The sequence below is a fragment of the Lampetra fluviatilis genome, chromosome 6, assembly GCF_964198595.1.
Source record: "Lampetra fluviatilis chromosome 6, kcLamFluv1.1, whole genome shotgun sequence".
NCBI classification, from domain to species: domain Eukaryota; kingdom Metazoa; phylum Chordata; class Hyperoartia; order Petromyzontiformes; family Petromyzontidae; genus Lampetra; species Lampetra fluviatilis.
In genome coordinates this window covers 14,161,850-14,222,797 of record NC_136280.1, presented here as the reverse complement: position 1 = coordinate 14,222,797, position 60,948 = coordinate 14,161,850, and the positions used below count along the sequence as shown (strand labels likewise).

At 46.5% G+C, this 60,948-nt stretch overlaps 2 protein-coding genes across 9 annotated transcripts; one reads left to right on the top strand and one right to left on the bottom strand.

Moving 5' to 3' along the window:
* Positions 1-1,170: 1,170 nt before the first annotated feature.
* LOC144932924 (uncharacterized) lies at positions 1,171-8,299 on the top strand. The gene is made up of 4 exons (XM_078857323.1): positions 1,171-1,980; positions 2,532-2,779; positions 3,985-4,223; positions 6,963-8,299. Exons 1-4 carry the CDS (start codon positions 1,660-1,662, stop codon positions 7,832-7,834), a joined length of 1,680 nt encoding a protein of 559 aa, XP_078713449.1. The 5' UTR covers positions 1,171-1,659; the 3' UTR covers positions 7,835-8,299.
* Positions 8,300-16,489: 8,190 nt separating this feature from the next.
* Positions 16,490-58,275, bottom strand: LOC144933184 (far upstream element-binding protein 3-like). 8 transcript variants are annotated; one of them, XM_078857804.1, is made up of 21 exons: positions 58,111-58,275; positions 52,638-52,676; positions 43,415-43,454; positions 41,968-42,096; positions 41,429-41,475; positions 39,467-39,538; positions 38,303-38,372; positions 37,608-37,761; positions 37,115-37,261; positions 36,151-36,249; positions 35,569-35,671; positions 34,351-34,460; positions 32,434-32,578; positions 31,990-32,156; positions 31,268-31,350; positions 29,941-30,077; positions 27,611-27,706; positions 27,021-27,098; positions 26,250-26,318; positions 23,868-24,061; positions 16,490-22,346 (listed from the first exon to the last, which is right to left on the bottom strand). In XM_078857804.1, the coding sequence occupies exons 2-21, from the start codon at positions 52,654-52,656 to the stop codon at positions 22,338-22,340; spliced, it is 1,968 nt and encodes a 655-aa protein (XP_078713930.1). In that variant the 5' UTR covers positions 52,657-52,676; positions 58,111-58,275; the 3' UTR covers positions 16,490-22,337. The 8 variants fall into 8 exon arrangements, with proteins under 8 accessions (XP_078713930.1, XP_078713931.1, XP_078713929.1 ...); XM_078857805.1 differs by having other exon boundaries at positions 32,428-32,578; positions 38,303-38,366; positions 58,111-58,273; XM_078857803.1 differs by having other exon boundaries at positions 32,428-32,578; positions 58,111-58,271.
* Positions 58,276-60,948: the final 2,673 nt, after the last annotated feature.

Here is a 60,948-nt window from a genome sequence, read left to right as displayed (position 1 = left end):
GGGACGCCATTGAGGTCCTGATGAATGGGAAGGCGACCGTTTTCCTCGATTCGCAGGATTTTCCCCAAAGGGTCACAGCGTCGTAGCGGACGGACGAGTAGGGGAGAGACGGTGTGACTCGCGAACAGCACTTGGCCCCAACAGTCTGTTGAGGCTATAATGGGGGATAATTTGTCTTTGTCTGCGTTTGTATTTCTCAACCCGGCAGGATGTAAACACAGAACCGACGTCGGGAAGTGGATCAAGAACGGGGAGCAGTCGCACAAACCGCACACCCATCGCGTCGTTCCGAGTCCAACGACACCGAGAAGATTAATCGCAACGTGATGCGTCAAAGCAACTGAAACTCGTGACAGGCACAGCAGAGCTGGGAAGAAGAAGAAGGTGGGGGGGGGGGGAGTGGAAGAGGAGAGGCGTTTAGATTTTACAAAGCCTAACAGCCAGGGCACAAACGCGAGCATTCCCAGACGAGCGAGCGAGGGAAAAAAATAATAGTCTGAAAAGGAGAGGCCGAGACCCCAGTGGCACCTGCTGCTATTGACGAGGAGGGAGGGCACCACAAGCCCGGCGCTGCTGATATCACCAACCAATGCTGCAACTGAGACGACTAAAGCCCCCGCTGTCCAAGAGCCACGAGACCCACAGCTGGCATGCGTTCATAGCAATCATCAACGTTTGAGTGGGGGGAGGTGGTGTAAGAGTGGCAATGTCTGACCAGCAATTAAAACATTGGCGCTCAGAGTTTTTGACCGAGGTCGGGTCATGGATCCAGGAGCCGTTCATCTCGGCGTGACGGGGACAGGCTGCCACCATGCGAGACTCGACGTGCAGCCTCGACGAGGAGCTATTGGAGATCTGTGAAGAAGAGCTTCATCGCTCATCGGATTTGTCCAGGATAAATTATGAGTCTGATGATTCTGAGTCCCACCGAGGATGTTTGTTTAGCGATCCTCTTCGAGAACTGTTGAGAAGACGCTGCCGGAGTCTGTAGCGCGAGAAACTGCGGCTGAAGGTCAGAAACCGAGAGCGTTTCTAACAGAGCCATAGATTCTGCTGCTGTTGCTTCTACTGCTGCTGCTGCTTCTACTGCTGCTGCTGCTTCTACTGCTGCTGCTGCTTCTACTGCTGCTGCTGCTGCTCTGAACCCCCACGCCCTGGGAAGGTGGTGGACCGTCGGCGACTCGCGTCACCGGCATAAAGGCGAAGTCCTGCCAGCAACATCACCCATGAATTCGGACGCCCGATGCACAAGAGATTATGCAATAAAGTCGCCGGGTCGTATGAACGTTTTTGTAGGTGTACGATTTATTTAAACATATATGTGTGTGTGTGTGTTAAAGCGACATTTTCCGGACCGTGCTTTAGTCTGGAAGAAGATCACGTGCACTGCCGCGGGTGAATGGCACCGTGGCTTTCCGAGGCGTTCGTCCCAATCCCTGTGCCTCTGTAGCCATTGAGCCTGCAGGCTCACTGACCCGAGCCAGAACGCTCAACCACGCCATCTCCCGTGTGGCACCCGCGTGGAAGCCACATAAAACCACCCACAGGCCTCTATTACACCTGCCTATCTCTATGAGATTAGCCCACATCTATTAAACTTACCTACCCCTAATAAAAGACCTACACATCTCTATTAGACCAGGTATCCCAGTTGCCACCATGGGCTGTCTAAGCTGCAAGCCGTCCACCGGGGCGGTCACGTCCAACGGGGCCGTGACCTCCTCGTCCACCGTCGTGACCCCGCCGTGCACATCCGACTACGGCGCGGCCCTGAAGCCGGGCAGCTTGGACGCCGCGCCGCTGCTGGGAGGGACACGGGGGCCTTGTTCGGTGACGGGCATCGCCGCCACGCGGGCCGACCCGGGGGGGCAGCCGGGGCCGCCGCCACCGCAACCGCCGCGGGCCGGCGTCGTGGCCAACGGGGGGCCTCGCTCCGTGGGGGGCTTGGGGCGCTGGGAGGCGCTCCACGGGGAGCATAAGGTGAGCGCGGCGTTCGCTTTGTTGATGAACTCGACGATGGAAATATCTGTCGAGCTGAGCGTGTCTTTTACACGCGGTGGCGAGATGTCAACTACTCTGACGCCTGCTATTGCAGGAGGTTGTAGGTTCGGTTCCGACCTTTGACGCCTGTTGTATATTTGGAGTTTGTGGCCTCTCTCTCCGTGGTCGCGTGGATTTTTCTCCGGGTCCTCCGGTGTTTCCCTCCACATTTAGAAACATGCGCTTGTGGTATCACACATTTAGAAGTATTTGGCTGCTATAAATGTCCGCATGATGATACGCCACTTCGTTGAGCAATAATTTGTGACCAGGTCGCTTCTAAAAAAAGAGCTACATAGCTCAGTGGGGCCTTCCCTGGTAAAATTAAAAGTTTATTTTTAGTTAAATGAGACCCAAAGAATATGAATCGCCGATAATTTTGAGTTGACGGATTTACGCATGAATACGTAAATCATTTTCCGCGCGTAATTCCATTCGAGTCTGAGTCTTGACCCGCCTCCTCCCTACCTCCCCGCCACGACCGTTTGCAGGTCCCGAGTCGGGAGGACGTCTCAGCGGACGACTTCGTGCTGGAGGAGGTGCACGCCTCCATCGAGGAGTGCCCCACGCGGCTCGAGGAGGACTCGGCGCTGGTGCTGCGCTACGTGACGCCGCACTTCACGGCGCGTGCGCGCGTGCGCGTGCCGCCCGTCCCGCGCGCCGCCGAGCAGTGGCACGTGGGCTGGATCCAAGCGTGCACTCGGATGACCTTCCACAACATCTACGGAGACCTGGGCCTGTGAGTGGCGCGGTTGAGGCGGGTAGGGAGAGGGGGGGGGGACCCCCACCCGCTAGCATTTCTCCCTCAGTCTTCCTTCCCTCTTCGTGACCCGGCTCCCGCACCACCCCACTCCAACTTGTGGGGAAGGCCTCGGTGCAATTGCATCGCCTGCACACATTTTAAAAAATCGATGCCACCACGTGGCGGATGGGCGGAGAGGCGGTTAACCATGACACCAGGGGATGTCAACGGAGGGTGGCGCCGTGAAGATGAAAATTGACAGCATCTCCGTCAGTTCACTGCCGGATGAAGGCTTCCCTGTGCCGTGTCGGTCACGGGGGCTCATTGACCACACTTCACCACGCTGGTCAGTGTGGGTTGGTGAAAGCGGTGGGGACCATGGACCGGTTCAGATAGCGCCACCGCTCCACCCCGTTAAAGTGAAAATAATTTCAGAATTGAACATAGCTCATGGGAAGCATCGCTGTGCCTCATGTGTACAGTGCATTTTTTACTGTTAATTTTCAGATCTTTGGCAATTCACTGATGGATCAAGGCCTCCTTGCACCGTGTCGGCCATGGGGCTCTGTTTGATCATACTTCACCACGCTGGTGAGACAGCGACGGTGTGGGGAGGCTTTCATTCAGGAGTGGATGGACAGTGCATGATGATGATGATAATAAAAATGTATTCTGTATATTTGGAGTTTGGATGTTCTCCCCGTGGCCACGTTGATTTTTCTCCGGGTCCTCTGGTTTTTCCCTCCACATTTAGAATCAACGTGTTATTTAGAATATTTGGCGGCTATAAATGTCCACTTGATAAGCCACTTCGTCGAGCTATCATTTGTGGTCAGACCGCTTCTGAAAAAGAAGCGAATAGCTCAGTTGGACTTACCTGGTGAAATTATTTTTCAAAAGTTTCAGTTATTGTAAATTATCCTTATTTGCCATGTAAACCAGGTGTCCGACTGATGGGTTGATTGCGCTCAGATATCCCGCTCCATCACCGCTGCGCGTGCAAGCGGACACAGGGCCAGGCTGGGAGATGCCGTGGCACGCTGAAGAAAATGCGCTGAGCGGCCACAAAGTATTCCCAATTTGCGTCCGATGCTTGTTCGATGGCTCCTGTTGGGAGGCGGTGCCGTCGGGTCGTGCCGCTTTGACGTCTGCGACGCCGTCGCCTTTTCATCCTCCTCCTTCTCCCTCCGCCGCGTGGACAGGTCGAGCTGGGAGCTGCCTCCGCTGCGCGACGGGCGAGTGCGCACGGTGAGCGACGCGGACGGCTCGCTCTACCCGTGGTACGGCAGCTCGGGCGAGGTCCTCACCGTCACAGGACCCACGCTCACCCCCACCACCTTCTCGCTGGCCATGAGCGACAACTTCTACCCGAGCGTCACCTGGGCCGTGCCCGTCTCGCTCGCCGCCACCGACGCCACCACGGGGTCCGCACACAGAGAAGGTGGCGCGCGCATTCACTCATTCATTCATTCACTCGGTTTATAAGAATAGGTTTTCCCCCTTTTTCTGGCAACAAAACAGATGTTAAGATGTAAAAACACCGAAATGAAACCTTTTTTCAAGGAATCATGTCTGCATTAACCACAGATACTTGTGGTGAAAATACAAACAAAAACTTGCTCTGTATATACATTGTATATACTGACAGTATATACATTGTATATACTGTCAAAGCATGTTTTTTGTTTCTGTGGTTAATGCAGACATGATTCCTTGCAAAAGGTTTCAGTTCGGTGTTTTAACATCTTAACACCTGTTTTGTTGCCAGAAAAAGGAGAAAACCTAATTTTATATTTTGACACTGGCAAAGGAGGTCCCATGATTCACTCGGTTATTCATTAATTTACCCATTCATCCGGTCATCCTCGCAGCAGCAGGAGTGTCGGATTTTGGCTGGCCATCGAACAGAGACGGACACTGCATCGCGCGCTTTCAGGTGCCCTTCTGCGGCCGTCTGGAACGCTCTTACTTCCGATATTAGGATGCCACTGGAGTTATTCACTTTTAAATCAGAACTGCGTTTTGTGTTTAGTTTGTTGTCCTTCCCCATACCTACGATTAGCACGGTTGTCGACGTACGGTGCGAAAAGAGTTCAACATACAGACAGACATTCGTCTATTAATTCGTTGATGTCTCGTTTACAGCAGTCTGATTCTCTCACCTGAAGACGGTCGCTTGTTGTTGCGATCGAAACGTCGTGATCTATTATATTTTCTACCTATGTGACTTTACCAAAAGAACCAAAGAGTATGGATTCCTGCAGGCACGAAAGCTTCAAATCAAGATTCGTTAACTCGCTGATTCACTTATTTTCCCGGCCATTCGTTTGCTAGCTATTTAACAATTTACGCGTTAATCAAATTGTCAGGGGCAGTTATTCACAATAAGGACAATGACGATTCTCTTCATACCTTCCATCTGTGTACACTCTGCCGACATCCCACAGTATCAAGTGCGAATGTAGAATTTAATTGTGGACACGTTTAATATTTACGATAATATTTTTCGAATTAACTTTTTTTTCTTAAAGCGTGCATGCTGAGTCCTTGCTTAAGGCGTTTTCACTGGGACGCAGTTCTTACATTCGGGAATACTTTTCGCACTACATTCAACGCGCGTCCCATTGTGACGCGGAACGTACACCCCTCTAGTGAGCTTCCTGAGCGGTCGCCTAAGAACTACTTTCATGAGCTGCGCGGCTGAACGGTACTGTGATACAAGGCCGTAATTATAAAATATATTGGGGGGGGGGACACATCCTCCCTCAATAATCAAATATGCTCAAAATGTCCCCCCCAATATATTGCTATAAAATAGATTTCTGTTTATATGATTGTGGTTATGGTTGTACTTTATTAATCACTAATCTCTGCCATTACAAACAATGAAACAAGAAAAGGTCAAAAATAAAAAAAACAGAGCAATGTAATGCAATACACTATTAGACATTATTGTAAAAAAGAAATGAAAAGTCCATCCTGTGTGTTAGTGAAGTTTTTTTATATTTTAGGCAGGAAATTCGTTTTAAAATTTAGATTTTTTTTCTGGGGGGGGACCCCAGACCCCCTGGAAGATTTGGTCCCCCCAATGTTGACTCCATGGCTACGGCCTTGCTGTGATACAATACGGAATGATGCAATAACGTGGCGGCATACCCTCAGTTATTTATCCCACCATCTCACTGCGCGGTGTGTGTAGCAGTAGTAGTTGTACATCGCATCTCGCCAAACTTTATCGTTACATCATTTATGGGGCGATTGTTTTTGCTGAACGCATTTTTCGCTCAACGCGGCACTTCTCAGGAACACATCTACCACGTTAAACGAGGACTCGCTGTTCAGTAGAATTTGCAAGGTGTAAACTCTGGAAATCCCTCCTCCCATTGTTTATCTTCCCGTGTTCTTAACATCATCATCATCAATCGTCGAATTCCACATGTGCAAATCTCCATGCGACTTTGCACACTGTACGTTTGCGATCCGTTCGCGCCGAGACCCTGAATAAACAAAGTCGGATATCCGACTTCCCGCATGTAACCTTGCTTCAAGTCAAGACGCGCGCGACCATTGGTGCTCTAAGCTACTGGCTTTGGAACTCACTCTCTCTCTCTCCCGTCATCTTCTCTTTTCTAACGTCCCCAGATCCTCGATAAAATCAACGCGCGCGTTCAATCTAATCCGCTGTAATGTTATTGTTATATAACTAGCGCTGGTTGCTTTGTAATTTAGAGGCCCGTATGCTCGGCAGCAGCGATTTGCCAAAAAAAGACTGTCGCCTTAAAAGTCACCTATATTAAATTTTGCTTATTTTAAGGCCACACAGTGTTAGTGACGAATGTGTTGCGTAATTTTTGTGTTAATCGTGCTTTGTGCACCGCTGCCAATGCAGCAGCAGCGTCACCAAATAATTGATTTTTAAGAATGCTAAATTTAACTTTACGTGGTGGGGCTTTGCAGCAAGATCCATTGTTGGACTCTACTTAAATGCTGCCACAATTTACGCGGCCTTGCTGCACAAAGCTGCGCAGAGCAGCGTGGCGGCGCGTCGTCAAACAACCCCCGCAACTCGCACGCCGTGGGCAGGCCAGGCCCCCTCACGCAGCGGTGGATCGGCAACACGAATGATCCGCGCGTGAATCTGAACGGCGTCTGTGTGCTGCGTCTGCCCGTTCAATGCCAGCATCGTCCAGGGAGCAGCAGCAAGGGCCGCCGAGAGAGAGGCCCGTCACAGCACCGCCTCGGTGCGGCTCACGGCCTCCCACCGCCACAACCACCGCCACAACCACCGACACCACCACCGACACCACCACCGACAGTGCCGACCCGGGAGGGGTCACGAGCAGCCAGAAAACGCCACGGACGTCGCCCAGCCGCGACTGTAGCTCGGCGCGGCCCGACGGTGCGACGCGCCAAGCCCCGCTCGGCCGCAGCGGAGCCGATGACAAGACCACGACGACGGCGGCGGCGGCGGCATCGTCGTCGTCGTTCACGGCGCCCTCCTCCCCCTGTCTGGTCTCGCCGGGCGAGCCGGCGCTCACCGTCGTGCTGCGCGACCAGAGCTTCGTGTCGTGGCTGGCGGCACGCTGCGGCGGCGATTCGGCGCGCCCCGTGGTGCTCGCCACCGTGTCGTGGCGCATGCGGCTCCGCGTGGCCGTGGAGCCGGGGGCGCCGCTGGGCCAGCGCGCGCGCCTCCTGGGGCCGGCGCTGCAGGAGCCGCCCCGCGTGTGCCGCTACGGCGCGAAGGGCCGCGGGGAGGGCGGCGACAGTGGCGATGGCAGCGGCGGGCCGAGCGTGGGGAACGGGCTGAACGGGCTGAACGGACTGAACGGGCTGGAGGAGGCCCTGAGGGGTCTCGCGGGAGTCGGCGAAGGTCGCGAGCGGTGGACGCGCGACGCCGCCGGCGCGCCGTGCCGCTGCGGCCTGGCCCCGTGGCTCCACGCGGTGCCCGACGAGGTGCTAGGCCCACCCAACGCCAACGGGGCGCAGGTGCTCATGTGGAGGCCGAGCGTGGGCGAGCCGCTGCTCGTCATCCCGGCCAAACTCCAAATGTGAGCGCGGCGGTGACCGCGCGCGGCCTGCGTGCTGTCATCCGGCAGCGGAGTCGTGGACAGCTGCTGCCCGTCACAGAGGACTCTGAACGTCAGGATAATGGAATGCGTGAAATCCGCCGGGGAGGAAAATGTCGTCGTCCCTCGTGTGTCTGTCTTTTATTCATTGAAGAAGACGAGGATTATTTGGATTCCAGGCTGCAAGTTGATTGAAGGGCGGCTCCGACTGCGAGTTTGTCGTCCCGCACACGATGGGAACCCCGGACGATCCGTCGCTGGTTCCAAAACTACGAAGAGTCTCGACACCTGGACTTGAATCACGAGCCCGACACTAATTCAATGTGAGCTGCACGATTTTTGTTTTGCTGTTTGCAGCACGGTGGTCAAGCGAGAGTTGCGTACGCGAGGGTTGGGGCATTCATGCGTCTCCGATAAGAATGTGGCATTCGACTCCTCGTGTTCTGAAAGCCACTCGAATGAGTGACCAACGCTTCTCGCTCGAGGGCGAACAATTCGGGTGCCGGTGTTTTGGCACCACGCGCACACGTGCGGGACGTTTACATGCGTTTCGCTCAGGCAAGATGACTCTTCTTGCAAACAACGAAGTGCTCCACTCAGCATTTGCGGACTATTTGATAATTTATTTTGTGTGTGTACGCGTGCTTTAGTGCAAGCTGTAAGCCGACAGGGGCTGTACCAAATAGTCGTGATTTTTTTTCTCTTTCTTTTACATTGACCTGTAAAAATGCAAAAGGCCTAACTGTGAATCGTGCTGTGACAGACGCCGCCAAACAAACGGCGACGTACGTCTTCGCGAACGCTTAAGACGATCCGCGAACAACAGCGCAACAACAACAACATCAACGACAACAACAACGCTGTCGCTCTAAGCCAGGTTGCAGGGTTGGCCCGTGGCCACGCGAGGGCCTAGGGAGCCGTCCATAAATGACGTCACGCACCTGAGGGGGGGGGGGGTCAGACATTTGTGACGATGTGTGACGAGTGAGGGGGGTTTGAGAAATGTGACGTCACATCAAAATGCGCAACTTTAAATAAACATAGACAACACGTTCTACTTAATTAAATACTTTTTAATAAATGTTTTCTCCTACAATATCAAAGTGCAGCGCCACATTAAATACGCACTACAATGACGATAGTTGAAAGCGATTTGAAGCATGTTTATGGTTTTGGAGGGGGGGGGGCAGAGCTTTATGACGTCATATTTGAGGGGGGGGGGCGGGGTTCAAAAATCGTCCAAAATCGCGTGACGTCCTTTATTGACGGCCCCCTACGACCTCCTGCACCGAAGCCGCGCCCTAATCGGGTACTAGAGAGAGAGGAGCACTCGAGACCCGACAACGATGCTGTGTTTCTCATGCCGGGGGCGGCTCGCTCGTCAACGCTATTTTTTTTGTCACTGCGAAGGCCACTCGCTGTGGCGTGAGCATTGTACGTAGGTGTGTTGAGCTTCTTTCGCACCGTACGTAGCCAACCGCGCTCGTCGGAGGTGATAATTATCGATTATAATCAGAGGCTCACCAAAGGGGTATTTTGAAATTCGGCCCTCCGTAAGGAAGAGAGACGTCCCGTACCAACTTACTCTAAATGCATGGACGAACAAACCCACAAATCACTGAACTACAGTCGCTGTCTTCGGAGGGAGGCTTACGAGGAGACTGTGCCTTGCCTGTAATCAGGAAATGTTTAACGTGAACTGAGGTCGCGTTCGTTTATGCAAACGTTTTAATTACATAGAAATCAATGCAGCGCCTGGCTATGTCATCCATTGTTATAACCATGCATTGTTCTAACCATGCATTGTTATAATCATGCAGTGTTCTAACCATGCATTGTTATAACCATGCATTGTTATCACCTGGCATTGTTATCACCATGCATTGTTATAATCATGCAGTGTTCTAACCATGCATTGTTATAATCATACATTGTTATAACCATGCATTGTTATAACCATGCATTGTTATCACCAGACATTGTTATCACTATGCATTGTTATAATCATGCAGTGTTCTAACCATGCATTGTTATAATCATGCATTGTTATCACCAGGCATTGTTCTAACCACGCATTGTTCTAACCATGCATTGTTATCATCATGCATTGTTCTAACCATGCATTGTTATCACCAGAAATTGTTATAACCATGCATTGTTATAATCATACATTGTTATAACCATGCATTGTTATCACCAGACATTGTTATCACCATGCATTGTTATAACCATGCATTGTTATAACCATGCATTGTTATAATCATACATTGTTATAACCATGCATTGTTATCACCAGACATTGTTATCACCAGGCATTGTTCTAACCATGCATTGTTCTAACCATGCATTGTTATCATCATGCATTGTTATAACCATGCATTGTTATCACCAGACATTGTTATCACCAGTCATTTTTCTAACTATGCATTGTTCTAACCATGCATTGTTATCATCATGCATTGTTCTAACCATGCATTGTTCTAACCATGCATTGTTATAACCATGCATTGTTATAACCATGCATTGTTATAATCATACATTGTTATAATCAAAAACAACGTTGTTCAAAGCCGAATTACAAGTCACCAGGCTTGGCCACCCCCTCCTCCTCATCCCCCCCTCCCGCCTTTCAATAACTAAGAGTTAATTTACTCGAGTTAAGAGAAAATCAACGATTGAAATGCAACGCGAGTGTGGGGATGCCGCAGTGGTTGAGAAAGAATAAACGGGTCGCACGGTGTGAACGATAAACTTATGAAGTCCAGAAATTACGACGCTGTTTTGTTACTCATTGATTATGCATCGATCGAGGAGGCTGTGTGAATATCGCTCACAGTGCCTAAGCGCACAGAGTAACTTTTCAAAAAGCGAGGTTATTTAAACTCCTGAAACTACTCTGGCCTAGCAGTTGAGCTACAAACGTTTGCACTCCTTTACAAAGTATTATTATTCAATTGCCATTTACGAGGGCGGACCATCATCAGCTCTTGCGATGTTCACGCGAATGTATTTATCTACGACGTACAGTATTTGTGCTTGCGTGATTGAAATAAGTCGCGCGCGATTCTCGGTACAATTTCAGAATCAGAATATGTATTTATACTGGAGGAATCCGATGAGCTATAAAGCTTTTTTTTCACAGATGTCAAGGAGTTTCACAGATGTCGAGTCGCTACGCGCTATATTTAAAAAAAAGATTATTTTAATGAATGAATGTGTGCGAGCAATTGATGTACAAAGGTGATCCATGCATCGACATCCGACTAACGTGACAATGTTGAGACATGAAAAGATGCCTATGGGACCGTCCATAAATGCCGTCACGCACCTGGGGGGGGGGGGGGGGGTCAGACATTTGTGACGATGTGTGACGAGGGGGAGGGAGGGTTTGAGAAATGTGACGTCACATCAAAATGCGCAACTTTAAATACATATAGACAACACGTTCTACTTAATTAAATAGACTTCTTAATAAATGTTTTCTCCTACAACATCAGAGTGCAGCGCCACATTAAATACGCACTACAATGACAATAGTTTAAAGCTATTTGAAGCATGTTTCCTTTTTTTTAGGGGGGGGGGGGTAGAGCTTTGTGACGTCATATTTGAGGGGGGGGGGTCTGACTTTTTGTGATGCCGTGTGACTTGGGGGGGGGGGGGGGGGTCAAAAATCGTCAAAAATCGCGTGACGTTATTTATGGACGGCCCCTAAAAACATTTTACTGCACCTCATCCCCACCAATTGGAATACACCCTTTGTGACACACGCCACTCGCTCTCTCCTCCCGACGATACGGGAACCACCGCTTTCACAACGCAGCAATACCTCGGTTTAGGACGGGGATGCGTTCCTGATAGGTGCGACGGCGAATAACCAAAGACGCAAGGCTGAGAGGCGACGGATCACGAGAAACGACGGACGACGATGCGGTCAGCGACTTGCGTGTGGGTTGAGGCGAGGCGAACTAAGGCAGCGGTAATAATAAAGTCTTTATTCTTTCGTACGGCTGATGTGGGTGCAGAGCAACGAATACAATTTCACATTCAGGCGGTGAAGCCCAAGACAGTCACGTTCAGGAGCAGTGGAGTAGTGCATCGCTTGCGATGTTCACCTTCGTGTATGTGTCACGACATATTTGCGACGACGTAAATCGGGGGTGTTCCTGTATTCAACCAGCTGCTGAGAAGTGAACAAGATCGCACTGGACATCAATGGGACGGGGTATCTATAAATGGATCGCCCTGTCGTAGGCACAACGTTGAATTGTCCACTAATATTTTTCGATTTAAAGCTTTCGTAACTGCAGGGATTCATCTTCTTGGTTCTTTCGGTAAAGTCACGTAGAAGGGAAATAATAAAATAATAAAAATAAAACATAATACAATTTTTCTCACGACGTTTTGGCCACAACGCAAGCAGCCGTCCTCAGGTGAAGAACAGGTCTGTCGGAAAGACAGCGTCTGAATGCAACACCACCAAGCTTGGCAGCGTATATTTAAGCTGGGTTGGAGGTGGAAGAGCGCCTTGACGAAAGAATTTGTCCACTAATGCTCACAGCGCTTGGGGTTGCGGGCACTGGCCAACAACGGCTGACGCTCGTTAAGGAGGCGGGGTGGGGGGGGTCGCTGGGTCTGTGTCGAACAGAAGCGCACGCGCACGTGTTCAATAACCTCGTCTTCATGGTATGGGTGGCCGAAGTCAGTGCCGGGTTAAGCTAGTGCGGGGCCTGTAGCATATGTTATAAAGGGGCCCTAAATAAAATAAAAACACGTAAAAATTAAAACACATACATTTTTTACTTGCATAGTAAATTAATTGTATTTTTTCATTTGCTATACTGCCAGATAATACGACAAATCTCTAACCTTAAACACCCAGCCGTTCATAAAAGTTAAAGGCGGTATAGTACTATAGTAAGAGAGCAAGTGCAGAATCACTGAACTGGAATTGATAGCTTGAACGCGTTTAGCGCGGGGCCCTTGAAAGTGCTTCGAGGATAATCCAGCACTGGCCGAAGCAGAAAATGTGCTGACCACAAGACTACAACAGCCGTGTGAGAGGAGATTGCTCAATCTACAATGTTTGTAAAATTGTATTCAGGCCCCTTTGTCGCTCCACTGCTAGATGAAGGCCTCCCCCATGCCATGCGAGACATGGGGGTTGTTGGATCATATTTTGGTCGGTGCGTAGCCAACCGTGCTAATCGGATGTGCGGGGAAGGACAACTAAACACAAAAAGCAGTTCTAAAGAAATTAGTTTTCAATCTAGATGATGGTTTAAACGTTCATAGCTCCAGTGGCTTCCGAATATCGGAAGGAAGAGCGTTCCAGACGGCCGCAGAAGCGCATCTGAAATCGCGCGATGCGGTGGCCGCCTTTGTTAGATTGCCAGCCAAAATCCGCTGCGAGGATGACCGGAGCTTGCATGACGGTTTATGCTCCTTGACGAGATCACCAAAGTATTGTGATTCATTTGTGGCAATCACTTTGTGTGTAATGAGTGCGACCCCATAAGGGACCTTGTCAGGTCGCACTCATTACAGACGGTGGGTAAGCCAATGACCATACTCTTTGGTTCTTTCGGTAAAGTCGCGTCGGTATAAAAAAAAATTAAATCACGACGCTTCGGAAGCAACACAAGCGTCCGTCATCAGGTGGGAAAGCCACAGCGAGAAACAAATTGCTGTAGTGGGCAAAAGAGCTGCTTGTGACAAGAGATTATATAAGGTAAGAGGAAGGGGGAGGAGCACGTACATCAAGGACCAGTTCAGATATCGTTCGCACTGGCCGTCAGCCGTGACCGGGGATTGAACGCAGGTTGCCGTGTTAAGAGGCGAGCGCCCAAACAGCTCCGTCACAGCCTCCACAACGCGTTTGTTTAATAGCCTTGGAACGCTGCGCTGGTGAGCGAATCATCATAAAATAGCACGGGGTGCTACCCACGCAGGCAAAGTGGAGGAGGAATTGCAGGACCGACATGGGGTCTTCTCTTTCCAAAGCTGCCAGCAGTGTCATCCAGACAGTGAAGTAAAACAAACATGAGAATGAAAGTAAAATTGTGTTGACATGAGTGGCAAATGCCTTTGCCACAACCGTTATTCGACGAGTGCCACACGAGTGTTGTTGTTGTTCCCACCTGATGATGGTCGCTTGTGTTGCGCCCGAAACGTCGTGATTTATGTTATTTTATACCTACGTGACTTTACCGAAAGAACCAAAGAGTAACTGTAATAATAGCAATTTAAACGCTCCCTATTAAACCATCGTTCTAATGGCGCTCCGCACGTGAACGGCGGAAATATTTTAACATCAACCGAGGATAGAAGTGAGGAAGGCGTTAAAAAAAACTAAAGAGAAATACATTTTAAACAAACGGATTTTAGTCGATATTTAATCTGTACGCGTCTCTGAAGCCCTGACCTCGAAGATGCAAGGAGTTCCAGAGTTTAGGTGCCGCAATTGCAAACGTACCGTCATCACCCCCCCCCCCCCCCCGAATTGTGTAACCTAGAGGCCGTGGGACAGTGACCAATGCACAATCTTACGACCTCCACCGCTCACAAAAGGGTATTGTGGGTAAGGTGGTGTGGGGGCTAATCGTGGTGGCAACCGCCTCAAAAACCTGCTGTGGAACACATTAGTGGCCCTGGGGTGGGGTGGTGGGACATGCCACGTGTAACGCATACAGAAGATTCCCGTAAACGCCGTCATTGACGTCGAAAAAAAAGACCAGTTGCCGAGCATGCAGGTTGCAGAGCTCAAGTTCGGACTGCACCGAAGTCAGTGAATGGACGGCACACTTTGTAGGGCAGTTCGCCTTGGGGGTCGTTTGCGATGGAAACACGTTCCTTCGGAGTGGGCAGGTAGGAACTTGGTTGGACAGCGCATTCGTGCGTCACGTGGTGCTGAGCCCGTCCGAAGCGCTTTACATGAAATACAAATCGAGGGCGTGGCTATGCACGACAGACAAGACAAATAATCCCTGGTGGGCAGTGTGGAACTGTTGTTCCTACCTGTATAAAGTGAGGGTGCCCCGTCCGCCTCTTCTAAGACGTCGGGACAGCGTGAACGAGGAGGCCAAACTACCACCCGGAGCAGTGGGTCTTAACTTTTACTGCAGCCTTGCACGCCTCTTTGGGTCTCAATCGTAAAAGTATGTTAATAAATACGTAGGCTTGATTAAACAAAGTTGTACTTTGGTGCCCGTGCTTAATTTGTTTCGATGATTTACCTTCTCAAGAAATATCTGGCCATGTCTCGCACCACCAGGTTAAGAACCATCGCTCGAGTGGGCTACTGAGAGCTCCCTCTAGCGGAGGTCTTTCCGGCAGCAGTGGGGAAGCAACTGCAGGGCTGCGCCTTTACCGCCACTTGACGTCGTTATGCAATACCGTAAGTGCAATTTATTTTTCTCTCGCAGCTTTGCTAAAAAGTCAAAGCGCTAGAGTTACACTGCAACCTGTGGAATCTGACTTGTGGCAAAGATGTGCTCGTGTCCATTACGAACAATGGGAGCCATTTACCCAGGCATCGATGCGCTTTGGGTATTTCACCGACGCGTCGGCTTGACCAGGTGTCTCCATGCACACGTGAGCAATGTGGTCACGGCTAATCCGCCACTGGCGCGCGCCTCTCAGCCAGAGGTGGGAATTCCACATATCCATGGCTTGCCAATCTATCGGACAACCCACTGCTGACTTCGTGCGGCTGTAAGCAAATTTTTCATGAGCAAAAACAAATATGCAAAATTATATTTGCAGTTGAGCGGTGTTTGGGAGAAAAATTTTTTTCATAATAAACGTACGCGTCAACGGAGTTAAATTAGCCATCAAAATTAACGCATATACACAATTGAGTTCAACTATTATCAACACGGATTCACAATTCCAACACACGGCCGTGTATTTTTTTTATGTACACTGCCTCTTAGGTTATCATCCTTTGGTAATGTTAATTTTACTTTAATGCCATATTAATTACCAGACAAACAATAAATGTTTCCACACTGTAATTTTCACCCACACTCGTGTTTCCTGACGATTAAATATTCTATTTACCCACAAAAGCCACACCCATGGGACCAAAAAAACCCCCACACATTTGGCAACAACGCAATTTCTGCCAATATTTTAAAGGATATACGAAGATTTAGAAAGGGCTTGCACTTAGATTTTTGTTCAAATTATTGTATGCAGTACTATAATAAAGACATGCAATCGATAAGCGAACTGGCACCGCACACTAATGCTGCAGATACGTTTCTGATATTCGGTGGCATTAACATAAAAACAAGGTTGCCTTTGTATTTATATAAAAATAACACCAGGGTGTGTTGTATTCTCAAGGGCCCACTGGCTAATGGCTAAATGCATTTTATTTGATTACTGTTGTTTTAGCACTTGATTCTAAGATTGTTCAAATATTGGTTGGTAGTCGATCCAGCCCATCGTGTCTTTAGGGGCTAATACAATGAATGACTTGTGGGAAATACAGTTGTCAATCTACGGAGGGAAATCCCCACCAAAGAAATGTGGAATTTCCACCAAAAGGGAAATGGAGAGCACATGCTCATTTGTACAAGGAATAACACTGAATTATAATATGGGGCATTTAATTGCCACAAAACCATGCGGAGCAGTGTTTTCAACATGTTTCCCAAATCAATTTATTAAGTATAAAACATGGGCACAGTAAAATGACACAGACAGCTTGTTTCTCATTCGGTACATGCTACAACGTTAGGACGCAGGGCAAGGGGGGGGGGAATTCGGGAGAAGAGAGCAGGGGGGGGCGCCGAATGCTATAAACGGCACACGCACGAACAAAAAGAGAGAGAAAAACTAAACAATCCTGAACGAAGCTGTACAGTTCAGACCCCCATATCGCTTGTACAAAAACGACATCTACCGTTCGACTGAACTGTAGTGTAAAGTTAAAAAATGATTCACTTCACACGAGAGAGAAATAATAATATTAATAATAAACCAATGGTGTACGTGAAATTATTTATTCTCCTTGGAATTGGCTGGAAAAAAAACACAAAAACTTGCTTTTATATCATTTAACATTAATACCATCGTCATCAACGTATGAAAAAAAAGAAACCCACATTATATTAACGAACATCGGGCCCCCCCCCCCCCCTCCGTTAACCATTCACCGCACAGGTCTGCAGCACAAAGCGCCTCGTCCTTCCCAAGCAAACTTGGGCGGGGGGGGGGGCAGCCGTGGGGCTGGGGGCGCGCTCTTAAAACCACCCAAATCCTTGACCATTCTCCAACATCCTGGGAGAGATGCACGCGCCAGCAAGTGTTGATGTGCAAAATAAATCCGAGGCGATGAAGGGAGGGGGAGGGAGGGGGCTCAAAATGTTTTCTCAAGAAATACATTGGATAAAAAAAAGATCTATTCTTTTTTTTTATTTTTCTAACAATCCGTAGAAACTTTGGAAGTAATGTTCGTTTGTTTTCAAATAATTCGCTCTAAAAATTACAATGTTTCGCATTACGTGTTTCATAATTGTGCCCATTATGAGCAACTTGAGATGTGGTTATATACTCGTGTAATCTTAGACATTACATAAATCAAATCCGCGACCACAATCAACGCGCCAAGATAACCATGAGACGATACTCGCTCTATCAGCACCGGGGGAACGATAAAAAAAATGACCCATGCAAACATCAAAGCTCATTCACCAGAGAAACAAAAATTAACCCTTCACCCCCCCCCCCCCACAATGAAGCTTACACCAGTTTGTATTCCATTTTTTGAAAAAAGAAAAACCAAAAAAATCCAACTACAAAACAACACACACACGTGCGCACTTGGTGGCAAGGTTAACAACATCCCCCCTCCTCACGCGGCACGCACAAACAATTCCAACACACGGCAGCAACTCCATGAGCGATAGAAACGGCGGCGCTTTCAATTAATTGTCTTCTATGCCAAACGCTTCTGTCAAGTTCACAACTCAGGGGCAGGGAGGGAAGGGGTAAAGGGACAGCGTTCAACAGCAAATATCGCGCTTGTATCCGCTAACGGTGGGGGGTTAGACGACAATTGTCCGCCGTTAATTTAAAATAATTAACGAGGCACAGATCTCTCGGCTTTAAAAAAAGAGGCCCTCCCACCCCATCCAACTTTTGGTGGTGCTAATAGCGAGTGGTGGGGGGGGGGGTCGCGCACCCGAGCCCGACAAACGCGGCAAGAAGTTCGCGACACCAATTTATTAAACGTGACAATGGAATTATTCCCCCACACCCGAGGAGGGGATCGCTTGGAAAACGGCACCGCGTGGCTTTAAATTGAGAAAGGGGTTTGCGGCGCTGGAGAGGAAGTGGGGAGGCAGGAGGAAATTAAGGGACTCTCCCATCAGTCACAACAACAAAACGTTGGCTTATTAAGAATTAATCAGGCGAGAGATACAATGTTATGTAGGGGGTCAGATTCCGCAGGTGTCTACGACTGGGCTCACCACCCACGCTACTCTTTATCTAAGCGCAAATGCACACTTCAGGGCTGAGCGATACAAAGAAATCCTCCGCGTACGGCAATCCCCATCATCTTACTGCCGGAGGCCATCATTCCCGGACGCCGCCGATATTACCACAGGGTGCCACAGCTCCCAAACTCTGCGCACTGCCAAAACCCGCGGCCGTGACGGCGGTGACGCGTCTGCCTTTCGACACCTCGTCTTCCCCAGTCAAGGGAATTTTTTTTCCCCAAATAGATGTGGAATCTCTGCCCAGGAATGAGGGTGTCGAGATGCTTTCTCAGAGGCCCTCTCTCCTGCCGAGTTGGTTGGATGCACCAGCATTATTTTTGCCTGCGACAGGATACCAGAGAATGCACGTGCAAATTTTGGGTTGATTTACGATTGCTTTTTAAAATCAGACCTACGAGGGGGGGGGGGCTTGTTACGAAAAATAGTTAAACTTGTTTTATACAAATTATAGACGTTCCAATTGAGAAATGTGGCTTGTAAACGCAAGAATCAATAACCCGTTACTTTTAAATCAGGTTAAAATTGCCCACTGAAACGCAACTGGTGTGTACTTTTCAGTCTCTCAACGACAGGAATTATTTTTTTGGCTGCACCAGAAACTCCCCCTGCAACTGGCTCATCAGTGCAAAGGCTGACTAGCAGGTCACCAAACAACCATAGAAAACCCTACGCTAAACCGATGCGACAAACGCCAACACGGAAATTGCTCGGTGGAATGAAACGCAGCCGCCTCGGCCACATTCACCGTGCTGCTAATTGCACTTACTAAACAGGTGAAATGGGTTCAACCAGCAAGGAAGTGTCGCGTCGCCTGATGCCGTTTCAAATAATCCATCACAGACAACAAATCGCTCAGCCCTAAACAGCAACGTCGTTTCATTTGAAGTATTTGTTTTGCCCCAGCCTCAAAACTCGCAAACAGACCAAACGGAAACGAACCGAAAACAGCGACGGCATTTTTGGCATCAGGCGCACCGTACATTGTGACAAAACGGTCTCCCTCCAATATTCTACGACGATGCCAAGTCGGCAACAACCCCAGTGCTGCAAATAGACTTGCTAATTCACGTACGCTTTCGCACCGTCGATCAGTAGTAGAGCGAAACCTTTCGCGGGTGACTGGGGGGGGGGGTCATGCAACATTCAACAACGGGGTCCAGAGGGGGTCTCAAATTTTCGCCGTTGAGGCCGCGCTGCCACCAAGAGCACGTCGCCGATTGGTGGCAGTGCGACGCGGCCAGCGCGCAGCTCTGCTCAAAGTTGGGAAAGCAAACTCAAGTCGATAGCCAACACCGCCAAGTCTCCATTAGATTGAGAATGCTGCCAACGCAAGGCTGGTTGGGGGGAGGGGGGAACGCAACGTTTTCAAAAATACACTTAAATTGACGTTTCGAAATGCTCATTCGAAATGTACATTAATCAATAGCGTGGCCAACGGGCTGTTATCAGGACTGACAAGTGGGGGAAGGAGACTGGGAGAGAGGGAATGGGGAGGTTTTGTGGGCAGAGGCAGTTGTGTAAAGCGCATGTAGCTGTCGCATCACACATCCCTAGCTCTCGCCACAGCTTAGCTCTTACACAGCTGAGGCCGACGCGATGTGAACATAAAACATATATAGCATGTATACTGTATGAAAGCAAACAGCTGACGTTTTAAGATCCAAAGAAAATCGTTGAAAAAATCATGGGAGTTTTAACTTTGGTAGCGAGAGGAGGAAACGAAAGCACTTGCGCGATTTTGGTTCACAGACGGCGGGAGATTTCAAAAAAGGGGCCTCACCCCTGCTGGAACGAGCGTGGGCCGGCGCTCATCTTCAAACAGCCGCTCTGGGAATTGCGCCACCCTGCGGCCTTATCTACGGTACAAACACCATAATGTAACAAACCCTGAATATTTAATGGGGCACGAGTCAACCCAGCTACTGCGATTTAACATCCGAAAACCTCGTGGCTCCGAGTTAAATGCTCTAACCGCGGCAACCACCACATTGTGCATTTGCCTGCGACCTCCCCTCTCCCACAACGATCCACTTCCTTCTCCCATGTTTTTTTCAGAAACACAAATCTCGCAACACATTACGGACGACCTGCAGAGCATACACACACACACAAAACGTGTGCACATGCTACGTTTTAAAATAAAAACAGCAAAAATACCACATCACGCGTTTTACATAGTTCTGTTGAATCGTGGGGCCGACCAAATATTTCCGATACGACACTTAAACGACTTGTCCAATGTCCAAAGCTTTCAAGTGGAACACAAGCGAAAAAACACGATACTGGCAAAACGAGATAATTTTTTTGTCATATAAAGAGATGCGCCAAAAAGTCTTTGAGTCGCGTCTCGACTGCAGACGGACGCATCACATTTGTTTTACGCAATCATTGAAATACAGTGGTACACACTCATTTTTAATATGTTCTTGGAATTTACTCTCGCTCATTTAAAAACCGCCATCGCGGCACACAGCGTGACATTTTAAAAGAATCAAAAAATCCAAAAACAGTTGTAGGCGTCAATGTTCAGCAACAAGAGGAACTGAAGAGGGGGGGGTCGGGGGGCGGCGGTCGATCGAACAAAATACGTAAAGCGTGTTCCCCTATATAAAAGGCCTGCAGAAAAATGAAACGGCACAGCACAAAGTTTTCCTCGTCACCAACTATATATATGTTTCTTTCGTGTCATTTTTAGCACAGCCCCTAATCCTGTGGGCGGTTAAGACCGACGCTGGACTTGGGGGGGGAGGGGGGAAATCGTTCATAGTAGAGAGGGGAGAGTAGCGGCACTACTCTGAAGTACAAAACGCTGGATATGTGTGAAAGTTACAACTCTCATCCCTGGGCTTCGCTGTCAAACCTTTGTCGAACGGAACACAACAACAAAATCTCCCTGCCACGTAAAAACGTCCACCCACGCCACTTAGACACACAGCGGTATCACCACCAAACACAGCGGTATCACCACCAAACACAGCGCGCTAACTCATTTCACCTACAATTAGGGCAACAACAATCAAAAGAAACATATGGCCAAAAACGCCAACTTTCTTTTAAGCATCGTTTTTTTTCAGGTTTATGTCGGAAACTATTAAAAATGTTTCAACCGAGTCGTATGTGTACACGTTTTCTGTTACTTCATTTCGGCAACTATCAAAGCAAACCCATTCCCCCCCCCCCGCCCAACTGAAAATAAAACACGAGAAATAATTAACACATTACCACCACGTTGTTAAAAATAAGTTAGTCCTGCTGCGTATTTTTCATATGACCTGACGTGAAACTCGAAGTGTGGAACGCACACACGTATTGGCGCTCTCAAAAGCGGTCCCCCCGCCTCTCCCAAACCAAACCAAAACCCCCAAAAAGCCTTAAGTCGCCGTTACACAATTCTAACACATAGAAAATATATACTCGTTTTGTAGTCCAACAAAGGGGGGGAAGGGGGGTGCAGCAGGGTTAACAGGTGAATCACAAACCACCGCGCAGTGTCTGTGTGCGGGTGTGCGCGCGTGCGTTGCAAGGCCTGTGCCAGATTACGGATTAATTTACTGTCCCCATCGTCTACGGACTCTTGGTTCGTTTTTTTTCTTGAGGTTTTTTTTTCTTCCAAAAATACCAAAAAAAAACCCAACAAACACACAATGCGAAGAATAATACGCACGTGAGATAAAAACAAACGAAAGGAGAAAAAAAAATCATTAGTCAATCATTCTATAAATTGAACAAACAAAGAAATTACCATCACAATAAAATACCACTTGGTTTTATCATTACATTAGACACAAACAAAATAACCAATGCGTTTAACATTATTATCGTCATCATGAAAAATGAAACAAGAGATAGCAGAAAAAAATCGTATTATTATTTTTTAACAAGAGTTCAATACACACAATCGCGCTAAACGCTGAGGGGGGGGGGTGGTGGCTGGGTCAGCTGGCGGGATTGCGCAACAGCGGCTCACGACTCAGAGCTCCCTCAGTGGCCCTGTGGGGGTGGGATACAACAGAGATGGGGGGGGGGGCAGCAGCCATGAGTAAAATACGACTAACCAGAAAACATTTTACATGCAGGCATTCATGAGCCACAATATCATGATTCACGATTATGAATCCTCGCAGTGACAGGGGCTTTTGGCTGGCCATTGAACAAAGATGGTCACTGCATCGCGTGCTTTTGATGTGCGTCTGCGGCAGTCTGGAACGCTCTTCCTTCCGATATGAGGAAACCATTGGAGCGATGCACTTTTAAATTATCTAGATTGCAGTTTATTTAAAACTGCTTTTTGTGTTTAGTTTGTTGTCCTTCCGCCCGCACCTCTCCGATTCATAGTTGGTAACGTATGGTTTTATTTTTGCAGAAGTATAAAACCCAAAGGGTAATAGATGCTCATTTTCGATGGAGACTTGCTACACCATATAAATCTGGTTAACGGAGCAAAAATAAAACATTAACAAAACAATCCAAACTGTAATCTCTAGTAAAATGTAGAATAAAAATTGCCAACATTCTGCATACTTTTCAACACTTCAGTTTGTGCCGATAAACCAAATCATTTGGCATATTTGCCCCACGTGGATACTAGAGGGTAAGTAAAACAAATTTAACATGATACCCTAACACAGTGATCTAACCAAATTCAAATTATGAACCGTGAATAAAAGGCGGCTCTTTTTCCTCAATGCGTCATCAGCACCCGCATTTGTCTTATTCTCCACTGAAGCTGATGTTGCCACTGCAAAACTCAAGATTCAGTAAATAGGTGAATGTGACAAGCACACAACTCGTGGGCGATCGAGCTGTGAATATACACCATGCACACGCTTTTATTTGCGCTCAAAAGTAGAAAATACATTTTGACCCCCGAATTAATAACATTTGATGTGCTCAATAAAAGTGGGTGGCTTGCATAAAGAAACTTAAACATTGAAAGAAAGCCACCCACTTTTATTGAGCACGTAAAATTTTACTAATTCCAGGGTCAAAATAATGTATTTAAAAATTTTGAATGCAAATCAAAGTGCGTGCATTCAAACGCATGGTTTTTACCAATTTAATTTTGTACTTGTTGCTCAATAAAAGTGTGTAATTACTTCAGCGCGAGTAAGGAGACACTAAGCGATTCAGGGGGGCTTGATCCAAATTGTAAATATTAGTTATTTTTCCCCACTGTACCCCCATATACAACCTCCATTGGTAGGAACACACGTGAAATGGTATAGAATAAATTACAATTTGTTTCACAAACTTAAGAATCTACATTTACGAATCATGGATAATTGCAGCAGTGGAAGCAATGTAGGTCAATGTTTCTAAACTCCAGGCTATGTCCCCCACCCACAATGATCCACCGTTTCTTAGTTAATCTTATTCATATGCAAAGCACGCACCTGATAGTTGGTATTCTAAGAAAAAACACGTTCTGTGGGGGGTGGGTGGTTAGCACAGTGTTTGACACCCGCCACTGGTGTAGGCGACAATGACGGAGGGGGAAAAGTGTTTTTTTACCTGCGGCGCGTTGGGGTTGCCCTGCGCCCCACCGGGAGCGTAGTACGCCTGCTGGCTCTGCTGCCGGTAGTACTCTGCCCAGGCGGCACTGTAGTCCGGCTGGCCCCCCTGCTGCCCTGGCTGCCCCTGCTGCTGCTGCTGCTGCTGCTGCGATCCTGGGGCCGCACCACCGCTGCCTTGTCCCTGGGCTTCGGCTGGAAGCAGAGGGGAGTGGGTGAAAAAAACAGCATGCGGAAGATTTGTAAATCACATCGTAAGGGACCCCCCCCCCCGCCACCCCGAGTGGATTCCGTGACCTGCCATGTACAACAGCCATGTGCCTGTGTGTTGTGTATTTTTTCCCCCCTAAAAAGACCACTACGTAGGTTTTTGCAACTGTGGGTTTGTACGTTGTTGAAACGCTCCTGCAAAAATGCTCCCGAGCAAGTGGAGCGAAAACATCGGACATCGCGCCAACCAACACGGTACAACCAAAAACCAAAAAATAAACATCCGTCGGGGAGAGAGATTTTTCCTCCTGGTATTTTAACTGCGGTTATCAGCATCCTGTTGCAAGACGTTTCCACCCCGGGGCTCTTCCAGAGAGCGCCGCATCACCCGAGTTAGGCATCTGTAAGGGGTCATCAACGATCTGCTTTTTAAAAAAATCTAGATTGAAAACTTAAGTTCTATAGAACTGCTTTGTGCGTTTTAGCTTGTTGTCCTTCCCCCACAACCGCTGATTAGCACGGTTGGTTACGTACTGTGCGAAAAAAGTTCAACATGCATACAATCCACGCAGTGTGTGTGATGGTGTCACGTGGCATGCAGGTGACCTCTAACCCACACACCAAGGTCTGACTTTCCATGCTTTTAGGTATTGGCCATTGACATTCAAACCAAGAATGTTGTCAAATAAAATATGATAGCACAAAATTCACCATGATTGGCACGCAGTCTCTGTGGCAACTAGACCAAGACCACCGAATCGTTACGCCTGAAAAAAGGCTGGTTTATTCGCCGTCCGCTGACCAGACTCAAACCCAGGTTCTCAGCGCCCAGACACGAGCCATCTGAGGCACCCATCCCCGCCTACCTGCGTCGCGTGGCACTTTCAGATCTCGCTTCTGCGGCCGTCTGGAACACTCTTCCTTCCGACATTAGGAAGCCGCTGGAGCTATGCACTTTTGAATAATCTAGATTGACGAACTCATTTCTTGAGAACCGCTTTATCGGTTTAGTTTCTTGTCCCCCCCACACACCCCGAGTAGCATGGTTGGCTATGTACGGTGCGAAGTGTTTTACTTACATACATTTTGGTATGTGTGAGATTTGTCTTAGAACAGAGGTGAATTACCCACAAATGTGTCACAAGGTACCCTTGATTAAATGTATATCCCAAACCACAAATTAACTCTCGTCTCGTAGACATATACCTAGGCCGTGTGCTATTTATCATTATGCTTGTTCATGCAGAGAAGCCCGACTCACTGCAGGAGGGTCCTGCCATGTTTTTGACGGACAGGGCGATGATTACTCCGCGCATTCCAGGTTAGTAATTAGCGGGTAATTTTTCAACTTTAGATCGTGATGCAGCAGCACACAACCTATTACTCTTGCGAATGACATCGTGGGATCTTTTAATTCCGCTGTGAAGCAGACGGTTCAGTTCGCATTATTGAGGTTAATTCACCTGCAGCATGAACCAGGGCAGCTGCTGGTTTAGAAATGCGAGTCTCTACAACAGCGGCGAACGTGCTACCGTGAGGGCAAGCTCAACGCTGCCTCCTGTTCCAGGCTGTCCTAACACATCTTTGCATTTTTATTGAGATATTAGGACATTATAATTGGTCAGACATGCCAACATAGCGCATTCAATCAAATCAATGATTGGTGTGTTAAAAGCGTATGCAGGTGACACCTTTTTATGCCATGACAAACACACGTATTCATGAATGTAATATACGATTTGTCATTAACGAAGCTTCGTTAATGACAACTTGTGTCAAATAGCCCAACTATACTGGAGGACAGCAAAGTCACTAACTGCTAACCTTCAAATCCAAGACACAAGCATTGGTTTTGCCAATATAGTTTGGAGCACTGTTTGTAATCAGGGCATTTGGGGAAATGGTGTTTGTATTAGATTACCTGAACAAATATGCACAGGCAAACGTTGATGACAACTAGATTGCTAAGGTGCCAAGATAGTCTTATTCACAATCAAGTGGAAGGCCCTGAAGATTTGATGCCCCCTATTCACAACCGCTTATTTAACTACCGTATACCCAGGTATACAGAGAAACATGCGCCTCCTTGGAAAAAAACTGTCAAGTCCTATCTATATATAAATGCCCTATTGCTCACAAATAACAAATGACAAAAACGCTTGCCATAGCTTACCCTGCTTTTTATAGTATTCTTCCCAAGCCTTGCTGTAATCAGGCTGCTGGCTGCTTGGATTCTGCTGACCTGCAATGGCGATCATGCACGCACGCACGCACACGCACTAACAGTGATTCACCGCTAAAGCAGTCGTAACAGCATCGTCATCGCACACGTAACCAGGGGGGTTAACGTTAACTAGGTTAACGTCCCCTTGAAGGTAACGGAGGATTCTGAATACGGCGGAATGGATGAGCTTAAACCGCAAAGCAGACGATCTGCTCGGTTGGGAAGAACTGGGGGGGCAAAGGTGAAGGGAGTTCAAAACCAGAACTGCCAACACTGTGCCCCGATGACCTCATTGTTAGACCGGTCATGGGAGATGGATGGATGGAATAGTCACGGGACAACACACACCTGCCTAAGACTCCTGCACGTGTGTTCACTTGGGAATGGGATTGTTTGCATGGAGCTGTCGCATGCCAATCAATCTTTGACTTTACAAAATAGTGAGGGGATAGGGGAATGGGGGTCTGTCCTGAGACGCGTGGATACGATTTGGCAACCACTGTCGACATGCCTGCACAGTGTGCAGTCTCAGCAGGTGACACTCATCTTAAAGACCCCGGAATGATGATGCGATTTCGTCAAACCCCGACTGGGATTTTAACTAATTTAGTTATAAAATGGCAGCTTACGAGCCAATCAACTGCACTAGATTTTGAACATTATTTCTACCCTACATACATAAACACACACACAAAGGTAACCCAAGAGTCATCGTCATACCAATTTTCTTGTAGTACTCTTCCCATGCCTTGGTGTAATCAGGCTGTCCGTTCTGCCCGCCTGCTGGCTGGCTCGGATCTGCCGTGACACAAACACAGAGGGGTCAAACCTTGACGGGAACCAGATGCAGTGATCAGTTGGCGTGCATGGCAAAGAATGAAGCGCGGGTCTCACCAGTATTACAGAACAGGAGTAGCTGAAGGTACCAATGATGAAGCATTGTTTGCAATGCACCGGCTGATGCACGCACGTACAGAGACTTACAAACAATGCCCTGCCATATGGTTTAAGTGCTGCAGTGGAAGTGTGGAGACGTCCATCCTGTGTGTGAAAAGGTGTCCCCTACAACTGGTGAACATAAAGGCAGATGTACCCGTGCCTGTCGTGTGTATACAGAGGTGAGCTCCACACACTGCGTGTGTGTGCAGGAAATGCCACTAAACTGTCACGCGTGTGTGTAAGTGTATCTACACCCTTCTTGTGTGTGTACACATGGAAGTATACCTACACCTTTCTTGTGTGTGTACAGGGAGGTGTACTCGCACCTGCTGTGTGTGTGCACGTGCGTGCGTACAGGGAGACTCTCTCACCTGCTGTGTGCGCGGGGTTGTGTTGCGTGGGCTGCTGTCCGTAATACTGGGCGTAGTATGCAGCCCAGGCGGCAGAGTTGGGGTCTCCTGACTTACCTACGCGTGTACACACACAGATATTATTATCGTGACTAATTCGGTAAGGAGACATGGCAGATTCCAATCCACCGCTGGGTGAAGGCTTCCCCCATCTCGTGTCAGTTATGAAGGATGTTAGCCCATAACACCACGCTGCTCGGTGTGGGTTGGATAAGAGTATGACTAGAGTGTATTATTGGTGGTAAAAACTCAAGTTTATGCACAGTCCAATCAGCTTGTGAAGAGAATAGAAGGTTTCTAAGTTATTGCGCATTTGAATTTGTGCCTGAACGTCTCTTGGAATGGTAACTTGTTTGCTAAAATTAAGCCAATAGAAAAAAAATGCATTTGAAACTAACAAAGCAGGATGCCTGTATTGAAGTACAAAGAAGGCAATTTGACCAATTAATACAAATAATTAAGAGTTTATAATTCTAAAAACTTTGTATAACTTTGCAGGCATGTTGTATATATGGCAAGTCCTCACGAAACGCGTTTTTGCTGTTAACGACAGTCCTTCTATTTGGGAACACTTTCAGCATATCACGGAATGCGCACCGTTATAAAGCGGTTTCTGAGCTAAAGTAGCTCAACAACGAACTACTTTCTTGAGCTGTGCGGCTGAGCAGTACGATACAGTACGCGGAATGATACAGTACGCGGAACGATACAGTACGCGGAATGATACAGTACGCAGCGTAACCTCATCTCACTTCTTTGTCCTGCCATGGGATGACTGCAGGCTGATTTTAAAGTGAAAACGTGATTCAGTAATGCCACGCTTCACGTAATTTTCGGTTAATGTAGCACTTTTCAGGCACGCATCGACCATTTTAAACGAGGGATTACTGTACAATCTATAGCGAATCACAAAACAGATTCTTGAGGACAGCAGAGCCATGCATATCTTATTACCAACAGACGTCTCAAGGCCAAAATTCCAGTGATTTTATTGCAAACGCCTTGTATAAATTGGGCTAAGTTATACGTAATGGGCCAAATCAGATTTAAGCGCAACACAACATTCATATCAAGAATCAAGCGGGTCTTATAATGCAGCTTAGCAACTGGAACAAAACCTAACACATCTGCCAGGTATTTCGATTTAAGAGGCGCCAGGTCACAAAAATCAAACGGCAATTATTTATCGACATGCAACAAAGGCTGCCAGTCAAAAACACACGTCAAGTTTTACTGATAAACAAGTAAACCCGTAAAAACAAAGTTTTTCACTATAAATCCTTTATATGCGTGGCGGCTAGAGTCTTCTCGTCCTCTGGCTTGAGATGGCTGCCACCTATGGGTCAGATGATTGTCTGCCAGTATTAAGCAATTGGTAATTAAATATTTAATTTGTTTTCCCTAAAAAGTGTAAAATTTAGGGAATTTTTTTTCACGAACATTAATTGTCTCGCACAACGAGTCTGTGTGGAAAATGTCAGCTCGATTGGATCACGGGAAGTGGGTTAAAAAACGACCGAAAGATTTGCACGGTCGTAAGCAAGCAAGCAAGCGAACTTAATATAAAGGATTTAAAAATATATTCGCCTGTGGAGGACGCGGGGATCGATCCCGCGACCTTTGGCATGGGAAGCGAGGGCGCTACCAACTGCGCTACTCCGCCACGGCCTGTGGAGGGGTTACGCTCTGGGCTCTTACACTCTGACGTTCAGCCAAAGCCATGAATGCGTTCTATTTGAATATATGTAAAATACATTTTTTTTGGCTAAAAAGTGTAAAATTTTGGGAATTTTTTTTCACGAACAATAATTGTCTGGCACAACGAGTCTGTGTGGAAAATGTCAGCTCGATTGGATCACGGGAAGTGGGTTAAAAAACGACCGAAAGATTTGCACGGTCCTAAGCAAGCAAGCAAGCACGCAAACTTAATATAAAGGATTTAAATATAAGATGACTTGAAATTTGTCAAGTGTGCCAGAGTGAAGTCACTGGAATGTGACTGCCAGATAATTCAACACCGTGTCAATACAGTGAGGCCACTAGAGTGCAATAATGGCACACTTTACAGAAGTTGTAAAACTTCCGTTCTCATTAACAAAGCTTTAAACGCACATCAGGCACATGCAGACGGGCACACGAGTCTAACGGCTGTTAAAAAGTATTTTGTAATTGAGTCTTCACTTAAGTGAATACCTGGTTGTTGCTGGTTTAGTACCACATCATTATTCCCCAGTACATCTAAACACCAGTGTGTGGGTGGCATGCATACTCGCTCATGCAGCACTACTCACTGGGGTCTTGCGCAGCAGGGTTCTGCTGTGGCTGCTGCTGCTGCTGCTGTTGTTGCTGCTGCTGCCCCTGTGCCCAGGGTTGGTATCCACCGGGCCACCCACCCGCCTGGGGAGCGAAGGCCTGCTGCCCGGGTCCACTGCAGCACGGAGGGGGGTAGGGGGGGTGTTAAGGACGCATGCACCAGTTAAGATCTGGTCTCCAAACACCACACACCAGGGCTGCAACAAAGCATTACTCGTGCATTCAACAACAGTCGGGTGTAATAGTTCACAGACCTTTGTCAATCTACTGCTGGATGACGCTGACCCCCCACTGTGCTGCTATAAATTTCCACGTGATAAGCCACTTCATTGAGCTATCATTTGTGTTAAGGTAGCATCTGAAAAAGAGCTACATAGCTCAGTGGGCCTTACCTTGTAAAATAAACAGTTTGGTTTTAGTTTATATCAAGTCACAGGTTTGTTTGACCATACTTCACCACTCTGGTGAGTGTTGGTTGATGAAGGGGGTGGGAGTGTGCCAGCCACTGGTTCAGTTATCACTTGTTAACTTTCTTAAGTCTAAATTACTGTCCCCCCGATAGGGGGAAAGTCATAAGCCCTCCTTGCGTGATGAAACAGCTTGAGTTTCCACACTGCCTTAGGGGGCCTCAACAACTGCCATGAGCAAAAACACGAATTCAAAAAAACTATGATTCAATTGACATCACTGTCAAACCACTGCTGGATGAACGTCTCTACATCCCGTCTGAGTTGTGGGGTTGGTTTGAGCATACATATTCCACGACACACTGATCAGTGCAGTTTGGTGACATAGGGGAGGAGCCAACACCGGTTGAGATATCACTCCCCCAACGATCTTAGCTGTGGCCGGGAATCGAACTTAGATCGCCGGGTTCATAGTTCAATACAGTAACCCTACGCTTCACCCAACACTCAGCTTTACACAAACGCTGATCAGTCGCTAACAAGATATTTCTGCAATTAGATGGTGTGGTGATGAGGACATGCAACTTACAATAGGAATTTTGGGAGTTCAAATACTGGTCAGAGGTTGACTTTACCCTTGATAAAATAAGAAACGCACGGTGTTTAGGAAGTTAAGCATTCATCCTCTTACAGAGATTGTCTCACATCGCAGTGAAGTTAGATTTCCACCACCAGCTCACTGGAGTGGCAAAGTGTGCTGGCGCACCTTGGTGTTTCACCACTGAAAGCAAGAGCAGTTATGGGAATGGAAGCATACAAAAACTGGCTCAGTGGTCGGTGTTCTGCCTGCTAGTGCCCAGCCACCGACCGCGAGGGTAGCAGAATGAACGCCGCTTACTTTTGGTGAGGAGGGCCTGGGGGTCCCTGTCCATAGGGACCCTGTCCGAAAGGGGCAGGTGCTCCCCCGAAAGCAGAAGGTCCCTGGGTGACACGAGAGCAGCAGCAGGGCAGGTGAGAAGAGGGCATTGGACGAGCAGACGGGAAGCACACAACCATCGCCCCAAAGTTAAGTCGGCTACAACTCTGCACACCTGTTAAACTAGGGCCTCCCACATGTGTTGAGAGAATTAACAACGAGACCGTGCAAGAGTGCCATCAGTAAAGGCACGAGGTCAAAACGAATGTTCAGTGGACCTCTTTAGTTCACAGAAATGTCACGTGGTCATGAGGGCAAGGCCCTGGAGGAGACATCACAGGCCTGTGCCATGTACATCCTTCACCCAACACGGGTAACACTCAACCAAACTCCTTATGTTGAGCTTCGCCTAATCTTCCAGAACTTGTATTTACAAATTTTGACCGTTAAATCTGGTGACCAGGCTGAGACAATTAACTCATGATCCTTTAAAGTAACTTTCATGTTGGGTGGATTTGAATCCAGGACTTGAGTGGTGCTTGCCAAGTGTACAGACACCGACTAAGCATGAAATATAACCCCAAAACCACCAAATCACACCACACAATGTATGCGAGCATATCATCAATGATATGCTCACATGCTGGCCACCTTAGTCTCAAAAAGCAATGGGAGCTCATGCTTTTAGCAGTGCGGGCCCTTACCCCAAGCCCCATCTTCTCATCCATTAGGTGCCTCGCGTGGTCCACTTGCTGCGGCGAGCCCCGGATGAGGAAGATGCGGATGTTGGGGTCGGTGTTGGGGGGAGGATTCCTCTGCAGCTCCACCCGTGCGCCCGATGTCTGGCTGATGTGCTTGATGGTCTCCCCGCCTGGCACGATGAGTACAAGGGTCGCACAGGTTACATGAGGATCAGATGCGGTCCAACAGGTGCCTGGATTATTCTGATCACAACGAGGACCTAGCTGGATTTTGTATTATGAGAATAATTACTCGAGAAAGTGTTGTGAATAATAAAGTGACCCGACCGACCAATGGACAAACGAAGGTACGTAATGTATAGATTCACACGCTGGAGTCAGGCTGCACTAGCATGGGATATATCCCACGATGTGCACTGAACTGCGGCGTGTCGTGCCCACCCTTGCCAATGATGATGCCACACTTCTCCGCGGGCACGGTGTAGGTGATTTGGTCCTGCATTCCTCCCGGAGGCCCTGGGCTCCAGTCCCCGAAGCCCCGCCCACGGCCACCCCTCCCTCGTGGTCCCATGCCGCCAGGGGGTCCTTCGCGCTGTAAGCAAACACAGACGGGCAACGTGCCAATGAGTACACGTACGTATGGCAGAAAATGCAAAAAAAATCCCCAGCACACGAGAGGATAGTGTGGTTAACAACATTGTCCAGGCTGCCTTTGGTAATACACATATATGGCTACGAACAGCTAGGGGAGGACCAAGTTTGTTATCAATTGCCATTGAAATTAGTAGTAGCCGAGAATCAAGACCCGGGTTACCAGATTCATGGCGCAGTGCGCTGACCAATTTGCCAACGTTCTCAATAAACTTACACTCACACACAGCCCATGAAAACACGCACACAAACTCAAGTGCGCATCCCAACCATGCGTTCACGCAAAACGCGCAAGGATATAAAGACACGCAACCAGCTATGATCACATGCAGACAAACTATACATGCAGGTATGTACCACAAATATGCAGGTATGTACCACAAATATAAGCAGAGACCGAAACACACACAGACCACAAGTACAAATACAGTACATCAATTAAAAAATATTTATCGCTGCGAGTGTACCCTCTTAACTTTGCTCCACACTTATTTATTTAATTCGGGTCACCCTTGTCAAACTCAATTTGCTCAGCGCCTCCTGCCCCATGTGAAACAAAAGGTTACCACCAAGTGAACCAGAAGCATGTCCCACTGTAAAACCGGGTGGCTTGAATTTAAATGAGTTACGCACACTGGTTGCAGGGTTTGCCAAACTCCAGTTGTCGGAACCCACCAGGCTAAGTTTTTTCACATTCACCAATTTACCCCCATTTCAAATAAACATCTAATTCAAATTAAGATTGAGATCTCAATGCGTGTGTGTACACATGTCCCACGTGACTCAAGACAGCATTAATTCCTTGGGGCGTATTTAATAATCATGCGGGGCGTTTGCAGCATGTAATTACTTAATTTGTATTTGAAGGGCAGTAAATTGGTAAACCCAGAAAGACACGAGCGTGGTAGATTGTGAAGACTGGAGTTTGGGAAACGCTGCACTCATGCCTGGGCTGAGTTTTAGTTGTCGGCGTTGCATGCGTTCACTTATCACAGGGACTGAGTCGGAGAAACGTGTTTAATCGCTCTAAGCATCTTGTTAAATGGGGGAACACGTTCTATACGCTTGGGCATAACTTGGCCACGTGTGCATCAGTTAAAATATGCATGGGCCGTTCATATTTGCATACAGCTCTAAACCGGCGCGAGAAAATTTACACGATTAAGATGGAGGCCAAGATAAAGTGGTACCACATTCTCCAAATTTTAAGGTGCACTTTTTTCTCCTGGATTTTAAACAATAGTTTTTGGTGCATGTTATAATATTGCTAGACGTGTGTGCATGTGTTGTGACCAGATTTTCATAACTATGGACACATGGGTCACAAAAAGTTAGCACGTAAGAGCCGAAAACACATTGGTGAGCTATGTACACAATATTCCCGCGTTAGTCATCAACTTGCTATTTGTGATTTTGGCTATCTGCGAATCAGAGGTATCGGGGAAGGACAACAAACTATCATCAGTGCTCAATGAGCTGGAGAATCGAAAAGAACTTCCCCAACATCTGGTCTCTACACATTTAAAAGAGCACCACCCCCCCCCCAGTGGCAGCTCGCCCTGTGGGCACAAGGTGTCCCGGCACCCGGCCTGAAAACAGCCATTAATAGAGCAATTTGCGGGCAAATTTCAAATCTGACAAGTGTGGACAGGTGAGTGAATTGTGCGTTGATGTGCATGCGCAAAAACGAGCGAGCATGTGCAGTGGCCGTACCCCTTCCATCTGCATGCCATTGATGAGCTCGATAATCATCATGGCGGCTCGCTGGCAGTTCTCCGGGACGCCCATGATCTGAGCCATGCGCTCTGGCCCACTGCCGTCATCTGCGGAGCCCCGGGGGGGGGGGGGAGGGGGAAGACAGGCACGTTGACGAAACCACTCGCTCTATAGATCCAACGGTGAAGGTTAAACCTTCATACAACGTGACATTTATATGTCACGTTGGCGAAGGTTAAACCTTGGCCAAAGGAATGTATAATTACTGTAGGAATGTACAATTCTTACCACTAGATCAGGATCGATAACAAGAGTCTGCAATGCCCAAAGTTTACTCTGAGTGGCACACCCGAAACATTTCTGTTACGGCTTTAAAAACGTTAAAAGCTGCAGGCGAATGCTTCTTATATATCAATAAATCCTCATGCATGATCTTATCCCCCATTTCAACACAGATGAGGAATTGTTCATCACGTATCATCTGGCTGGACACGTATGTTTTGTGCCTGGTTGTTGCCCATTCAAGCACTATATAGACACGACCAGTCCTATAGCATGATACCTGGGTCTGCCCCGTGACCTCCTGCCAACGGCCGTTCGACACTTCATGTGCCCTTAACGTGCACCTGGCCTGGTGCAAGTGCCATGGTGACGTCACCACCACTTAGTGGCGAATGACGGTTGCTGTTGTTGACGAGGCCCGAGTAGGATTAACTGCCGTGTACCCCATTTTCCCGTGTTTCTGTAAACCCAAGATTGAGCGCATTCCAGGTGAATTGGTCATCGGCCACAACACAAACGTGCCACACCCTGAGCAAAGAGACTCACACCACCTACAACATTAAAGCAAACTGGCTAGCATAGATTCCACCAACACATCCCAATGACAAAGATCCCCGTAATCGCTGTGACAGACTGGTTGTGGAAAGCGCCGTTAGTTAGCACCTAATAAGGCCGGCACAGCACACGTGCAGGCTGGGTGGCTGACACCACGCCCGGTCCCATTTGTCTCATCAATAATGGTGTTTACACATCACACCAGGTACTCATGCAAGGGGCTGCGAGGACCTACAGGTGACCCAGGACGATTTCAAATATTTGTCACCGTTATTGGTCACGAGAGTGAATCAAACCTGGGTCGTCGGGTTCGTAACGCAGTGCACCAACAAATGGATGAACATTCCCCACAACAGGGCACCAGGGGGAGGTACTTACCAGGCTGAAACTGTATGCGGACTCCAGCCTCGTTCTGCAGCTTCTTGATCATGTCCCCACTTCGGCCGATAACCACGCCCACCGCAAATCGAGGCACAGCGATCTGCATGCACGCACGCACAAAGCCACAGACCAAGTCTTCCTGTTAAAGCCTTGAGATAGCTGGGGCAGCATATTGTGTCAGCTAGAAACTGGATAACAGAGTAAAGGACTGTACAAAAGTACCGAGCCTGGATTTGACTATGGGGGTGGGAGGCGGAGTTAGCAGTTGGATGGCCAGGGATAATTAGACTTTGCAGCCAGCAAAGGAGGATGAACGACCTCCCACCGAACCAAGATTGAAGGAACGGATGGTAATGCCATATGGAAGACTCCTGAGTAGGAGTGGCAAGCAATCTTAATAGTTCGTCCACAATGATATCGCAAACCAGCGCAAGCATCTCAAGTGCTGAGAAGACATGGCTGAATTTACAAGTACTTATGAGAACCATATGGAAAAAAACCCAGATTTCTCAAGTACAATGAGATCAGCTTCTAAACCTTGCCCATCTACGCAAGATGAAGGAACGAAGTTTGGCTCACCTTGACAGACTCGCGGCCTCCCGTCCGGCCTGCAAACTCCCCGAACCTCTCGCGGTGGTCCTCCTTCCTGAGGAACTCGATGACCATCTCCTTGGCTTGCTGCAGAGACACGTACGCACGCACACCCTCAAGTACATGTGCACAAAAGGGCTCACGGACGCACCAACCCAATGTGACGTCGCCGATATAAGCGAGACAACACGGCAGCAGTGCCCCACCGGGCGATGCGGTGGGCAGGCGAGCGAACCAGCCCCCCTCCCCGCCCCCCCCCCTTAAGTTACACGGCTCAAGCCCATACACGTACGTGGAGCCCTTCTCTATCAATCCACGCACGCCTCCCCACACGTTGCGGATCAGGAGGTTGATATGATCGTACTTCGCTATTTGATCGTACTACGCCACACTGGTCATCGCGAGTTGGTGTCGGGGAATAGACGTTGGTAGGGGCGGTGCATTTGAGAACAGTAAAACAATGCATTTCGCTGCTGCACTGCTCTCTGCTGCCCACAAGATAGTCACACAGCCTATAACAAATGTTGTGTAGAATGGTTGCGAAGCCAAGCACAATCTAGGCTCGACCTTGCTAGGATTTGTAGATCCTAAGAGGTTGGCTGCATTACGGGCAATTTGGTCATAGACCAGGCTGTATGGGGTCCATCGAATGAGTACCACTTCGTGGGACGTCAAGTGGTTAACCCCTATGGAGGGAATTCTTCCTGACAAACGGATAAGGGGCAGTGGCCACTTGTGCTTCAAGATGCATGTTTAGCATAATTGGCTAAATTGCAGCTAGAAGTAGCAATGGCATAAACGAAACTAAGGTTATCGATTAAATCTCACCTGAAGAAACAGCCGTTTAGAATTAACAGGTTAAAAATTAACTCATTAAAAAGTGGGTGGGACAAAATTACAAGCAAGCAGAATTCATCTTAGCCCGAACAGTTTTTTTGCTTTAACCAATTACCGAGCTTTTGGGAGGTAGCCTGCCCTGCTGCAGTGGCGGCACACCGACCTGGACTTTGTAAGGGTCGCCGGTGATGCGGAGAGGTTTATCCACGCCTGAGTTCTGCCGGTTGTCCTGGATCATGACCATCTTGACACCAGCACGGTCCTGATACATACAAGTGGGTGCGCGCATGCACACACACACAATCACGTATTAGGCATTTATTACTCCGCTTGTTTACCCAAGGGAAGTCTTAATACCACTGGGCAAAAGGAAAAGGTATCTGATGTCGTCTTCATGAACCGTTAGGGCAAGCCATTGACAAGGTCTATGATGTTGCCGGATCCATCACGTGCTGGGAAACGACGCCTAAGAATGACCAGACCCATCAGCCCAGTTGGATAGATTAATCCAATGAGAAATCAATTTCGTGAGCCCAGCAAAGGCGTGCGTAGAGTTTGTGGATACATGGCGTGCGGCGGCGTGGCACGTTTGCGGGGTACACACGTACCTGCAGTTGCCGGATGGTCTCGCCTCCCTTGCCGATGACCAGCCCCACCTTGTCGGCAGGGACAATGATCTCGACCATTCCATCAGCGCCGTTCTCCGAGGGGCCCCCGTTCCTGCACCGCTCGATAATCTGGTCGATGAGACTCTTGGCATGCCTGCCACACAAAGCCAAGCAAATAAATAACGGTTACCACATGCGGATTATGCAGTTCTTTCCAACATACTTTTAATTTTACCGTGTAAAGCCCACTGAACTATATAGCACTATTCACAAGTGACCTGGCCACAAATGATAGCTCAATGAAGTGCCTTCTCACGTGGAAAAACCGGACGACCAAGAGAAAAATACACGTGACCACACGACGAGTGACATGTGACGTCGATACATAATGTTGCACATAATGACAGCGTGCGCACAGAAGAGGTTTTTTATTGCCAAGTTTTGGGTAACCCTTTCACAAAGTTGCCTGGCTACATACAGGGTTAGTCCCCAACAAAAATAGAACTGTAATTTAAAATGTAATTACCCACAATAGTTATATATTTAATAGGACTTCCGGGTCATCTCCCAACTTGACGTGCGATTCTGTTCCGATGGAGCCACGCGACCAATAGACGTCAGTCAAGGAGGGGGACAAAGCAGATGAGGATCGCTGCGCTACAGTGCATGCAGCGCGCGGTGAGTGCGTCACTCACTGGATGGCCTCGGGCGGTCCCATGAGCATGCACGTACGTTCCATGAGGCCAGTGGCATCCACAACTGCATCTCACACGCGTAAACGCGGCCAGACCGAAACGGGTTACACACAACACTAGCAGGGGAATGAGCATCAAACAACGCAGAAACAAAACAAGAACCACCGCTAACACTGCCCGAATAGGAAATACAGGAGAAGGGCCTTGGCACAAAAAGTCAACCCATGGATATAAGTTTCTGTTTCCAAGGATGGCTTACAGCGGTAGCCAAAGGCACTTATCTGAAAAATGGCCACTGATCAAAATGCGAGTATTACTTTACATATTTTCCTGTTACAAGGCAGTGTTCATGATGCAGAAGGTAATATTTGTTTTGCTTGCGATTGTTCTCCACCTGTAACGCAGACCCTTAACATGTATTTGTCAGCCTGGGACATTTCTCTAACAATTCTCAATTTGATTGCAAATGTTTGGCTCTGGACCATTGAGGTACTTATTCTGAGCTTAAAGAATCCAAAATATGCCTTTAGTTAGGGAATTACAACAGGCCCATGGTGACCCGCTTACTCAAGCACATTGGTTGTGATAGTTTGGAAAAATCTGTTTTTGAAATCCAGCCAGGTGGCACTTTTGTTGAGTGCACCCAACTCACAAATGGACGAATGAGCGCTCAAAAAACAGTTGGGATTTTTGGGTTAGATTGCGTAAATGTGTCGTTAAACCACCACCACCTGATACAGCAAATTCGTGAAGCTTGTCACGTGACCAAAACATGCCAATTAGCTATTACTTCAGCACATCAGTGTGATGGCGAGTAAACCCACAACCAGTTTCATTTGAGCAGTTGGAGATTGACTCATCAACCCCATTATCATCATCACCAATTGTGAATCAAACTAAATCATTACAACTACGGGCAACCCGCCATGATGGTCCCATGGGACCCGAAAACAAGGTGATATTTTCACCAATGGCTCAACGCCATCAATGGAGTTCTATCTATGTAGCAAACCGCGCTAATCGGTTGTGTTGAGTTAAGCGAGTGCTGCCACATGCCTTGTATGAGCAGGAAGCAGCACACTTTAAACGTTATTTTCATTATTCTTGTGCATTATTATTGTGTACAGCCCAGCAAGGGAGAGCATTGTGTGCATTATTTTATACCTGGTGAGATCTGGATTTTGCAGCCGGTTTCAGTCTGAAGCCTTGAAACTTGCTCGCCGCCCCTGCCAATGACTGTGGACAATGCAATGTGGAGAAAAACATCACTTTAGAACGTGGGGAGGAGGAATAAGAGAGAAAAATAATCTTAACAAATCACCAATCTGTGTCAATCTGTGCTTGCAGCTCCCAACAAAAAGATACCAGTGTTCCTATAAATGACCGACCTTGACTTGGGCCCATGTCTCGGCCACTTATACAAGTAGTTTAATGATCAAAATGTTGAACATATCAGCTGCCGCTAGTTTATATCATCACATACAAAAGCCCTTATGTTACAGATTCAATGCAATTACATCCCATGTTATCTGGCTGTAAAGGTGGTGTATTTATACAAAAAACGATGTAAAATATATGAAGGTGGAAATAATCAAAACATAATAAAAAAACTTGTATCACCAAATTCTTAAAGCTATTTTTTCAAGAGGGTCCTTTGAGCTAGAACATTCCAGAAAAAACCCACCACAATCCCAAGGGGTTAACAGTCACTGTGCCTTGCACACAAATAGGGTTCAAGTATCCACTTCTATACTACCATCTGCTTGTTTCACGGCCCAAGGCACAACACCTAGCACTTTTAGGGAGTCACACATACATGTCCAGTAAAACCTTGGATTGCGAGCATAATTCGTTCCGGAAACGTGTTTGTAATTCAAAGTACTCGTATATCAAAGCACTCGTATATCAGCTGTGATCACGTGACACTCGGCAGACAACGCGTATACGTACTACTCGTATTGCAAGACCTCGCTCGTTTATCAAATTAATATTTTTTTTAAATTTTGCTCGTCTTGCAAAACACTCGCAGACCAAGTTACTCGCAATCCAAGGTTTTACTGTACTAATATGGACGAACCCTGCTTAGTTTGAGATCTAAGGGATCTGACAGAGGGAGATCTGGTTTTAAGCACAATCACCCCAGGTTACTCTTTGAAAAAAATAACTATCCTTGCGTCTCTTAAGTTCTCAACCTGGTTAAATAAACACACTTTAAAATGTACATTTGCAGGATTCGAACCCGGGTAATGTGCTTCACTTCAAAAGCAGCTTCACAATGCCCCTAAACCAGATGTGAGAAATCAGTGGTAGGCTGGCCTGTGGATAGACTGGTCTCCACCACAGGAACCATGTTTCGCACAGCTTGAACAAACACAAGATTCAGGTCCGAATTAACACAGTGCATAAAATTCGTGACCTGATCCCATCTGTGAAGGACAAGATTCCTGACATGCAATATCCCGGCGTCTCCAAACTAAGCTGTATCTGCAGCAGCAGTTACATGGAGGAAAATAAACGACATGTCTCGGACCATGTTCGTGAACATAAGGCAGATCTGTAACAAGGCAGGACCAATAATTCTGCCGTGGCTGATCATTCCTTTAATGCGGCTGGCTCACATGAAATTGATTTCTCTAAGACGATAGTACTTTGCAAGCCGACTGGCTATCAAAGATTCGTTCACGAAGCCATCCATATAGAGACACAAGACACAATTTCAACCCAGACAACGGTTTGAAATTAAGCAATCATTGGAAAGATGTCATCAACCAATTTGGGTCATGACTTGATTTGTGTTTTCTTGTCAGCCTCTACCGTCAGCAGTGTGGATGGGCGTAGTGAGGTGCAATGCCCCCCCCCCCATCTCTATCCTCCTCTCTCTCCCGATCTCTACCCCCCCTCTCTCTCCCCCTATCTCTACCCTCTTCCTCCCCCCATTGTCTAACACACTTGGACTGCGCCCTCACCTTTCAGCTCCACCTCTACCCCCCCTCTATCTCCCAGTCTCTGCCCCCTCCCTCCCCCCATCGTCTAACGCACTACTTGTAATGTGAATGGGTGGTAACAACAACCGTGCGGTGCGTATGGGGGCCTCGAACGTGTGTTGTGTGTCACTGCGTCACTTACTGAATCCAACCATCTTATCGGGGATTTTCATTTCCTCTGTTTGGGCCCTGTCAACGAAGCACAACAAACAGGCAGAGGTATTAGAATCACGCACGTGATTTGCTTTTCAGTTTCACCACAAAGAATTTGGCAACAGCAATATGCACATGTACAGGTACAAAGCTTATGTCAATGTACTGCTGGATAAGGGTCGCCCCATGCTGTGCGGGTCATGAGGTCAGTACAGAAAAAACACATTATTGTACTCTACTTCAATGCTCCCACATCTACGCTCCCCACCTTCACCGACACGTATTGACCAGCTAGAAGCAGGTGGCAGTAACCAGCAACACAACACCGCAGCCACCTCCAGTCCTGATCTTTACACACCACACCAGGTTACTTAATTAAGTCTGTCCACCTAGGGGAGGTTCAGGAACCAGTTTAGGTACTCACCACTAATAGTAGCCATGGCCAGGAATCTAAGTCAGATCGCCGGGTTCGCAGTGTAGTATCACTCACCAATACACTATTGCACACACGCATACACACGCACACACCTGGGGTTGAGACCACCTCCGCCTCCGCCTCCACCGTGATGGGAGGGTGGCCAGTGAGGGTCCCCGTCCGGGGAGTCGAACCGGGGCGGTGGTGACCATCCCATCTCGGGGGCGTCTCCACCTCTGCCGCTGCAACGAGAGGCTGACATTAGTCGCGGCTCACAAAGGCGCGGTGACGGTATGCCAAAGGCCTACGAGGTCTGGGCTTCTTCACATGGAAGACGAAAGAAAAATCAAGTGACATTGAAGCAGTTTTTATTTTGGAAACGAAATTAGTGACGAAAATATTAAATTGACAACGTGTGTGTTGTTTTATTCAACGGTGACCATGAGTGGACAGAGATCGAGCATGATGAGATAAACAGCTACCCATAAAAAAAAATTCTGCCCGGAGTTTGAAGAAATTAAATTTGTGTGTCTTAATGACGACAAAGACGAAAATAATTTAGTCGGACCAATAATGGTAATTGGTTGTACATGCGTAGCCTTTACCGATTGGATGACTTGGGAAAATTTGTGGTGGTGGGAGGTGGGGGGGGAAGGGGTAAATTGGGCGCCTCTCGCATCATCATTTGAATAACTGCGAATGCACTTAACGTGCGACTGTTTTCATCGACGAGACTATGAATAAATAAATGCCCACCAAATTAACAATGCATCACGATCCATTGTGCTCACTGCTGGGTCAGACAAGAGCTGCACAATTCCCACAGCAGCTGCCCTGGAAGTTTTACAGAGTTAGCAAAGCACGTCCACTGTGCTACCAACATCCTTTGTAATGACAAGTAAATTACTTTTGCGTGGGGGTTACAGCACAAATGCATTATTTTGAAATTAACCAAGTGGAGTAGAGAACCAATTGATTTTGCTGCCCTGCCCTCTCCTGGTCACATTATCTACAACACCTGTTCTTGAACATGGTAACCCATCCAAGCACTATACATGACCAAACCTGCTTAGCTTCCGGGGTCTCACGAGATAGGGTGTCACGAGATAGGGTGTGTATTCCGGGTGATTTGGTCATCAATACAAGTCCTGTTCCACGGCAAAAGAACCGGTCCAAATTTTCTTCTGAAAAAACTAAACTCGATTCACCACTCAATTCCGAGCTCTTGGCCACAGGACAGAGCGCTGCCATTACAGTTTTAAAATCCCCCCCCCCTCCGTGCGCCAGGCTACACAGGTTAACACGGAAGCAGCTACCAGCTTTGCATTGTAACATTGTGGGTATTTCAGCTTTCACATCGTAAGGGTTATAGGCCTGCCATGCGGCGGCGACATCACTAGGGGGCACTATGGCAGTGAATCTCCTGCATGTCGACACGGCCATGATTTCAAAAGGATTTTTTTATGCTTTTTCACGACGCTTCCAAGTCGTGAACTGCCCATGAAGTGCAAATAGAAATGGACGGCTGACTGTGCTGTTGGATGCGCGAGTTCCACACACCTCTGCTGCTGTTGTATCGCTGCCAACTGAGCACCAATTGCTGACGAGAGAGAAAAAACACAACACAATCCACATGGTGGCATTAATTCACCGGCATCACACATCACAATTCACTTAGACATGCCAACTCAATGCTTAGGTGGCACCTTTACTTACATCTACACATTCCCACATCCTATGCAAGACCATGTTCAATACGTGGCTGACGAACACTAACCAGTGTTACTGTTACAACTTCAATCTCGATTTTCACTATAGATAGAAATTAAGACAAGCAATGTGTTTAGGGTTGGAATGAATGTAACACTGTGGGTTAGATTTGTGGGTTGACTTAATAAGCGGTGGTACATGGGTGTCAACTGCTCTTTGATACCGAGCATGTGAACTGTATGTAACTTGTATACGTAATAAAACATTCTAACATATGCTCATGACATTCACAACATTGCTAAATATACGTGCAGTGCTCATATGAGAGCTTTGATATAAAATGTATGGTTTAGCCTTCTTCTTTAGATCTTGACTTAACCCACCAGGACAAGTGTCTTCGTTCAAAATGCATCATATTGGAAGGACAATGGAGCACCAGAATGAGAAACTTGTGTATGTTCAGATACAGATTGGGTGTCAATATAATGAATTATGCAAAATACTCCCTTGCAGTGCATAATGAGTTTACACAGCATATGAACCTTATGGCGGCACCCCGATGTACCATAGTACCCCGGCTCTCGCATAATGTCCGTGGAGCAGCCATTTTTAGTTTGTCGATGGTCGGCGATGCGGCAATCAACTCATTTCGACGAGCTGTACACGATGCACCGCTACGGTGCATACGAGCGTTAAGGGTTTCAGCGCAATCGTCCCGCTGCGTTTCGACATCGCGGAGTAGCACCGATTTCGGATTGATTGGTACCCCAGTCGCGGAGTTAAGTACACCCCTGGAAAAAATAGTGTCCCAGAAATAACATATTTAATTGCCTCGGCCATTTTGTATTATTTGGTACCCCGGGGTACCACCATAAGGATCATATAATGTTTTTGCCAAGAGGATCCCCATTCAATCTTGATTTGAAGCTTTCGTGACTGCAGGAATCCATACGCTTTGGTTCTGATGACGGATGCTTGCGCTGCACCCGAAACATTGTGATTTATTTTATTTTATACCTGCGTGACTTAACCTAAAGAACCAAAGAGTAAGGATCCCCATTGCTGAGGGAAAGCTCTCAGCAATAACATATTCAACCAGCAGTATGTTAAGTACATTATTTTTATGATAGATACACAAAAGAAAATGTATTTAATTCCTATAGAGGAGTCACAGGTGTAGGCATAAATACGATGGATGGCAGCAACCTTGCGGAACCAAGTATAGCCCCGAATACGACGTCGGATTATAAACGTTACCACAAGAGGGTGCTTGAGACGCGTGGACAGACGAGCACCAGTGTGCCGCAACAAACTATTAATTCCTCCATCTATAGCATCCCTCAAGAAAATAAGAGGCCTTGTTTCCTTTGAGTATAATAAAGACTGCAATACCAACAGTTGTCGAATGAGAGCCAAGCCAAGTGATAACTTGCAGTTAAAGTATTCCCCTCATGATTCACAAACTTCCTATCCGCAATTTTGGCTGTCCGCGAATCGCATCTGGAACACTGCACGGACTGCATCGAGAGAAAGTGATGAGAAAGTGACGAGAGCGAAAACTTCAAAGCTTTAGAAGCATTTGCAGGCGTTTCGAGAACAATATTCGTTGGCCAACATCATTATCCACGAAATTTACGATTCACAAACACCTCCGGAACATATCCCTCGCGAATGAGGGAAAACTATACGGCAAACGTGCCCAAAATTATTATTACCCACTACCCCGGCTGATTTTGGGTAATAAAATCCCACGCAAATACACATTTTGGTATAAATGCAGCTTGCTTACACACTGCAGGCATAAATATGCAAGTGTCAAGAGTTCAAACGCTTGTCACCCTATTAAATACCACTTTATAGAGTTCATCGGTGTACACACACACAGTACTGTATAAACATATTTCTCTTAAAAAAATGATTTACCATAAGCACAAGCGGCGATTAAGATCTACGAAAACGTCGCTAAATGAGCAAATAACACATTTAACGAAATATGTAAGCATTTCCATAAAATGGCACAGCAGCAACAATATATAATAGCAGGTCAGTGCTAGGGAGTCCTTTTAACGAACTCAAAGATGAATAAATGAAATATCCAGCTGCTGCCAACGTGCTGCTTTGAATCAGACAAGTTTAGACGGGCACAAAGATGGTTGAAATTGACTGACAAAACATTGAAGTTCAGCATTAAAACCGTAATTAGGTCAGCTACCTCTATCAAGGCCATTTATTCTGCGGTTAAAATTACTGTAAGTGTAGCGACGCGGCTTGGCTCACAGCAGCTTAATGAGTTTGTTTGGGTCTAAAAATAAGCGTGCAAAGCCCTGGGTATTAACCATATATAGTGCATCCAACAAGGGATTGGACATTTTAACATGGACGGGGACAGAACATTCACCGTCACCGTGAGACCAGGCACGGAACACGTGTCGTAACTTCGAGGCGCGGGTGTACACGCAGAAGTTCTCGCACGTGCGCGATGAAAACGGTACAACGAAACAGTGAGGGAGACGTACCGAATAAAGAAAAGTAAAAATGTTTCCCTGCTCAAATGAACGTGAAACGATGCCAATTTCCATATGCCCCACCGTGCTAGTAATGAAAATCCTGATTCACATCGTAGGGCCTAGTAACTTCACTGGAAAAAACAAAATAAAACTCATTTACGTGCAAGGGGGTGATGATGGGCTGGGCCAACCAGCCGCATCTTTGCTCCCTTCCGACTGGGCGGCACAGCGGGAACGCCCGTGCACAATGCGTAGGAGACGCGTTCCGACATGAGGAGTTGGGAGCGCTGAAGGTTATTGACAGAGGACTTTGTAAAAACGTGCTTGTCAAGACGAACGCAAAATAACATTTCGCTATATAAGACACTAACCCAGAAGTGTAATGGCCAGAAATCCAAGAAGCTAGGTCATATATAGAAAAGCAGGCAAGGAAAATTGCCTCAAAATACACAACATCCCATACACAACCGTCAACAGCCACTGAAATGTTTATCAAGCGGTAAGCTTGTACATTTTGTATTAGCAGAGGGGAACAATAGCAAAATGGAACGTTACTCAAGAAGAAAACACATAATTGGTGACATTTCTTGCAATGGCCATCCTACACAGCGCAGAGGTGCCAGAGAGGTAGCCATGTGCTGTGAAGGGCCACTGCCAAACACTGTCACCTGTGACTGCTCATTCCTCTTAAGCCACTGTTCTTGACGAATGTGTTGTTTATTATTTGTTGCTATTTGTGCACCACTGACAGCGCAAAATCAACAAAACAATTTTCCTATTTAATTGGGTCTCTTCAATTTGAAGCCTAGCAAGAATTCGACTCTTCCATGACAAAGGAATACCTTTAGAATCCACACTACAGAGGATGCGTGGCAGCATTAATCAGGGTCTTGGTGGAACGATACTCCCCATGTGGCACAAGTGTTTAATGGTATCAGCGTTGCTGATGCTATTCTTGCAAAACGTTTGCATCACTTCCAAAGTAACGTTTTTAAAGTAAGAAAATATACATCGAAGGGAGAAACCAGTAAGAAACGAAGATAACCTGTCGCTCAAGTAACTCACGGCAACGCAAGATATTTCACTAAAATTGCATTGGTGAAATGATCAAAAGAATAAGTAGAAACATTACCGATTAAATATTTGCTGATGGCAGTCAATACAACCAATACGAATTAATTACAGAAAACTGAAAAAAAAACCCAAGGGTACAAAGTTGGGCTCAAGAAAAATACGAGAAAAAGAAATTTCACGTCCTTACGAGACAGATCAGAAACATGGATACTGAGAAAGAAAAAGGCACAGAAGCTGAAAAATGCACAAAGGAACATAGGAGAGATTCATGCTTGGAATTACGATGAGACACGAAAAAAAGGGGAACAAATGGATGTGAGAAAAACTCATTCTACAGGCACTGCTGTTGACTTATAAGAAAGTATGTAGGCTTGGGGCAGGATACATCTTAAGAAGGGTGGCCCGGTGGCAGAAATGCAGCCGGTGGAGAAGAACACTACTGAGACGACGTCCACCAGAGATGGAGCAATAAAACCAGCTGGTGTGCAGGAGCTATGTATTGTTGCATCTTATGATCAGCGAAAGATGGCAAAAGCTTGGGTAGTAAGCTATTTATCTAGCAGTCGGCAAATCGAGGCTGATGATGATTAATACATACATAGTGATAAACTACATTCGGAACACCGCTGGCATACGTAAAGATGCAACCCAAAGGCCAAACAGTGCTCATTTCATGGACAGACATCAAGGAGGTGGATGCGAGGACTGCCCGACACAAGCCTGAAGCTTTGTTCGAGATGGAGGGGGAAAAAAATACTTCAAAGTGATCCTAAGGAGCGTTCGGACTCTACAGGCGTTGGGCTTTGAAGTATTTTTTTGCCATTAAAGCAGCGAATGTGGGACAGCCCAGGACACAACAACACAGATACGCATCTGCACAGAAATGTTTGCTTCAGGGTTGCATTTTCCTTTAGAAAGGGTGCGCACTTGACAATAGGTTAATCTTGACAATAGCCTATGCTAATCTCTCTAATGATGAGTGCATATCAAGCGATACAGTGGTTTTCAAACACAGATAAATAGTATTTCATAGTTGCCCTGTATGCAGAACCTCTGCCAAGAGTTTGGATTTATAAACAGTGGTGGAGCAGTGGTTCATGCAATGCTCTATAAACCTGGTAACCCGAGTTTGATTCTAAGCCACGGCTAACATAGGAGAGTGATAACTGAAACGGTCCTAAGCCACCTTTTACCAACACACACTGACCGGAGTGGTGAAGTACGGTCAAACAACATCGAATGACCCACACGGCAGGGTAGGGGAGGGGTAGCCTTCATCCCATAGTGGAATGACAAAAGGTTGAAGATTCGAATAATTTAATTCAACGGCTTTCAACAGGAATCAGATCACGCGAGTTGCATTGTACACGGAATCTGTGCTGTGGTTTCGGCTTCACAAAGGCTCATCAGCAAAGAGTAACCGTGCTGCTCTACTGCCATAATTGTGTACATGTCTGTTGTATCAAACACTGAGGCAAGAGATCTGTGCAAAGTGGTCGAACACTGGTGAGACAAGGCCCTCTGCCAATAAGTTTCAAAGACTGCTTTTATCAGAGCATGTATGTAGAACTGCTTTCACACCGGAAATAGCCATACTGTGCTAATCGGAGGAGCGGAGCATGTTTTTTTGCATGTTTTTACCACAAGCATGTGTGGTAAATGCAGACTTGATGCCTTGCAATGGGGTGTCTGAACATCTCAACACCTCCTGTATTATTGCCGAAAAGGATGAAGTCGATCATTGTTTTATCATTTTGATACTGGCAAACAAACAAGATACCATGGATTCTAGATTTGAAGCTTTCGTGACTGCAAGGAATCATCTTCTTAGGTTTTTTCGGTAAAGTCATCGCCCACCCTTTTGGCCTCGCCCCCCCTCCCTCCCGATACGTTCCTTTCATTGGCTACCATAGTCTGATGAGCTCCCCCCTCCCTCTCCCTCCCCCCTCAACTCGCTTTTAAGGGATTACATCTTGAATCATTGCCTCACTTGATACAGCTAATCTGGCTGTGACGGTCCCACCTGATGACGGAGACTTGTGTTGCCTCCGAAACGTCGTGATTTTTGTTTTTATTTTATTTTACTTTCTACGTGACTTTACCGAAAAAACCTAAGAAGAAGATACCATGGACTATAACGATTCGATGGCACGTAATGCGCGCGAGAAGAACAACCGACATATTGCCACATCCCTGCTTCTTTGCCCTGTGTGGAAAACGTATAAGGCCCACATATATAAACAGGAAGCGGTCACATCTCCCTGGTATACAATGTCGAAACGCTCCAATATCTCTCGCAGTAACGCTTGCTGCCGCCCGTTGCTCAGATTCAAAAGGCCGTCTGCCCTGTTCGAACAAGCAATGAGGACGCGCTCAAGTCTCGTTACAATCACTCGCAACCATTACAAGAGATAGAGATATAAAAGTACAGTGGGTGGTGGATATAAGCACATCTAATATAGGCAACACCCTTACGTGAAATCACGCTGGTTGGGGGCAATGGGCAACATCTGAAACATCTGGCATTGCTCCCAATGGGATGATGTGCTTATATAGGAGCGCCACGGTGAGATGTGAACTACCTCGCCTGGTATACAGGAGGTCGTGGGTTTGATCCCGAACCTGACGCTTGTATATTTGGAGTTTGCATTTTCTCCCCACGACTGACGCCCACCACCTCCCACTTCACCACTCCGCGGAGAGTGGGATTACTCATCGCGATTCCTCATCAGAAACGTAAACATTCGCGTGTCATTTGCATGAATCACATAGAATGGAGTCTTGCGAGTAACAATCTTATTCACGTGCTGCGAGCGCGAGAACTGATGATAATCGATAGTGGAACTTGGTCGGCGCTACGGAAGGGTGCCCGTACTTGATTCACAGCAATTATTAAGCGCGTGGCGCAACCACCAGATCGCAAGGGAATTAATGTTTATCCCTCCTTGCTGTACGCAATGGGTACATGCCACCCCTACAGTTACTTAAGCTACCCCCCCCCCCATGATAAATAAGGAAAACCATGCGTATGCGTGTCCTGTAACCCTTTCCAACACGCGTTTGTCTCTGGAATACAGTATTTAAGGACCTATAATTAAAAGATTTCCACCTCCAATCATGACTTGCCTATGGACAGCAACACACCATCTATATGCCCATGTGCCTCGCATGACCTGTGTACACCCCACCGGCATTCTATGTTCGCGCATGCTTCCATGCATCGTGTCTGGATTGCGTATGCATACAAATGAAAGATTGAAGAGCTCACTTGGACAAGGCGGCTCTTCAGGGGAGACCTAGATTTTGTTTCCCCCTTACTCACTCCAAGCACTAATTTGGAAGGCGGATCAAATTAATTAAATTACCTTTGAGCATTATAAAAAAACGCCTTTTGGCGCCCTCTGGGCCAACACCGTTTGAGACGAAGTTGTCTCTGGTGTGGGCCAACAGTTTCAAAGACAATGCATATATTAGAGTATGTTTTTTTGTTTGCATTCTGACCACAAGTATTGTGATTAATGCAGACATGATTCCTTGTAAAAAGTTTCAGTTTGGTGTTTTAACATCTTAACAACTGTTTTGTTGCCAGAAAAAAAGAAGAAAGCCTATTCTCATATTTTGGTACTGGCAAAGGAGGTCCCATGATGATTAAACCCTTAGCTTCTTCAGATTCATGTAGTAAGAATATTGAGCTTTGTTAAACTATGGACCCAAAGCTGCAATGATATTCTCGAGATCTCGCATTATTAGCGGATATCTTATCATTTACAAATGCATAAAGAGTACCACTGGTTTATCAAGCCTCATGTTGCTCATGAGGCTCAGTATCTTTGGAAGCAGCGTACCGGCAAACGCTCCTGCAATGGAGTAGTCTGGAAGGGCTGCAGCACACAATGGACTGAATGTTCCTTTTGGAGAATGTATAAACAATCCTACGTACCCATCTTGTCTGCTTAAGGGGCAGGTCTTTCGTTTAAAGCTTCCTTCCTTGAATTCAAATGAACACTTCCTTCGTCACATCGTCAGGTGGACGCCTTCTTACATCCAGTTGTCGAGCAGTGGCTTACGTTTTCTACCGCTTGCCCTTTTCCCATATGTCCCAACATCCTTCCTTCTTGAACTTCAGAATGATAATATTTACATATACTGGAGAAACCCGGTGGGCTATAAAGCACTTTTTACATGAGTAAGCGCTTCAACTCTGACAATTCGCCAAACAGAACTTTTGCCTTCTATAAATTACACGAAAGACGTTATTTACACTAAAGATTTTCCTGAAACGTTTTGTTGACAACCTGCGTTTCACCTTTAACTCCTAGATTCTCTATGTAACAAATTTAAATACCCACTCCCTATCTGCCGGTCTTCAGCATACGCCAATTATGTGCGATACATGCCCACACCACATGTGCCTTGAACTCACAACCCTAGCAAACCATGTACCACTTTACGATATAACAGCAAGACAAAAGTGGAATCCCACTCGCCCAAATGTGAAAAGTAATTTTTTTTGCTTTTTCCCCTCTTCACATTACTACAAATGAGGCCGTATGGATAATTACGCCACTAAATATTTCATTACCACTCAACCCGTGTGCTTTCCAGCGAGACGCACGCACCTCACACCTATTTACGATTATGAGAAGAGCACAATTGAAATTTGGATGGCCGCATAAAACCACCGCTCCCAAGACGGGCTAAATTGGCGTACGATTTCACTGTTAATCCAAACGGCCGCCGAGTAATTTTTACGAGGCTTCAAGTACACGTCAACAGTGACCTCAAAAGACCCCATGACATCCTGCGCAAGAGGTTGGAGACACACCGCGTGTCACTCTTTGCATCTCCCATATGCAGAGGCAAATCATTATTGGTTAAGCCATACAATATGTTCCCTGCCCTGAGGTGAAGAGTGTTCGACGAGCAATAATAAGATCACAAGTGCAAATCCTGGTTGAGGGCTGACTAGACACTATCACCCCTTCGAGGTCAATTAAAAACTTTGTATGAAGTCCACCAGTCGCTATCTTACGAAGAGACAGGCCTCCAGCATAGAAATACGGAAGTTCCACCACTGGCTCAGGGCAGCCAATATAAACGAGAGCTACCCTATGACTCCATGGGGAAGAGGCATCATACCCTTTTCGACAATTAAAACCCATCATTTCTAATAATACCGATCAGACATCTCCATTCGTTCCCACATCAGATTTCAAAGAAGATATATTTTTTGGACATCAACCTTAAGCAATTTTTTGCAGTTTTCCCACCCAATGGTTTTGAATAATTAGGCCACAATTTCGCACCACCCCATCACGTAAAAACTTCGTAACGGAATATCCGGAAATGCAGGAGCCACAAACGATTACGACTCACGAGCACCAACGACTCAACGGTGACAACGATGCCCAACAGAGAGGCGAGGAGGCAGCTGAGAAACCCAGGAAATCCGCTGGGTGACGACATGCCAATGGACACGGGGTACTACTTACGGTCACTTTGAGGCGCCATTTTCTTGCTGTCAGGATTGTCTGCAAGAGAAAGAGACACACGCTGACCAAATATAAATATATGTATAGTAAAGTTTGCTCGCTTGTTTGCGGTGGCGGCTCCTCGTTTGGACGGAGGGAAAGAAAGTCCGCAAACAAACTGCACATCCGAGTGCCTGAATTTGCAAACTCGACCAAACTTCACAAGGGACCCCCCCCCACCCCTTTTCTGCGAGCGCGCAAGCGCTGCCGTAACCTCCCCCCCCCCCCATTGGGGTTACAGTGAAGGGAAGTGGGCAGTGGACAGAGGAGAGGGTCGGGGACGCCAAAGTACAACGCAGACACAAGAGGAAGCGAAATGTGCACACGCAGACGCCGCACAAGTTTCAAGGCACACAGACGGTCACCGGGGGGGGGGGGGGGGGGGACAGGTACACAGACAAGGCACACACGTGTAGCGTGACGCACCAGGATATTTTACGGTTTACGCGGAAGCAAATCGCTCACAACACAGGAAGACGCACGTGCGTGTGCGCAAATCCGCACACAGGTACAGCGACATACGCAGAGCAAACGGCTCGCTGCTAACTACTCCGTGAAATGTAAATACTTCTAAACCATAACAAGATTGGCTCTCGCACCCGAAATTGCCATTGCAGCAATTTTGAATAAATTTAAGCAACTGCATTTTGTAGTTAGCGTAAGAAAGTAAAAGCCAAAACAAATCACCACCTGCGTCGCCAATACTGGCTCATGATGGGAGGACAGCAGGCTATAATTTTGGAAAACGGTCCTTTAAGAGCACAAGTTGGTGGCAATCACTTGGAAATATTAGCCAACTAAATATTTTTTCTCTTATAACGTAACGTTAAGATCGAAAATGGAGAGAGATTATTTAACACGAAGGCTTTCGTGACCAATATCATCCATAAGAGGTTTTTTGGTTGGATCGTGTAAATATTTACGCAATCTAACCTCTATTATGGACAGTCTTTGATGATGGAGATTCACTGCCTGTGCTGTTAAGTTTACAATTCAGAGACACAGCAGGGCTCGGTGTATCGTACCTAATCAAAATAATAAAAGCGCACCATTTAAATTATTTGGTTGATGTTAATAGGTCCTATTTAGGAGCGGTCACATGCACAACCCGCATGTTAGGGCAGCCATCCGTCTTTCCAAACAAACGGCTTGAAACTTACGAAACAATTGCGATTTAAACCATTGTTTTACATGTAGATTTACTGTTATCAAGTAGCATTTTGGCCATAACATACAGTGAAATGGATGTGTAAAAATAAATATATTTTTGGTTGGTATAGATGCCATGTGATAGGTTGACGTTACCATGCAGCCACTAGGAGCTGCCACTTTCACCAACGACTGCAATGTTAATAATAATTGATACCCAACAATGAATCAAATTTCCAAAGACAGGTGGGAGTGTGGGAAATCGCTACCCCCGTTAGTATTTACTGGAATGACACCGAAACAGAAAGGCTAAAAATTAAAGATATATTTCTACCTTAACAGTTATTGGAGCTAATTATAATCTTACAGCAATATTCCAGATGAATGAGCGGTCATTATTGAAAGTTAATCATCTGACCTACGATTCTCTACTTTTTTTTAATTCAAAAAGCTTCTAAGCGAACATGTGCGATCACTTAAAATCTGGCTTAACATTCAGAGCTGCACGACACAAACCACACGCGTGCCTACACACCACTCTGCTCTTAAGAACAAAGTAAAACACACACATGCATGCAGACCAGGCAGGTGTCCATGGGACAATGTCGTTGTCTTTCTGGCTTCACAGAAATTTCTTTTTTACATATATACACACACTGGGGGGCCCGCCGACCAGCAATAATCAAACCAGTGCATTCACTTCAATGCACACAGCTTCTTCGGCCACAAAAAGTAAAATGAAGAGCAACAATGTGCACACGTGTTTTTAGAGGAAAAAGCCTCTCGAGTTAATGAATTAGACTACCTTGATCTCGAATCCCAGATGTTTAAACGCTGCGTGAGAAACGCGCCAGCAGCACGTGGCGGGGGTTATCGCTCACGCGGCACGGGGCTTGATAAATCATCCCATGGAAACGGGAGACATTCACAAGTGACACGCACACACGCATAGGTAGGGAAGCGGCCAAGCATCCGCGGGCACTGGGGAAACACAGCAGGGGTGGGGGATTGGGTAGGGGAGGCAGGAAGTCGTTTGAGAGATCCACACTCACGGTGCCAAGAACAAGACCCGCAAGGCTCGGTTAGGGAACAGAATATAGAGATTCAAGTGGATTGTGCCAGCAGAGTTTGCTCAAAAAATATACATCGATTAGAGATTATATTAAGCACAGCTGTACGTGAAGTGTCAGGCACCGTAAAATCATATCTCTGCGTCAATTTTCAAAAACCGGTAAGAATTTTTCTTTTAACATTACTTTATTAAGCCCAAAATCCTTCACGTTTAAAAAATGAAAGAACCCCACCAAAAAAAGAAAACAGAAGGATAGGTAAAATCAGCAGAAATGACAACAAAGCGGATGTGAGAGAAAAATAAAGCAAAATCACAAGACGACACCACCGTCACCACAAACATTTCCAAACAGGCAAACACGCAAGCAAAGTAAAAGGAAGGCAAGTTAGTTAAGAGAGAGATGAAGGAGTCACTTGGTGTGACGGAGGTGTTTGCCCTCAGCTGGACGAAGGTTGCATTTAATTCAAGGCAGTGTTGTTTCCAGGCAAATTTGGTGCCCTTTTCAACGTGTACGCATTGCACTATGAACTTCATTGTTTTAACAATTTCATCGGCAATGGCACAACAATACTTTTGGCTCCTCGATGCAGAACAAGTGGGCCAATCATTTTGCTTTTCCTCAATTCCTTTTCATAATGCCACAATTGTCCATAATTGCCACCTTTATCAACTACTCCGACATCACAAAAGTGTGGCATTGCATTACAAGATACTTCGAAGATACACGTGGCTCCAAAGGTGGAACGCAACGCTGTGTTTGTCACTAACAATGGTATGTAGGTCATTGTCTCAATGTCAATAAAAAAACAACCCCAGGCTAGTTTCTGACAGCCCTATTAAGAGCCACCTCACAACGACAAATAGAAAATCCATAACTCACGAGGTGACCATCTATTATGTCAGCAAGCAATCCCCCACTTCGTAGCCAGAACTTACAAAAGACTCCGTATGATTCAACAAATTATTATTTTAAAAAACCAGGCCAAGTCTCTTATATCATGGCAGGGGGGGGGTGCAACTGAGACTTAAAAAACACTGCCAAATTTGTATCTCCATCTGCTAATGTGTTTCCAAACTAGCAAACCTTTCGCAATGAACGCATTTAGTTTAGACGTGAAGTAAAGCTGAAAACGAAAGTGACGAAAACGGCATACAAGATTTGATATCGCGTCCTAACTTAACCTGATCCGTAGGAAGGGTGGGGGGGGTAGTGCGTTTGGAAGATATAAGACAGGAAAGTATCACGTAGCCATCAGGGCCTAATGAATTATCGGCAAAACTAAAATCCATGGGCTGAGAGAGCTCCATTTGGGCACCCCACTTCCATCAACGGATGCACCATTTTACAGCCACCAAATTGGTGTGTTCACAACCACCACGCATGGAGTTACGCAGCCTAAATTTCACAAGTTTAAATACACCACGACATCTGCATACATGTAATTATATCTATATATCCCACTGATGTTATCTTATAAAAACAAATCAATCAGGTCTGATGTACTTATGAGCGACCTCTCAAGGCACACCATTGCTTTAATTTATTCGCCACCAAAATATGCCAGCATTAAGCTGTAAATGGCTTTAAGCAGCCCCAAATGCAACCAAAACTTATCATAAATCAATACCTATAGGTTAACGGTCACCCTCGTTAAGTATCGATATCCTATACCAATTTAGATCAGGTTTCCTGTGTTGTGCATTTATGTCTCCATTTTTCACATTTTACCTAGACCACCGGTGCAACATGATAAACACTCGCTGTGTACCTGTGGACTATTAGATCGCCACATCATGAGATATCGTTACAAACTGCGGAAGACTTCAACCTACAGGACTGTTGATGGCTAACTGAGATGACGACGAAGTGGTCGAGTAAAAGTACAATAAGCCTTGCTGGAGGAGCCTGTTACAGATGGCGACACCAATGATTAACAATTAGCCCCCCGATCTCCCTTCTCAAAGCAAAATGAAAAATATTTTTCTTGAGCAGGCAGCGACAATCTTTCTGCTGCCTTAACGTAAAGGATCACTTCACACCGGTCGAGGAAGTTCATGAACGAAGCCAAGGGATCAATGCTCTTTGATTATTTCAGTAAAGTCACGTAGATGAAAAATAAAAATAACTAAATTAAATCACGACGTTTTGGAGGCAACACAAGCTTCCGTCATCAGGTGGAACAACCACAGCAAAATTACAACATTACTGTAGTGAATAGCAATTTTGCTGTGGCTGTTCCACCTGATGACGGAAGCTTGTGTTGCCTCCGAAACGTCGTGATTTAATTTAGTTATTTTCATTTTATTATTTTTATTTGTCATCTACGTGACTTTACCGAAAGAACCAAAGAGTATGGATCCTTGCAGTCACGAAAATTTCAAATCTAGAAAGGGACAATGCTCAAGAGAAACATCTAATGAAGAACACATCCTTCAAGGTGGTACAAAGCTAATCGAACCAAGGGGTTTGAAGGTTTAGCTCCTGCTGAAAGTGAGGTGGTGGCTGATTCGGGTAATATATTGAAAACAATCCACTATTGTCAGAGGGCTGCCAACAAAGACACAATCAGCATCCACAGGCCTCTCTCGGAACAGGGAAAAACTCGCTTGATATTTTTTTTTACCCAGTTGAATCAAGATTAAATCAGGATGTTTTGACAAACTCATGAAAGCATCCTCAGTCAACGTGTACAGCTGCTACCTCAATACCACTAACCTTGAAGCAGAAACTGGTTACATGTGTCAGTAAAGGGAAAACAATCAGGCAGGGAAAATGCCAGTTTCACAGCCTCTTATGAAAAAAGATGCCAATGACGGTTAGGTTGGAGGTGTGGCCTGATGCGCTATTTTGTTGCTGGTCGCTTGACATTTTGGGCCTATGCTCGCTAACGGTGGTAAAAACAAAGTTTCCTGTTCTACGTCTATCAAGGGTACTGGATCGCATTACAGAGGTAGATATGGCGGCTGAAGAATCGTGGCAAAGACCTGAGAGCCAAAAGTGCCGTGCTAAATAAACTGTTATTTAACCACCCTGTCAAGAAACACGAGTTCCAATTTTAACTCCTTCAAGCTCGCTGAGGGCAACCACGTGCACAAAGAAAAAGACAAGCAGAAGGAAGATGGCAAAAGAGATTTTTTTTTGTTTCGGTTAAAAACAAAAAGTCCAAAATCAAAAACTCAAAAGCGGAAACGAAATGGAACATGACTCCCTGCCTGGAGGAGACAGCGCGAGCTCCAAGCCTGCTCTAGTGGGCGGGGGGCCCGTCCAAGGGACATCTACGCATGGACACAGAGAGAGGGGGGAACACGGTTAGGAGACAACCACACACAACGGACGGCAGGGTCCGGCAAAGCCTTGAGCCCCGCCGCTCGCTCGTTCCACCTACCCAACACGAAACCCGAGAGGGCTCTCGTCAATTGGTCCCTTCGCCTCAACTGTGGAGAAACTAAACTATAAAGTTATTAAAATTTTACCAGATTAAGGCCCGAGCTATAGAGCTCTTTTTCAGAAGACCTGGTCACAAACGATAGCTTAACAAAAAAGTGGCTTATCACGGTGGAAATTTATGACGGCCAAATTACTCTAAACGCATGTCGATTCTAAATGTGGAGGGAAAAACCGGAGGAAACTCGGAAAAAAATCCATGCGACCACGGAAAAGGGGACACGCAAACTCCAAATATACAGCAGGCGTCAGCAGGGTTGGGATCGAACCCACGCCCTACTGCATGCCAGGCGAGGGAAGTTAACATCTCGCGAGTCACCGCGGCACCCCGGTGACAAGGGCCTTCAAAAAGCAGCCAAGTCTGGGAATGCTGCGCACGTCTCTGTTGGTGGCCCCCTTTGGCTAACGGGACAAGTTCCACACTCCGATTGCAGGGGGGCAAATGGGGACTGACTTTCAAAGGATTACTTCTGTGGATTTATGACAAAATGGTTCACATTTTAATGACCCCCTCCATGAGGACAGCAGGATATGTTGCCAAAGAGAATCGGAGTTTGATACCAATTGCGAATAAAGCGTTCTAACCACATCAACTCCACGGATATCCAAAATAATAACAATCTATTCTCAAATCTTTTATTTTTGAAGTAATGCTTTTGGTCAGGTGTCGTCTACTACCACATAATTCATCCACACATAAATTTATATATTAATATAATTTAGGGTCACGACTTGATAAAAATAATATTTTCGTTTTAACAATTGCATTTGTACTTTCTATTTTTTTCCTGTCTCAATTGTACAATTTTGCTGATGTGGAATTCACACCTTTGGATCTGGGGATGTCATCAAAAGATTGCCACCTAATACTTGGACTAATAACGTTTGCATGTAAAGTTTTCAAGGGGGTTAACAATGTGTTGAGATTTAAAAACAGGTGCCAAATATCGCTATCTCTGCAAAATCATATATAAAAAACTGGGTGCCAAGACATTGGGCCAAGTGCACAGGAGCATCTGTGGAATTTTATAGCTATAATACCCACACTTATTTAGGGGAATTCAATCGGCAAAAAAGGTAACGCCCCCAACTCACAATACGATCCAAATTAATTTTTTTTACAGAAACGTTTTTTTTTTACAGAAGGTATGCAATACGTAGGCAGGGTATTGTCTCCGCAGACTATGACGTGAAATTTTACAATTACTTTCTGCAGACACCACTCTGTTCACCAATTGCACCGATATATCATAATTGATAAATCAATAAAGATGACATTAACATTGGCCACAGTAAATCATAATATATTAGTAACTGGTTAATTAAACAGGAGTGCCTATCTCGCTCTTCATTTTCCGTCCCAAATCAAACATGATGTACAACGAGTAATCATTAATTGATATCGTACAAACGTTTGGGGAAAAGGTCCAAATGTAACTCAAACCCAAGATCTAAACGGGCTGTACCAGCACAGGAAATTCCAATGCCCGATGCTCAGGGGGATGCACCATTCAAGCAGCCAATGATATTTTATTTCATCCTTGGCATCATAGGGGTCCTTACTCCATTCACAACTATTAAGTCTGTCTCGCTGCGACCTCCAGCGTCAGCAATTTCACCCGGCAGCACAACCAGTGTCACTACTCTGTTCGCATTAACGCAAGATATCTTTACGGCTGTAGCGACGAACATTCTGGCACAGGCAGGGACTTTAATCTGCTATGCATTTAAGTGGAGTTGGCAGGCTAAGAACATTTGAGACACGTTTACAACCGCAGTAAAAATCTTGAGATCCAGCGGCTTTTCGACCAGCACCTTTCAAGATTAACATGGCAACAGATTCATCTAACGGGCATATGCTATTCTACAATGCGACGCGTGCTCATGCAAGTATTTGCAAGTGTTTAGTTTTTACAGCATTCAAATGCAAATCAAAACATTCATTAGTCCAAAGCTATTTCTTTCTCTAACTCTCCACTGGGGAAATAAAAAAAACAATCCTCGGAGCAGCTGTTCAGCTGGATTCAATTCTACGCACAGATGCCTAAACAAATCACTTGAAACCTTGCAGAGATCACACCCAGAGTAACTCCGGCACCCAACACATTTAGAATCGCAAGCGGTGCAGCCACAGGCTGTGATGGGGTTTGTGTGGTGGCAATTCAGCAACTTGGAGGTCTACTTGTGGGATCGTATTACATGGTGGTGCTTCTAGAAGGCAGTGTACAGCAGCAGGCGGGTTCTGGATCGAGGTTCTTGCACACAAGGGTTGGTTTTCTTTGTGCACTCTCGTTAACTCAACACGCAAAAAAGCTCCAATTGTTTACTTAGTCCAAGCAACTCTGCGGGAAACATTTGAGACTCGGTAAACTTTTAAGGATTGAAGCCTTCAATTATTATTGATTATTACACTTGCTTAAACAATTACATTTTAATCAACTGCACAAACCTTGCACTTTCGCCGTGTAAATAAATGCTCTTAATTGAAAGGAAAAAGTACAATAATTTATGCAAAGTGCTAGCCAAAATTTTAACCGGCATTGTATAAATATTTGTAGTTGTTTTTTTACTCCATTCCTGCTCTATTCTTAACGAGCAGTTTGTTT

Coding starts and splice junctions, on each gene's coding strand:
- LOC144933184 (XM_078857803.1), bottom strand. Junction 37,762..38,302: donor GGACCGCCCGAGGCCATCCA/GTGAGTGACGCA, acceptor TTTGTGTGGCAG/GCATGCCAAGAGTCTCATCG. Junction 24,062..26,249: donor AGAATACTATAAAAAGCAGG/GTAAGCTATGGC, acceptor CTCTGCTTCCAG/CCGAAGCCCAGGGACAAGGC.
- LOC144932924 (XM_078857323.1), top strand. CDS start 1,660: ATGGGCTGTCTAAGCTGCAAGCCGTCCACCGGGGCGGTCACGTCCAAC. Junction 2,780..3,984: donor ATCTACGGAGACCTGGGCCT/GTGAGTGGCGCG, acceptor CCGCGTGGACAG/GTCGAGCTGGGAGCTGCCTC. Junction 4,224..6,962: donor GGGGTCCGCACACAGAGAAG/GTGGCGCGCGCA, acceptor GTTCAATGCCAG/CATCGTCCAGGGAGCAGCAG.